This window comes from Populus alba, chromosome 17 (assembly GCF_005239225.2).
Source record: "Populus alba chromosome 17, ASM523922v2, whole genome shotgun sequence".
Taxonomy (NCBI): Eukaryota; Viridiplantae; Streptophyta; class Magnoliopsida; order Malpighiales; family Salicaceae; genus Populus; species Populus alba.
Window position 1 is genome coordinate 20,020,615 of NC_133300.1, and position 72,089 is coordinate 20,092,703.

The window sequence follows — 72,089 nt, forward strand, 5'->3', positions numbered from 1 at the left end:
CTTGATGTTATCAAGCAAATTCCCAAGTATGCCAAATTTTTGAAGGAGTTGTGTACTACCAAGAGAGCTTTCAAACTGAAAGGTCATGAAATGGTAAGTATGGGTGAAGTTGTATCTGCTGTTATTCAAAAGAATATGCCTTTGAAGCAAAAAGACCCAGGTGCGTTTACTATCCCATGTGTTATTGGTAATGCTAATTTCAAAAGGGCCTTGTGCGATTTAGGTGCATCCATTAGTGTTATGCCCAAACATGTTTATGATTCTCTTGGTCTTGAGCCTTTGAATAAAACTAGCATTGTAATACAACTTGCGGATCGGAGTTTTGTTTACCCACTTGGTGTGATAGAAGATGTCCTAGTCAAGATTGATAGTTTGATCATTCCATGTGATTTTTATATTCTTGATATGGAACATGACTCTTGTGATTCATCAAACAACACTCCTATATTGTTTGGGAGACCATTCTTGAAAACTGCCAATACAAAGATTGATTGTGGTAAGGATACTTTGTCTATGGAAGTAGGAGATGAAAAGATTGAATTTAATTTTCATGATGCAATGAAATATCCTTATAGCAATGTTTATTCTATCACATGCTATGACCAAGTTGATAAGTATGTGCAGCAAGTTTTTGATTTTGAGTGTGAGGATGGATTAAGTGTAGCCTTGAGCTATGGCTATGATTTTACCGAGATAGAAAAGATGGAGAGGCACATATGTGTTCCCCAAAATGTGCACGAATCAGCATTGGCTTTGCAATCTTTGCAAATTGTTCCCCATGGTAATGTCTTTGTTGATTTAATACTTTCACATAAAAAGCTTTTGCCATCTATTTTACAGGCCCCCGAGTTAGAATTGAAACCTTTGCCCGATAATTTGAAGTATGTATTCATTGGTGAAAACAATACACTTCCCGTTATTATAGCAACAGGTTTGACAAATACGCAAGAGTAAAAACTTGTGAAGTTGTGTGATCACAAGACGGCCATTGGATGGACTTTAGCTGACATCAAGGGCATTAGTCCCTCAATGTGTATGCATCACATACTATTGGAGGACAATGCGAAACCAAGAAGGGAAATGCAAAGGAGGTTGAACCCACCTATGATGGAGGTAGTGAAAGCTGAAATTTTGAAACTGTTAGATGCAGGAGTCATTTATCCCATCACGGATAGTAAATGGGTAGTGCCAATCCATATGGTGCCCAAAAAGACCGGAATCACGTTGGTGAAAAACAAAAAGGATGAGCTCATTCCTGCTCGCATCTCGAGTGGATGGAGAATGTGTGTTGATTATAGAAAGCTAAATCTTGCTACACGCAAAGATCATTTCCCATTACCATTCATGGATCAAATGCTTGAACGTCTAGCAGGTAAGTCTTTTTATTGCTTTCTTGATGGATATAGTGGATACAATCAGATTGTTATTAATCTTGAGGATCAAGAAAAGACTACATTTACATGTCCATTTGGTACATATGCATATAGGAGAATGCCCTTTGGTCTCTGTAATGCACCTGCAACTTTTCAAAGATGCATGATGAGTATTTTTTCTGATTATGTTGAAAGAATAATTGAGGTTTTCATGGATGATTTCACAGTGTATGGTGATTCTTTTGATAAATGTCTAGAAAATTTATCTTTGATCTTGAAAAGGTGCATTGAAACAAACCTTGTCTTAAACTATGAAAAGGGTTATTTTATGGTAGAACAAGGAATAGTTCTTGGGCATGTTGTGTCTTCACGTGGATTAGAGGTTGATAAAGCTAAAATAGACATTATTTCATCATTGCCTTACCCCTCCTGCGTGAGGGAAATTCGTTCTTTTCTTGGCCATGCAGGTTTCTATCGACGTTTTATCAAAGATTTCTCGAAGATTACATCACCCTTGTGCAAACTATTAGCTAAAGAAGTGGATTTTGTGTTTGATCAAGCATGTAAAGATGCCCATGATGAGCTTAAAAAGCGTGTCACATCTGCACCTATCATCCAACCACCAAATTGGGATGAGCCTTTTGAGATAATGTGTGATGCGAGTGACTATGCGATAGGGGTTGTCCTTGGGCAAAGAATAGGGAAGAATTTGCATGTTATCGCTTATGCTTCCCGCATGTTGGACGGAGCACAATGCAATTACCATACAACTGAAAAGGAACTTTTTGCAGTAGTGTTTGCTCTTGAAAAATTCAGGTCATATCTACTTGGTACAAAAGTCATTGTTTTTACTGACCATGCAGCTTTAAGGTATCTTTTGAAGAAAAAGGAGTCCAAACCAAGATTGATTAGGTGGATCTTGCTTTTACAAGAATTTGATCTTGAGATTAAAGACAAAAAAGGTGCCGAAAACCATGTGGCTGATCACTTGAGCTGACTAAGGACTAAGGATATACAAACCGAAACAATACGAGAGACATTCCCTGATGAGCAGTTGTATGTGTTACATTCCTCTACAAGACCATGGTATGCTGATTTGGTGAACTATTTAGTCACCAAAGAATTCCCTCCAGGTTTGTCTACATCCCAAAAAGACAAGTTACGAGCTGATGCTAAATATTATTTTTGGGATACTCCTTATCTGTGGAAATTTTGTGTGGATCAAGTAGTTAGGAGATGTGTACTACAAGATGAATTTCATTCCATTCTTACCTTTTGTCATTCTCATTCTTGTGGTGGGCATTTTGGAGCAAAAAGAACGGCCCACAAGGTACTTGAAAGTGGTTTTTATTGGCCTTCTATTTTTAAGGATGCATATCATTTTTGCAAATCATGTGAAAAATGCCAAAAAACAGGTAATATCACTCATAAGAATCAAATGCCTTTAATGAATATTATTGTAAGTGAAATTTTTGATGTTTGGGGTATTGATTTTATTGGTCCATTTCCTTCTTCTTTTGGCAATCTTTATATCCTTCTTGCTGTTGATTATGTGTCCAAATGGATTGAGGCAAAAGCCACACGAACTAACGATGCTAAGGTTGTTTTAGATTTTATCAAGACTCATATATTTGACAGGTTTGGAATCCCTAAAGCTATCATTAGTGATTGTGGTACTCATTTTTGCAATCGTTCAATGGAAACATTGTTACGCAAATATCATGTGACTCATCGGACTTCCACAGCATACCATCCTCAAACAAATGGCCAAGCTGAAATTTCAAATCGAGAGATCAAGTCCATTTTGGAGAAGACAATGAAACCCAACCGGCGAGATTGGAGTCTACGACTTGGTGATGCACTTTGGGCTTATCAGACTGCTTACAAATCACCTATAGGAATGTCACCTTATAGGATGATTTATGGAAAAGCATGTCATCTACCGGTGGAGCTTGAACACAAAGCTTTCTGGGCCGTTAAAAAATGTAACATGGATTATAATGCTGCCGGGATTGCAAGAAAGTTGCAATTGCAAGAGTTGAAAGAGATTCGAAATGATGCTTATGAGAATGCAAGGATTTACAAAGAAAAGACTAAGAGTCTCCATGACCGAATGATTATAAGAAAAGAATTTAATGTTGGGGACAAAGTCCTTCTTTATCATTCGCGTTTGAAACTTTTTCCTGGAAAGTTGCGCTCCCGTTGGATTGGACCCTTTGTTGTTTCTAATGTTTTTCCTTATGGTGCAGTTGAAATTACAAGTTTAGAAACCAACAAAGTACTCAAGGTAAATGGGCATCGTTTGAAACCTTTCTATGAAGGTTGGAAGACAGAACTCACCGCTTCTGTAGAGTTAGCTGAACCAATCTATGAAGAATGAGCATGCCACATGTCAAGCCAATGACATAAAACAAAAGCGCTTACTAGGAGGCAACCCAGCACAAAAAGAAAAGAAAAATCAGATTTGCTTTCTTTTTAGTTATCTTTTATTTTTTTCGCATTTTAATTTATTTTCTATCATTCTCTTATGTTCCTTTGCTTTTATTTCAACATTGAGGACAATGTTGTGTTTTAAGTGTGGGGGTATTGAGAGAATTTTGGTTTTCTTATTTTAGTTTTCTTTGTTGTTCTTAAAAAAAATAAAATTATGTTTGATCTTTTTAACTCCCATTGGTTTTTGAGAATATGAGTATTATGTATGAGAGTTAATTGAGATAGATGAAGATATAAATCAAATGAAGGAATATGCATGTAAATTTTAAGGTTTAATTGGTTCAGGGATTGACTTTGAGAATAAGCCATGTTGACTTTATAGTGTTATACCAATGTAAGCTTTTGAGCCTTCAACATTATATTCTTTGAGTGTGCATTCTTTCAATGATATGTATCTCTAGAACTTGCTTCATATCTTGTTGAGATTACATTCGCATTACATATATACATGAAGATGATAAAGGCATTAGGAATTTTAACCATTTGAGCCAAAAAGCCAACCTAAAGCATATTATCCTTAGTAAGCCCCTTTTGAGCTTGTTTATCTTTTCTTTGCTTTATCCATGTATAAGCCTTAACTTTATATATGTTTTCCTTTCCCCTGGCCAAGGATTAATAGAGCATATACTTGTGATATCTTATGGAATTATGGTTGGAAATTATGTGAAAGGAAAGAAGAAGTGATGCTTGATGAAAATATGGGCAAGTTTCCAAAGGTGAAAAACAAAAAAAAAAAAAAAAAAAGAGAAAGAAAGAAAGAAAGAAATAAGTGTTCCTTTATGTTCTTAAGATTTTATGTTGAAAGATCTTGAAAAAAAAAAAAAAAAAAAGTTAAGCATTGGTGATTAAAGATGGAAAATTTATGTGCTTTGATGGAATATCTTGTTTGAAATATCATTTTTAGAATGCTCTACTTTCTTTGGTTTGAACCTTCTCTTTTACTCTCTTTTACCTCACCTTAACCTTAGCCCCATTACAACCGGAAATAAGACCTTTTGATTCATGCATTGCTTGTAATATGTTAGTAATGGAGATGAGATTGAAAGAGCAAGCTTATGGTAGAACATATTCATTGATTGAATTTTGAGAGATTTAAAACACATAAGCCCTAAACACGTGAGTGTTGGAGTGGATATCAATGAGAGGACCTATCACTTTGGCATGGCATAGATTTCATTTAAATCCCGACAATTAATTGAGTTTTGAAGTTTGCATGTAAATAAATTCATGAAAATTTATACTATTTATCCTTCTTAATTGTGTTCTTGTTTATAATGCATATATTCTTGGATATTGATGGGAGATTAGGAGATTGGTCATAATGATTTGATTTAATTTAACTTTGATTTGATTTTACCTATCCTTTCTCGAGGACGAGCAAGAGCTAAGTGTGGGGGTATTTGATGCAACCATATTATTTGATAGTTTCACCCACATTTAACTAGTGTTTTGCCTATGTTTTATATATAAAATGCCTTGATATTCTTTGTTTTATGTTTTGAAGGCACTTTTGGATGAAAGATGCAAAAAGGAGTAAATTGAAGGTAATTGGCAGATTTGACGTTCAGTCGATGTTTTGTGCAGAACATGAGCTCTAAAGGTCGAAATGAAGTGATTCCAATGGCATTAAAAAGCTAACATCCATACCTTTCTGGACATCTAAGGCAAGACAATAAAATAAGGAAGAGCATGGAAATCGCAGCTTTCAAAGTCAAATCTCACAATCTGCCAATTCTGACCTTCGGTCATTCCGACTTGAATATCTAGAGCTACAAAAGTCCAATTGATGCAAACTCAATTGTTTTGGATTCCTGACTCAAAGGCCTATAAACTCTCCAAATTTCAAAAAAAAAAGATGTCATATGAGGGAGATATGAGTTTTCAAAGATGACAACTAAATTCTGCCAGCAAACAGGTTTCGTGAAGAAACGAGTCCAGATTACGTTCCGAAGCATCTAAACCGACATCCAAGTTTTTATTTCAGCAATGTAGCTCCTCTAAGTCAAAGCTTGAAGATTTCATGCAAAGCTATTTATCTTTTTTTAGGAAAATAGTTATTGAACTACTTAAATGTAAATTGTCTACTTAAAGGAGGACTATTTTGTAAAATAGAGATTAGGGTTTCCTAGCATATAAAAAGAATAAGAGAAGAGAAGGGGGGCAGCCACCCAAGAGGAGAAAAACGCCCCCTACTCTAAGAAACCCTAAATCATGCATTCTTCCATCTTTTTAATTAGTTGTTCAATAAACATGCAAGGCTAAACTTATTTTCTTGGTTGCAAGGACACGGAAACCTTCGGATTTCAAGAACTGTGAGATCTATTTTACCTTTTCTTTTCAGTTTATATGATGAATATGTTTGTTCTCCTATGCTTATTTTTCCTATGATTGTTTATTTTAATTGCTAGAGCGGACTCTAAGTTTTTATTATAGACAATTTATTGCTAAGTTTGATATCAAAACCGGAGTTGTGGTATATGAACTTGTGAAGCAACTGAGTTTAATAATTGTAGAGGATCTACGTTATTAATCTTAGGGAGAACATTCAATCAAAGCAACATAAGCAGACAACTTAGTTGTTAAGATAATGAATTTATCTAGATCTTAAGGCTGCCATTGGATTAAATCATTAGTGCAGACACTGTGATTATTTGTTGGTTAGGGTTAGTTATACGGCGGATCCGTTAATTAACCAACGTTAAGAAAAGATAAAATTCAGAATATAAACTGGAATTTCGTTTCAAGGATCGGTTCTGATTTCTATAGGTGGATGTGTGATTGCGACCAAGGTTTGTTCTCTTGATAATTTTCTGATTTTATTAAATTTTGTTTGATAGTTTTCTGTTTTATTTTTCTTTAGCCTATATAACATCCAACCCCCCCAAATTGCATAACGTATAGCATAAAAATCTGAACTAAATCTTCCTTGTGGGATCGACCCCTTGCTTGCTCTATACTATCTTGTGTGTTGTGTTTGAAGCTAGGGTAATTAATTTGTGCGACCGCGACATCGCAACACATGCATTTTGGCTTTAATAACCAGTTTATTAAAGTCATGAGAACTTGGCCAATATTTCAAAAAAATATTTTGTTTTGTTTTAATGTCTAGGATTACAAATTTATACGTAAAACGTATTCTCGATATTAAAAAGGTAGTCCTTTATAGATATTAGACCGATTAGATTTTTACCCCAAAAGATAAGAACCTCCTTATTGAGGAGGGCTTTTCTTGAACCCTAGACGGACCAACATGATAAAACCTTATAATTTTTTAGACAATAAAATAATGCAGCTTACCTTAGACAGGGCGTATTTGGGGAGCTAATACCTTCCCTTTACGCAACCAGTCTCCGTACCCAATCTCTGAGACCAGTTAGGGTTCCTAGTGACCACAATACTAGGTGGCGACTCCCACTCCATTTTTCACCGCTAAGAGACAAAGAATTCCTTGTCTCACTATATTTTCCACAATAGATAGACTTACCACACTCGATGATGGGGGGTGGGCGATCGCCGCAACGCTGCACGCATGCGACAACAAAAACGACTATCATCAAAATTAAAATAGTTAAGTCATACAAAATTAACATATTACTTAAATAAACAAACATATAAGAGTATTTCTATCAACGACCAAATTGATATGAAGAATCAACGCTACAAACATTCGACGGATCTCTTAAACTTGTTGGATTAGCCATGTTGATCCTATCATCATTTGATGTCTGTTGTGGAACGAGAAAAGGCTTAGGAGGCATTTGTAGAGACTCAATATTTGCTTCAAGCATCTGTACAACTCTATGCATCGATGGACGATCAATAGGCTTCAATTGTATGCACCATAATGCCACTATAGTCATCTTTTTTATTGTGTTCTTTTCCTGCTCTATCACTTGATCTTTAAGTATATCCTTTCCTTCATTAACCTGGTCATAAATCCATGAAGGGAAGTACATCTGACTTGAATGATCTGCCAATGCATTTAGATTTTTTCTTCTACCAACCATTTCCATCAACAACATCCCAAAACTATAGACATCAGCTTTGTAAGAGACGCCTCCGATACTTTTGTAAAATAACTCAGGAGCCATGTATCCTATCGTTCCTCTAGCCATAGTAAGGGACACAATGCTATTATTAGTTGGATATAATTTTGCAAGTCCGAAATCTGAGACTTTTGGAGTGAAATTTTCATCGAGAAGAATGTTGTGAGGCTTGATGTCAAAATGCAAAATCTGCATGTCACAACCTTGATGTAGATATTCAATGCCACGAGCCACCCCGAGAGAAATTTCATATATTTTCTGATTGCTCAGCGGTATGGTACCTTGCCTAGAAAAAATATATTTTTCAAGAGATCCATTAGGCATGAACTCATATATAAGGGCACGCTTTGAGCCCTCAACAGTGAAGCCTATGAGCTGCACCACATTGCAATGGTGAATTCTTCCAATGGTTGCAACTTCATTAATAAATTCTTGCCCATTACCTTTTTCTTTGCGCAAAATTTTTACAGCTGCAAAACGGCCACTACGAAGCTTTCCTTTGTACACCGAGCCATAACCTCCTTCACCTAACTTGTCATTGAATCCGTGAGTTATCTTCTTAATCTCCGAGTAAGAGTACCTTATAAGCGTGAGATTATGATCTTGACTTTGCAAGAATTCTTCAATCTTACAATACATTGATAAATGCCTTCTTCGCCATTTATAGACCAATAAGGTTATGAGACATGGAAGCCCACAAATGAATAATAATATATGATATATCCCTGCATATAGACATTATAAGAACATTAATCAATTATGGAAACATATTATTTGTTATTAGATTGCCATGTAATTTTTTTTCTAAATGAAATTATGATTCTTAATTCAAACATGTATCCACAAAAGCATCGATTTTTTTTTAATTTGAAATTCTTATCACCAAATAAAATTTAATTGAGATTTCATTGATTTAAGGGAAAAATCAAAACATAAAAACATTAATATATATATATACCAAGTTTTTCTTGCCAATATATGTTGTTTTTCAAATTTTGTAATTTTATTCATTAACTTATAAAATATCTCTCTTTATTTCTTAGAACAACAATTAAAATGAGTCCTCAAAATTTAATTCATTTTTTTTAATTCCATCCTAATCCTCTAATTTTAAATTCAGAGCTCTAATAAACAATGAAATAATTGTATATTTCACACCTCCATTCCTGATATTTTTAATATTATTTTTTTATTCGTTCAGTCTCTTTACTCTAGATATTTTTTAATATGATCCCTCTATTGTGATTTGATCAATGCTTCTATTAAATGTCAACGCATGCCAAGAATATAGAATTTTACACCTATAATTGTTTTTTAAAAAAAGGAATAATTAAATTTTTTTTTATAAAATCAACAATTGAGAAATATTAGAAACAAATTTCAAATTTTGAAAATTGAGTTAAATTTGAATAAAAAAATTAGATTGAAAAATGAAATTGACAAACCATTAGAAAAAAAAAAAAACACCATAGAGTATTGTAAATATTATTTTTTCATAACAGAGAAAAAGAAAAAAGTTAAATATGTTAAGTCATTCTTTTTTTTTTTTTACTAGATGCTTTACAATTTATTTTTTCTATTTTTAATTGTTAATTTTTTAGATATACAAAAGATAATGGATGAAAACCATTGAAGTACCAATACTTGAAGATAATATCGCACTTAATGGTTTTGAATCTTAATATACATTCATTGTCCATTTTAAAATTTCAATGAAGGGTTACAATTTATTTTTTTCCATTTTAATCTAGTATTTAATTTGTCTCTAAGAGTTTTAGAGATTTTAAGTTTGATTTTTTCCCCTAATGTTTCCCATTTGTTATTTTTTATAATTTGTATTATCTTTCTTTTATTTTTGGTAACTTTGCATTTCTAAATTGTTGACACTTATCCATATTTAATGGAAAAATTGACATCGGTTGCAAGAAAATAAGTAATTAGAATTGAATTGAGGAATTTAAATTTGAAAGACTTATTTTTAACAATTTAAATGATGAAAATGAGCAAAAGGTAATGCATGGATGAAACCATTAAATATGTATTTCTAAAATTGATATTATCTTTTAAAGATTTTGCATCTTAATATATACATACATTTAATGGTTCACAGTTATTCCAAGAAAGCCAAAGAGAACACTTACCGATGAACACAAGTAGCACAAGTAGTGTAATGAGCAAAATTATGAGAATGCTTAGTGCATCCGAAGAGATGGTCTTTGTGTTATCCTTTCCTGCCAAATAAATAAATGAAGGGAATGAAAACAAATAGAAACTAAGAAACACAAACAATATTACATAAAGGCTATGCTCTTGACAGCCGCTTAATTTGGATAGTTGCCTTTGACACTCCCCTCCTCTATGAGCCAAGAAAGTTTCAACAAAATCCTAACTTGAAGAGAGAAACTAAAATTGTAATAATTATAACCAAGAATAGATAAGGACTAAAATAAGATTATATGGATAAACTTGCTAAGAATCTCTGTTAAATTCAAAAAAACTTCTATCCCGATGCTCTCATGCGCTAAACAATGCATGTATAATCATATGAAAATGTACGTAGTTTATACGTTATATTTTAGCAATAGTAAGATTCTTAATTAAATTATAATAACCTCTTATAAGGAAAATAAAATATTTTAAAAAAAAATTTTATTTATATATATGCATTAAACTTTTTTTAAAACCATCCCTTCAAGAAAAATTATTAAGGAATTTTGAATTGTAATAATTTTAAACTTTTGTATGGTTTTTGTAATAATTTTATGATACTTCTAATTAAACTAACATATAATTAAGTATAATTATCTAAACTAACACCAAATATTTAGATTAACTCTTTGAACCGAATAAAAGAAAACTTTCACATCCATTTTTGTAAGAGAAAGATTGTAATTTAGCCTAAATAAGACATGCATGAGCTAATTAATCCTCACCGTTTATATAAAAGGATAATTTCAATCGTGGTTGCCCTACAATAACAGAAAAAGAGCAAAGTAAATACGTGAAATATATATATAAAAAAATATAAGTGAAAAGGCTACGAAAAGGGCATTATTTAAATCCTTTAGGATACATACATAAATAAATACATACATACATATAAATACATACATACATATAAATAAATACATATATATATATATATATGTTTCGTTTTGATATATCACAATTCACAAATAAATTTATTAGTACTACTCTTCTTAGAAAGTGTTATAATAAGATAAAATAAATCAACTCACCCAAGCTTCGATAAAATATCCAGTCACCAACTATATTCACTAAAAAAGAAGAAGAATAAAAGGTATTGTCACCTGTCAATGTCTAAGATTTTGGTATACAAAAAAATAAAGAAAATGCCTTTGAGATAAATGTATCAAATCTAATCCGTATATTCTTTTTGCAAAATTGAACCATAATAAATAAAGACTCATCACCGTCTAAATACTTGTTTATCGGCCATACATCGACAGCTACATTTCAAAGAAAAGATAACATTGCGTCAATATTCAGAATCTTATAATTCATAAATTTAACTGAAGGAAAGAGCATGCAAGTGTGTTTTAGTATTCAAATAACCTAATAGCTAGAAATAGACTTGGAGAGTTTAAAGCAAAATTAAAAAGAAATATACTAAAAAATTATCGAATTGAATTCATTATTAATAGAGTGGATTATCATTCTGAGAGCTAGTCATTTTAACAAATTCATATATTTTAACGGAAAAACTTCTTAAATTTACTTTAAACTTAGCTATAAATAGGCATCTATAGTGGATATCCTGACTTCATACTCAACCTTTCACCATCTTTCATGCAATTTTTCAAGATTTTAGGTAGAAAAGTTAGAGAGTTTACGTAATAGCAAAGTTTCTGAAGATCTCTCTCTCCAATCCATTTTTTTATTGTCTTGAACCTTATTTAGGTTTTATGTTCAAGAATTTAGATAAATAGAAAAGTTCTTACCAAGGTTATTCAGTATACGATTAGCCAGAAAACCTGCAAGGAAAACAAACAAATAATAAAGAGACTAAGTAACATCGATATTACTTTTTATTGGGGAATATAAAATAATTATGCATTTTGATTTAAAAAGGTTGAGGAATTGTATATAATATTTTAAATTATCATTACAAGGTGAAAGTCAGTTTTATATAATATATAGGGTGTAAAATTAAAATTATGATAGAGAAAATATTTGTTTTTAAAAAAATTAATAAGGCTGTAAGAAAGAGGTATATGATTTTAAAATCTGAGAGAGAGAGAGAGAGATAAATTCCATATATAACTGTGGAGGGGGTGTTTAAAAATCAAGCCAAGTACTCTGGTCATTACCCATTGGATAATATATGTTAATGTTCCGGGTATTGGTAATAATAATAACAATTAATTTATTATTATTATTATTATTTCAAACAAAACAAACCGATTATAAAATAAAATAAATATGACAATCATGTTTATATTCGCATATTGATATAAAAAATATAACTGTGATGTGAAAGAGAGGTACTTACCTATTGCATTTTGGATTGGAGAACCGCTTAATCTTACATCTATATATATATAAAAAAAAGAAAGAGTTAAATTAATGAAATTAATTAAAATCCTTTTAAGAGAATAATTATGCAACTGATATGAATGAAAGAGCTAATAAGAGCTTAAGACAAACGGTAACGCATTATTTTCCTCTTTTTATCAGCGACCTGCAACTGATATGAATGAGAGAGAGAGAGTAACGTACCGCAATAGTACTTGCTTATGTTGGCTTCATCAAGGTTGCAGGGGTTCTCTTTCAGAAAATCACAACAGGCCCCAGACCATGGAAGATAAAACCCATATAGAATACTATCGCGGACTTCTATATAGGAAATATTGGTCCAATTTTTCGGCTCAAAAGTGAAAGGCGCTTGATACATCAAATTTACATGGCACGAGTCCGGTATGTCCCCCAAGGTGGAAGAACCCGTAAAGACATAGCTGGAAGAACCAATTAAGACATAGCTGGAATAACCCTCCATATTGTGGGAATTAAAAAGAGTACTACCATTTTTGCATGAAGAAGCATCCACAATATAGTCTGAAGGACTCGTTATTGGCTTTGGGCAACTTATAAAAATAAAACTTGATGAATCGAGGGAAATATCATTGTAATATTCGAACAATCGATTAAATGGAAGATAATCCGTGTTGTCATAGGGATCTATGATTAAAGAATGACCCTTCTGAACATCAGCATCCACAAGTCGAATCGTCAAGTTGCTGTAATGGATTGCCTGAACGTAATATTTTACCGTCTTATTCTTCAAGTATAAAGCTGGGCGGTTGTTTTCACAAGTAAGTTCATATTTTTGGTTGCCGCAGCTTTTGGGATCGGTACTTAGTCGAAAAGGGAAGCTAATATTATGGATGTTGCCACAAGAAGATGGAGCACAGTCAACAGTACTGTTCTTGCTAGCACTGCAACTCTGGTGACCGGCTAGGATGACTAGAAGAAGAAGGGCTGGGTATGCACCGAAAAGGTGCTTTGATATTCCACTCAACATCGAGAGAAAACTTGCAGGGAAATAAAAATAATGGTTTTGTTTTGTTACTCTGCCTGCACACACACATATATATATATATATATATATATATAGGTTTTTCACTGTAGTATTTTTTTTTTCTCGTTTTTTATTTTTATTTTTTATAACATGTATTTTTTACCTAAAATTGACTTCTTCTTCTTCTTCTTTTTTTTTTTTTAATTTCTTTTAATTATCTTTTCTAATTTTTTTAAATATTGAGCTAGTTAAAAATTTAACTATGTAGTTTTTTTTAAAATATTGTGGATTGCTATAATATTCTCATACATTTATTTTTTTTCTTTTTATGATTTATTTATTCCTTTTTTTTAAAAATGGTCTTTGTAGATTTTATTTTTTTATATTAAGTTGGTTGAGAATTTAACTTTGTAGTTTTTGTTTTTTTAAAAAAAACAATATAGATTGCTACAGTGTTTCCCCTACATAGTTTTTGTTTTGCTGCATATTTCCTCACATATTTTTTTAAAATATTATCTTTATCGAATTTATTTTTTCAATATTGAGCTGGCTGATAATTTATTTGTTTTTTCTTTTTTTCCAAAATTTTCATATTTTACATTTTTTTTGTTTTGTTTTTTTTCAAAATTATTTTTGTTGATTTTATTTTTTTCACTATTGAGCTTGTTGAAAATTTAGTTTTTTAGTTTTTTTCTTTAAAACACTGTAGCTTTCCCCACATATTTTTTTTTTTCGCTTTTGTTTCCTTTTTTTTTACATGTTTTTTTTACCCAAAATTGACTTCTTTTTTTTTTTTTTTAATAGTCTTTATCAGTGTTTTTTATATATTGAGCTGGTTGAAAACTTAACTTTGTAGCTTTTTTTTTTTAAAAAAAAAAAAAAGCACTATGGATTGTTACAGTGTTTCTCTTACATAGTTTTTTGTTTGGCTGTAATGTTTTCCCCACATGTTTTTTTTTAAATTATCTTTATCGAATTTATTTTTTCAATATTGAGTTGGTTGAGAATTTAGCTTTAGCTTTCCCTATGTTTTTTTTTTTTTTTTAAATTTTTCCTAAAATTGTCTTTCTTCTTTATATTTTTTTCATAATTATTTTTGTTGATTTTTTTTTTTACTATTGAGTTGATTGAGAATTTAGTTTTTTTAATTTTTTTCTTTGAAACACTAGATTGCTACAGTGTTTCTCTACATGATTTTTTATTAAATAATTTTTTTTTTAGAATTATCTTTGTCGAATTTATTTTTTTCATATTAAGATGATTGAGAATTTAACTTTGTAGTTATTTAAAACACTATAAATTGCTACAGTATTTTCCCACATGATTTTTTCCTTGCTACAATGTTTCCCCACATGTTTTTTTATCGATGTTTTTTTTCCAAATTTATTTTTGTCAAATTTATTTTTTTTATACTGAGCCGGTTGGCAATTTAGCTTTTTTTTACTTAAAACATCGTTGATTGCTACAGTGTTTTCCCATATGATTTTTTTTTGTTATGTTTTTTTTTTTTTAAATTGTCTTTGTCGTTTTTATTATTTTTATATTGAGCTGGTTAAAAAATTACAACTGTAGATTTTCTCATAAAACACTATAGATTGTTATAGTGTTTCCCTGCATGTTTTTTTCCCTTTCGTTTTTTTTATATTTGTCAAAATTATCTTTGTTGATTTTTTTTAATATTGAGCTGGTTGAGAATTATAATTGTATATTTCCTCACAAAACACTATAGATTGCTACAATATTTTCTTAGATGATTTTAAAATTGAGCTGGTTGAAAATTTAACTTTGACTTTCACCACATGTTTTTTTTTTCATTTTTTATTATTTGTTTTTTGCTTTTTTTCTTCCAAAATTATCATCTTTTTTTTTTCATTTTTTTTGTGTTTTTTGTTTTTATAATTGTTTTTATCGATTTTATTTTTTTAATATTAAGCTGGTTGAGAATATAACTTTGTAGTTTTTTTCTTTAAAATATTATTGATGGTAACAGTTTTTTTTATATGATTTTTTTCACAAATCCACGATAATGCACAATCATACCACAAGCCCGCGGTATCACGCGGGCATATCATGTAGTGTGTGTGTATATATATATATATTATGTTCTTGAGAACAATACTTTTTTATAAGCTGGGTCCATCCTTATTCAATACAAAAGGGGATCGATCATGGTCAAGTCGACGAATTAATAATTGCATGGTTACTACTGAAGCATTAGGAAATTACATGAGGAGTTCGCACCAACGAAAGTTAAAGCAATTACAAAATATCAACGATCACTTTTTAATTTTTTAATTTGATAATCATTTCATTTATAATATTTAATTTAAAATTTTAATTTAATTAAAATTTTTAAAAAAATCATTAAATAACACTAACAACTTTTTAATCTCAATAATTTTATTTATAAAAAACAGTAATTAACCATATAAATTAATTAAACTGGATATTTATATAAACAGGGTCCATCCTCATTCAATACGAAAGTGACCGATCATGGGTCAAGTCTACAAATTAATTATGGCATGGTTCCTACTGAAGCATTAGGAAATTACAAGAGGAGTTCCCACCAAAGAAAAAGGGAAGCCAACTTTGAATTTTATAAAAATGCACAGAAGGGGTACCCACCAATGAAAGTGAAGGCAACTTTTACAACTTTGCAGCAATTACAAAATCATGGTAGTGGTCGTATTGGACCGTTCAGTCAATTAATATATGAACAGACTTTGAACTATATAAAATTATAAATTAAACACAGTGAAGAGCATAGTACTTTAATATTAGCAAAGACATGGGTCAGTTTAATTTTGCTTGTTGTTTTATTTTAACCTTTTTTTCCTTTTAATTTCAAACCAAATTAAATTGAATTAGCTTCAAATTATCATAAAAAAACAAAACTTAAAGAAAGAGGACTGAAAAGTAAAACTAGAAAAATAATTACTTTCCTGACACAAAATTTATGATAATTTTTATTTTAATCCAAAAATAAGGTATTGTAGTGATGACAAATATATATATTTTTGGGTTTTTTAGACATATTTTTGTTAGATTTTTACCTCTTTATACTTGGCATATTTAACACTTTAAATTTGGCCTATTTAATTTATAAACATTTCTTTGTGTTTTTATCTTCATTATTTTGTAATTTTTTTTATATTTTTTCCCTTACACTTTTTTTTTTAAAAAAATATTATACAAATAATAAAAGGAAATGATGTTTCACTATAGTAATTGTAATGTTGTCCCATTTTTATACTATGTTATAAAATAAGATTTAAAACTCTTTTCAAATTTCATTCTACCTTTCACAATTAATATTATTTGTGAATATATGAAATATTTTCTCTAATTCACCTATAGTGATGAATCTTCTTTTGATTACTAAAATATCTTCATATAATTGATGTTATACCCAATATTTACCCATTTGTTACCCTTAATTAGGACAACATGTAGTAGGATAAAAACACAACACTCTATTTATAAAATATTTTAATTATCTTAAGTCTAAAAATAACTTACTAACTAAACAAACAAGCATCCATTACTTCTTTTGAGGAATCTTTGTCACTACCACAATCTTTACATTTACTGACGGATTTTTCCATCGGTGTTTACACTATCATTCCGTTGGTAATTAATTTACCAACAAAATCACCGACAGAAATTCTCCGCCAGCGAATCTTTTATCAATAATTTTTTATCTGTTGATAATAAAAATTATTATTATTATTATTTTATTTCCTAAAAAATGATAATAAAAAAAAATGATGATGAAAAAAGAAAAAAACAAGTAAAAAAATGATAAAATAAATAAAGAATTAATTAAATTTTGGGTAAGGACAACATGGTTAGAAGTTTGGGGATTTAATTAAACTTTGAATTAGTTTTATTAACCAAATTAAAAGCTTAATTGAAGAATTGACAAGTTTTGGAATTAATTGAACTTGGAATTAGTTTAATTTATGAAATCAGGGGTTTAATTGAAGAAATACTAAAGCTTGGGGCTGATTCAGGTTAAAACTGCAAGAAATTGAAGTCTAAGGACAATTCTGTAAATGGTGATAAAAGACAGGGGTCCAATTAAAGTTTATCCAGGGAGCTTGGTTGCAGAACTTTCAAAACGTCAAGGACCAAAACGCAAATGGCCATCAAACACTGTTCATCTTCTTTGCCTGACCGAAAAAAACGGATGCCCAACGATGCATCGCCATTAATCCTGCAATAACAGTCACTTTATTACCTGGGTAACGGGGGCATTATCTGGCTATAAAGCCAGAGAAAGAAAGCAGAACAGAGAGGAGAAAAAAAGCAGAACCGAGGGAAGGAGAAAACAGAGAGGCGGAGCGAGCAGTACAAGAAAGCTTAAACAGGGGGAAAAAACGGGGAGAGAGCTTAGAACACGAAGGGAGCACAGATTGGTGAAACTTAAATCACTTCATGGAATTAGTTTAATTTTTCATGAAACACTATAGATTATTATAGTGTTTCCGACATATTTTTTTTTTTTTTTTTTTTTTATATTTGTCAAAATTATATTTGTTGATTTTTTTTAATATTGAGCTGATTGAGAATTATAATTATATATTTCCTCGCAAAACACTATAGATTGCTACAGTGTTTTCTTAAATGATTTTAACATTGAGCTAGTTGAAAATTTAACTTTAACTTTCCCCACATGTTTTTTTTTTCATTTTTTTATTTTTATTTTTTGCTTTTTTTTCTTTCAAAATTATCATCTTTTTTTTTTCATCTTTTTTTGTGTTTTTTGTTTTCATAATTGTTTTTTGTCGATTTTGTTTTTTTAATATTAAATTGGTTAAGAATATAACTTCGTAGATTTTTTCTTTAAAATATTGTTGATGATAACAGTTTTTTTTATATAATTTTTTTCACAAATCCACAATAATACAAAAGCATATCATAAGCCCGTGGCGTCGATCATGGGTCAAGTCGACGAATTAATAATTGCATGTTTACTACTGAAGCATTAGGAAATTACATGAGGAGTTCGTACCAACGAAAGTGAAAGCAATTACAAAATATCCACGATCACTTTTTAATTTTTTAATGCGGTAATCATTCCGTATATAATATTTAATTTAAATTTTTTAAAAAATCATTAAATAACACTAACAACTTTTTAATCTCAGTAATTTTTATTATAAAAAACAGTAATTAACTATATGAATTTATTAAACTGGATATTTATATAAACAGGGTCCATCCTCATTCAATACGAAAGTGACCGATCATGGGTCAAGTCTACGAATTAATTATGACATGGTTCCACTGAAGCATTAGGAAATTACAAGAGGAGTTCCCACCAAAGAAAAGGGGAAGCCAACTTTGAATTTTATAAAAATGCACAGAAGGGGTCCCCACCAATGAAAGTGAAGGCAGCTTTTACGACTTTGCAGCAATTACAAAATTAAAGGAACCCAGCCCAGGAATATCCAAGAAGCAGAGAAAACTAAAAAGTAGCAGCGTCGGCTTCCCCTTTCTTCAGCACCAGCCTCAAACCAGAGAACCTACCCAGAAAGATTAGCTAAAAAAGAGAACAACATGTTCACAGACTCTGATGACATTGCAGGACTTTGGTTTCTAAGATCACTTTTCTTCAGAGTTCACAGCTATGACAATAAGCCATCAAAGACAAACATGTTCTTGAAAAATTTGGCAAACAAACTTAAATCATTTGTAACAATATTTACAGACTCTGATGACAGATTGGTGAAACTTCATTCTTTTAATCTGTTTGTTGTGCTAGTCCTAGCAAGCACTAGGATAACTTACTGGTGAAAAATAAAAAAATAGTAACTTACTGGTTCTTGGCATACTCTGTCTGTACACGCCATTTCTGCCCTAAATTTCATCATTCAAACACATCCATGTTTTATCTAAATTTCTAATTTCATATTGATCCAAATTTTAGGGTATTTTTTTTAACCTATTCCCTAAAAAATGATCAAAACTGGAATATATCTTAATGTTATTAGGGCCTAATAAAAAACAAATGATAAGAGATTATAATTCTTGAGTTGATGACGATCATAAGTAGTAAATGGTTTTCTCTTTCATATATTATTATCTAGGATTTAAATAAATCTAAAAATAAATGTTGCAATGATGTATTATTGCGATAGTAAATATGATAAGAAAAAAAAAAAAAAGCAAAATAGCTTACAGGTCTACGAAGAAGAAAAACAAGTGCTAGTGGATGATGAGATTAAGAGACTTGTCGGAATGACTTTCCAAGTCTATGAAAAAAAAAAGAAGCAAAATAGCTTAAACAACAAGTTCGTGGACACCTCGTTCCACAAGCTTGAAGAAAAACAACAACAAACAAATAATATACTAATGAAAATAATTGTAGGGCCCATGAAAAGATGATAGACAACAAATTGTTTGAAATGTCAAAGATAAATTATGATTGTTTGCTTCTAGAAATTATACTTCTTTATAATTCATAGAGAATTAATGGGTTTTTATTTTTTTATTTTTTTCAAATATTATGGAGTTGAAGGGTTTGGTTGAGAAAAAAAGTATATAAGTACACTGGTAATTACATATCCAACATATTAACAATAATTAAGAAAGTAAATTGTTTCCATCAATTCAGATTAAGAAGTTAGAACCACTCTAAAATTCAGATTAAGAATCCAACAATAATTAATATGGAAGTAAATCAGCTTAACAAATATTTCTTTCTTCAACCAAATTAGCAACAATTAATTGATGATATTGATCTTTGGGAATCTTGACTTCACAAGTCTACGAAGAAAAAGAAGTGCAAGTGGATGATGAAATTGTCGGCAAATCACTTCAATCCATTAAAAAAGTCAAGGAAGAAACTTTTTTATTTCACAATATCAAATGAACACAACAAGTTAATGCATGTCTATGAAGAAAAAGCAAAGTAGTTTACACAACAAGTTGGAGCATTGTTAGTGCAGATTAATTAGGGTAGGGGTCGGTTAGAGTTAGTTTACAATATAATAAATCGTGTAAGTATATAATGGTACGTAGGAGGATTATGTAAGAGTCACGCAAGAAATAACAAAATCATTTTTCTGGCATTATCAGTTGGAAAAATATCAACTTACATTTTTTTAAAAATTACAAATAAAATAGAAATTAATATACTAGAATTGAGAAATATAGACTTGAATGAAAATAAATAAAGATACTTAATTGAAAGAAATATGGAAACATATAGAATATCATCTCATCTCATCTCATAAACGTAGGGCATTTTCCAACTCCACATAGAAAGTTGACTTAATAAGAATCAATAAAAAAAACCTGAATTAACATGCGACCGGATGAAAATCAGGTTAAAAAAGTCATTAAATTTTTTTAAAGAAAAAATTAGATTAATTTAGCTGTCGTCCTTTATCGATTTGTAATTGAATTTAATGACTATGACAGAAGTTGGTGAGCACGTGGAGCCGTGTTTTCTCAAGATGTAGTTTTTATTAATATCATCATTATTTGCCAAGCAAGTCCACCGGCGATGGGCCACGGGTCAGAGAGGGTATTTACCAGCTAATAAAAACAAATTCAAAGAACCCCCCAACCACCTCCGTAAATACCCAACCACCTCCGTAAATACTCAACCACCCCATTGTCGAAGCGTTTCCGCCCGCCGTGTATGCTACATTAGATCCAATGCCATTCTCCTTCAGAATGGCCTCACATGACGAAAATTACTATGGATGAACACTATTTTGAAAAACCCAGTTCACTCAGAATTATTTGAACCAATTCAAGTAATAAATTATTAAAAATTCCAAACTTATTATTACAAGTGATGTTAAGATGTTTTCGTGTAAATATGAAGATACCATGCCAGCAGCCTTGTAGTGATTCTATTTCTAGTCAAATATGAGTACATAATTGAGAGCTGGACAAAGAAGACCAGACACGAGGAGGAATGGGCCTCTATGCTTACTTATTGAGCAAACCTCACATAAAGTGGCTCAGCAGTTACCTTGAGTTTCAACAAAAGTCCACAAAGTTTTCCAGTATTATGACAAATAATACTTGAAAATAAGTGCGATCAAACAAGCAAGCAGTCAACAAATGATTGACAAGCAAAGCAACATAAACGAGAGCAGCAATGCTTCAAATTCCTACTTACAATCTCTTTTCTTTGCTCACAAGACGATACCATATTTCAAAGTATGCTCCTTTTACTTCAGTGGCACTCAAAATTTTGTTGATTTCCATCAGGCGGTAAACTGGTTGGCAAGCCAAAGGTCAATAAAGCCAATAGGACCAATGATCCCATCATTTTACTTGGACAAGCAGCTGGAGGACGATAAAGAGTACGGTCTCAGTCTCTTCAATCCCAATCAGGACGGGTGCAATGAGTGGCTAGATTCAAGGGAAACTGGCTTAGTGGTTTATGTGTCATTTGGAAGCATGGCTGCACTTGGAGAGGAGCAAATGGCAGAAATTGCTTGGGGCCTAAAGAGGAGTTCCTGCTGCTTCCTGTAGGTAGTCAGAGAATCGGAAAGGAAAAAACTTCCAAGCAACTTTGTGGAGGAGTCATCAAAGAAATCTCTGCTTGTGACCTGGAGCCCGCAGCTAGAGGTTCTGGCTCACAAGTCCGTCGTTGGTTGCTTCATGACTCATTGTGGGTGGAACTCAACACTCGAGGCGTTGAGCTTAGGAGTGCCAATGGTGGCAATGCCAGAGTGGACTGATCAACCAACAAATGCAAAGTGCATTGCCGATGTTTGGCATCTAGGGGTTATATAGAGTGAATGAAAATGAAAAGGGGATTGTCACTAAAGAAGAGGTAGAAGGGTGTATAAGGGAAGTCATGGAAGGTGAAATTAAGAGGGAATGAGATGAGAAGGAACTCTGAGAAATGGATGAAACTGGCCAAAACAGCAGTGGATGAAGGCGGAAGCTCTGATAAGAATATTACGGAATTTGCAGCAGAACTTGCAATGAAGTTCCATGAAACCAAAGATTCAAAGGTGTGAAAGCCTACATATGCATGGCCTTAAAACTTGAAAATGCATCTTATTTAGCTGATGTGGTTTGCCTCAATCATAAACTTGATTACACATCCACCTAATTCAACTAGATCAACACCATATGCAAAAGCATGATTTCTCAATCTGAAGAATAAACTTGACAGAGCATTTTATTTCCAAAGGCACGAGATATATCGATTTCTTGTTCTGTACTGTGTACCTATATCATTTATATATTCATCAGAATTCACTTTTACAGCACTAGCAAGCATGTCCAGCTTTATCAATGAGCTGGGAAAACCAAGGTTACTTGTATATATATGACCCTAACAGATATGGGTCCTAATCACATTAGATGGCATGCCATTTTATCGTTAAATAAACTATTCGTTAGGTAGGGTACTATCCAGACAACAGCAGGAAAGAATTTGAAGGAAAATTGTTTTACATCTCCCTCTCTTCAGTTGCTTTGGCATCTTCCGTCCAACTGCCTAATTTGACATTGTCTTCTACAAGAATCTTTCCATCTGTTCGATTCAAAATGATCTAGGCATCAGTTATACAAGGTAAAAAAGAAGAAAATACTAAATTTAGCAAATGCTCAACAAAATGACAAGAAGCAGAGAAAAACTACAAGGTAGAAGAAAAGCATCATGTTAATTTTCTGACCCTTGATAGATTTTCATAAGCAACTCAAAACACCCAATTGGATTGAGAAAATTATCTGTTGACTAGGTTCTTGGTAAATAAGAGGTATGACTTGTTTGCTTTAGCGGCGAAGAAATATTTTTTCATGTGGCATGGTAAAAAGAGGAAAGATGATAAGATGTCTTCTATAATTCAGCAAAATAAGATGTGGCTTCTTAGAACCAAAACCAGTTTGCATGTAGGAGCTGAGCTCAAGAGAACAAATGCATTAATCCTCTAATAAGAAGTGATGAATGTTGAAACATGCAGACACATTCAAAATGATACATCCTTCAAGTACATCGCAGCAGCTGATGAGTTTTTGGATGCCTTCCTTGCCTGATGTATCCTTCAAGTACATCGCAGCAGCTGCCACCTCCTCAGGAGTAACTTTCCCATCATAATCCCTGCATGCAAGTAGGATTACTGGATGTGAGTGTCATCACAGGATGGAGTTCATAAACCATCTTATTCCCTGTATTTGCATCCCTCTGCGTAGATGTTAAGGAAATTGAAGAGGCCAGGATTTTGAGGGAGATCTTGGAAGTGTTTTTTGCATATATTTCCATGATAAATGTGGGGCATCTGATTCCAATGTTGCAGTGGGTTGATATTACAGGCTACTTGAAGAAGTTGGATAGACTAAATAAGAAGATGGATGTGTTCTTACAGGGACTGGTTGATGAGCATCGAGATGACAGGGACAGAAACACTATGATAAACCGGTTTCTCGCTTTGCAAGAAGAACAGCCTGAATACTACACTGATGACATAGTCAAATGATGTTTTTGTTTTGATTCACTCAATTTTTCTTACGGTTTGATCTTTTGGTATCATCTCCCCTTTCAATTTCTTAGAGTTTCATTCACTAAAAAGGGAAACAAAACCACAAATTATGCCTAAAGCCACCTGTTTTTCTCTCCACCGCTTCATCAAATTTTGTGTCAACGTATTAAACAATTCATCATGTATTTTTCTCAACCCGACCTAATCCAACGTATTAAACTAATAAATTTTTTTTGACAAGATAAAATCAACAAAATAAAGATCATCATCGATGGTAGCATGACATGACATGCATCGCCATTAGATGACACGTGTGCAAACACGTGATAGATAGTTTTCCTTGTGTTTTTTCATTTCAGTTTTTAAATTAGCCAAATTAAGGAAAGAGAAAGATAAGGACAAATAATGGGAGAAAAAGAGAAAAAAAATTATTGGCATGCGCCAAATAATGGGAGAAAAAAATTATTGGCATGCGCCAAATAATGGGAGATAATGGAGAGAAAAAAGGAGAACAGAGACTGTAAACCCTTCTCATCTTAGCTTTCGGGTCGGAGCTGGCTTGAGTTTAATTCACTAAATATTTTGTGTAGGTGTTGTTGCTTGGGGGAACAGAGACTGTTGCTAAGGAACATCTATGGAATGGGCATTAGCCAATCTACTCAACCATCCAGACGTGCTAAGGAAAGCTAAAGCAGAACTGGACGCTCAAGTTGGAGACCGCTTGATAGAAGACTCAGATTTTGCAAAACTACATTACCTTCAGAGCATCATATCGGAGAATCTGCGTTTATGTCCGGTGACACCGCTTATACCACCGCACATGCCATCCTCCGACTGTACCATTGGAGGATACCATGTCCCAGCTGGGACCATATTATTTGTAAACGCATGGTCTCTCCATAGAGACCCTACACTGTGGGATGAGCCCACAAGTTTTAAGCCTGAGAGATTTGAATCTGCAGGCAGAGTTGATGCATGCAACTTCGTCCCCTTCGGGATGGGAAGGAGAGCTTGTCCTGGAGATGGCCTAGCAAAAAGAGCAATGATCTTAACTTTGGGATCGTTGATACAGTGTTTTGAGTGGGAAAGGGTTGGTGAAAACAAGATTGACATGGCAGAGAAGATAGCAATAACTATGTCAAAAGTTGAGCCCTTAGAGCTATGTGTAGAGCTCGCCCGATTCTAGACATGCTTCTCTCTTAAGTGATCAAAAAATATAAAATTGTCAAGAGTTTATTTGATTGCCACTATTATATGTATGTGTTTATTTTCAAAATATAATAATAATAAATTACCCCTTAGGGTTTGATTTTCTTATTATTTTTGGACATGATGATACCAATTGTTAAAATGATATTAAACTATAAACTGCAGCAAAAGTTTTTTTTTTCCCCTCAAGAAGGGGTAAAAATGAAGGTTAATGATAATAAACGTGGATTATCAAATTATATATATATATATATCAGCTTTTTTATCTACTATTATAATTTTTTTAATGTAAAAAATATGTTTAAAAAATCTGTTATATTTATTTTTTATGTCCATGACAAAGTATAAGTAGATAATTAATATTTATTTTTTATGAAATAAATCCGTTAGTAATTATGGTATGGGTGGTAATTTTTTTGTAATTCTCGGTAAAATATCAACAGCCTGGGTAATTTTCTTATAACTCTCGGTAAAATACCTCTTGATGCCACTATTACATGTATGTGTTTATTTTCAAAAATATAATAATAATAAATTACCCCCTCGGGTTTGATTTTCTTATTATTTTGTGAAATTACGATACCAAACGTTATAATTGTATTCAACAATAACCTCCAACAAAGGTCTTTTTTGGCTCAAGGTGTAAAAAGGAAGGTTTAAGATAATAATTTAGCACCGAAAATATATTAGAGATAAGAATTTCCAAATTGAAGAAGACAAGGATGACAAGTGAATCCAGAATCAAACCAACAGTTGAAGACTATTGAACAGTAATAGAAATCTAGCAAAGCTGATTCTCTCCATTGCAAATCAAGTCTTGAGCCGCCCGTAAAACTTGGCCTTTTCCTCAGTGGTCTGGAATCGTCCGTGGCCAAATTTGGAGGATGTATCAACGAACTTGAGTTTAATTTCCTCCATAGCAACTCTAGATGTCTGCCTCAACAGAGACTGCCTCAGTGTTACCACACGTTTCTTGGGGCCCACGCAGCATCCTTTTATCAACAAATAATCCTCCTTCACAACGCCATAATGAGGGAATCCTCCAATTGGTGTAATGCCCTTTTCAGTCCTGTTGTTCATGACCAAATATCATAATATTGTGAGAAGAGGCAGATGCTCAACATCAATCAATCTTGGTGAATGCTAAGGACTAAAATCACAGTAGGGACAAACTACAAAAAAGATACATTTACCTGTCATATTCAGTAACTGCAGAATGAGACTCTTGACCACACTTCCCAAGCTTGTAAATTTTCTTGTTTAGCTCTGTGCGGTGATGGTAACCATTCTGCCCAGCCCTTGCAACAGTAAATGAGACCCTAGCTGGATGCCATGCACCAATACAAGCTACCTTGCGAAGACCACGATGAGTCTTGCGAGGGAGTCGAGTCACACCCCAACGAGTGACCACACCTTCATAGCCCTTTCCCTTGGTTACACCAATAATGTCAATCATTTCATCTTTCTGGAAAATAGCATCAATAGGAATCTGCTTCTCAAAGAAACTGTAAGCAAAGTCAACCTTCTTGGCAACATCCCCGCCGTTGACCTGGATCTCCATCAAATGGGCCTTCTTCTGTTTCAGTCCCTTCATTTTCCGAATCTACATAAACCATGCCAACAACACCACCTTTAGATATCCTTGAAATCACATTCATCTAGAGTCTAAACCATACCACAGTAATAACAAACAAGGGGGAATCTGAACATCAAGAAACTGCCTCGATAAACAAAAATATTCAAGAGCATGGACATAAAAATTAAGACGTCAGCAATTAAAAGTTTGCTATTGATGTCTGGTATTTGGATTCCAGGTATTATAGCTCAGTAATTTCAGAGTAAGATTATTATTAATCAAACAGACTCATTAAAATAAGGATGCAAGTGTAGAATACCTGAGTATGCGCTAACACACGAATCACAGTGCAATATTTTTTCAGTTTCTCCAATTGAGCCTCAATGTCCTTTTTCCCATCCTCAGACTCGTACTTCTTACAGTACTTTGTGAAAGCCTTCTTCTTTGACTTGCACCAGTTTTTGTAGAATCTCCTTCTAACCTCCTCACTCAAATGCTGGGCCCATACAGTGCTCAGAGACCGGAGACCACCAGGAGTATTGATATAGCCAACAACCCCAACAACAACCATTGGTGGTGTTTCTATGATTGTAACAGCTTCACATGTTTCTTTCTTGTGGAGCTCTGGAAGACAAATGAAGAACGAATTAATGAGCACATAAGCTAGAGGTGAGTCATAGTGTTACAATGAATATTTTAATCTTCCTTCCGGCTGCTTTAAAAATGTGCAGAAACAGAACATCAAAAAGGGGTACACAAAAAAGACATACAAACAACAAATTGCACAACAGAAGGCAGCAATGCAGGGCTGCAAATTACAATTGTGCACACTTTCAAATAAATACTCCCAATCAATCGCCAATTCCAAGCAACCCAGACATGTTTTATTGGCAAACGAGGTGTAAAATCATCAAAATCAATATAAACATGCTATCAGAGACAATTCCAAGTGGTCTGGGGAGGCCCTGGCAACAACAAGGCTAAAAGTTTTGGCCTCTCATTGTTAATATTATAGTGTTTGGTCCAAAACACATGCTACAAGGACAACACATCCCTGCATGCTAACCCAATCAAACATGATGATCTTGATAAATTTATAGGCAACAGCGTATCAAACAAGTTCCTTCACCAAAGCTAGAGATAAAAAAGAGCTAGCATCAAGCAGGATAATCAAGAAAAAGTAAAGAAACTCACTTGAGCCTGGCTTTTCAACTTCTCGGACAATATGAGTCATCCCAGCTTTGTAACCTAGGAAAGCAGTCAATCTGCAAGGTTTTTTTGGATCATCCTTGGGAAAGGCCTTTGCTGTAACATCATCAAAGAGAACAAAATTCAATACACAGAGAATGCAAGTTGATACAAATAAGTTATATGAAGCCAGCCTTGATAAATGCAAATACCACCATGTCTAACAATAATAAATTAGAAATCATATCAAGCTTATCTGTGTCAGGGATTATGACAATATAATACTGCAAGGCAGTTCATCTAACTCCCGATATATAAGATAGGACAATAAAATTTAATGGTTATTAAGGAGATGATAGTAGGAAGTCCAGATGACCAATCATTGTTGCCTCACTTGACCCATTCTATATCATTCTATATTAAAATGACTCATATAAATCCTTTACCAGAGTTGTTCTTTGTTGCAAAAACCAAACATGGGACTGCACATTAGGCAATAAAGCAATGATACTTGAAGGTACATATTGGAGAAAAAACAACCTTCTCACAAAACCCAACTAAAAATTAAATCATAGCCTGAAGGTACACATTAATCATGTAGAAATAGAATGCTTCCAATGTGTTATCTTCAACTGTAATGTTTATAACTTCAGGTTAAAGAGCATAAGAAACCTTTTCCTCGATGGCGGGAGGCTCTTTTTCTTGGGAGAAATCCCAAAGAGCCATGTCTAGGGTGTTCAAACTTGCGGTGAGACATGCTTCAACCTTTGATATAACCTCTGCAAGACTCGTGAGCTTCAATATTGTTTTACCTCAAGAACTAAAATATCAACAAAAAATAATATATCCAAAGAAAACAACAATAGTACTAATTCAGATTCTCCTTCAATAAATGTTTAAATATAAAATCCAACCAATAAGGACCATAACAATCAAAATATAATAATTTTATCTAGTATTTCAAAGACCCACAAAAAATTAAATCGCTGTTAATATCATTAAATAGATCTAGTTGAAATCATCATAATAACAACTAAAATACTAATCAGAAATAAGCTTAAACTGAATAAAAATGATTTCAAAGTTTTTTTTACAATTAAGATATACTAATTTGAAATAAAGAAAAAGAAAGGACCACTATTGGTACCATAAAACAACCCTTTGAATTGTAAACTTACAAGGGTATTAACCACAAAACACCAGCAAATGAAAAGAAAAGATTTTTCCCCGAAAAAACCAGAGGCCTATGGCAGACATATTATCATGCCAATTCTCAAGCTCATCGGTATTTCTTTCCAAAAACCCATCTAGGGTTTCGGCAAAAAAAGAGCCATTTCTGAGACTCCAGCCCTGATTACTCACCACTTTTCATAAAGGGAAAAATTCTTTTCAAATCATCACCATGTAAAGTAGTAAATACCATCGCATGTACACAATCACAGTCACGAACCAATCAAATAAAAGTATAGAAAATAACATATAGCTTGACAAAACTAGTTCTTCTTCAGTTTTACAGCAAAAACAATCAAAAAAGAAGGATAAAAAAAAGCCTACTAGATCGGCAACAAAAGGCTAAAGAGACAAAACTGAATATTTTCAGATAAACGAGAAAGAAATAGAACGATAGTACCTCGGCAAAATGATAAGAGAGAAGGAGCAGAGAAGTTTTGAGAGAGGCAGTGGCTGGCTGCGAGGTGATGGACAAAAAACTGAAGTGTTTGCCTAGGTTTTTATAGTGTTTTTTTATTAAGATTTAACGGTTGGATTAGTGCCTTTGGGTTGATATTGTCCGTTAGATGGATGGTTGCACCTAGTGTTAGGGTTTTCTGCTTGTCAAAAGTTTATTGTGGCCACCAAATGCTCATCCTAGGTTAGATCCGATCACGTGGCCTATTTCTATTAGATAATCCGAGCTCGGTTCATGATGGATAATGGATTACAGCTCGTTTGGAAAACTAGGCTAACTTATATTTTAAAAAAACATTAATTTTTAAATTTGTATTTTAAAAAATTTAATTTTTTTATTAAAATTAATTTTTTTATATTTTAAATTTTTTTTGTGCTGGTTTCAAAAATAATTTAAAAAAATAAAAAAAAAATCATTTCAACATGAAAGTTTTTGAAAAGCAATTACAACCACAATTTCAAATATGTCCTTAACGGGTAACTGATAAAAACTATTATATATTAAAATATTATGTGAATTTTAAAAGAAATAACCACGATTAAAAAAACAATATGCAACATTATTGAATCCTAAAAAAATTAAATAAAACAAAATTATTATTTTTTTTAGAAACACATCAAAAAGAATGAAAAAATGAAAATGAGACTGACTTACCAATGAATTTGAAAAAAAAAACTTTTGTGTACTTTTAAATTTTTTTAAAATGAAAAAAAGAAAAAAAATTATATGTTTTTGTAAAAAAATATTTTTAATCAATGAATATATTTTCTTCAATTTTCTATTTCCTGAATTTTTTTGTTAAAAAACTAAAAATTTTCAACATCCAAATATCACCTTAGTTTTTTGCCCTGGTCAGAGGTTTTTGGTGATCTTTTGGACTTGTTTTATTTTTCCATTTTATTTTGTCTTTATTTAGTTTTTTGTCAAATAATGATAGTTATATGTAAGTTTTTTATTTCTAATTAGAAAATAAGTTTATTTTAGTTTTTTATTTCCTATTTGTTTTTAGAAAATTGAGATTTTTTCACATGCAAACATGATCTAGAGTTTTTTTTTTAATCTCCTTTTTTAATTTATTTTATTTTCTTAATTTATCTAAATGGTTAGTCTTTATCGTAAATAAAAAAAAAAAAAACACAAGTTATGAAAGGCTTACATGCAAGCAAGTGAGCTAGTAGCTCAATCAATAATAGTCAAGAGGTAACGAGTCAACTAGGATGGAGGACATCTTTAGTTTGAATTCTACCACCTGTATTTTTAAACTCACATATAAGTGTGAGATCGATTAGGGATCTCGAGTTGATAGGCTCTCCCTTATGGTTTGGATCCTAGAAGTGGTCATCCACTCGAGGTCGTGTCTAAAAGTGTGTCCATGATATATAAAAGACTTGCATGCAAAAATATGTCAACAAATAGATTAAAAAAAAAAAAAAAAAGGAATGAGCAATATGCATTTAAGGCTAATAGAAGACACAAATTGGTAAGGCTTGAATCAAGAGATTCAGTTTGGGTACATATAAGAAAAGAAATATTTCCTGAATAAAAAAGATCAAAATTGATGCCTCGATGAGACAGTTCTTTTCAAACCATATAGAGGATTAATAACAATGCCTACAAAATAGATATACTAGGCGAGTATGATGTTATTGCTACATTTAATGTTTCTAATCTCTTTTTATTTAATGGAGGTGAGGATTTAAGAATGAATATTTTTAAGAAAAGAGGGAATGATGTGATCCAAACAACACTAAAAGATCCATTACAGGCTCTAGTTGGTCTAGTGATAAGACTTAGAGATAGGAAGGTTTGCAGAGGCGTTTAATGGATTTCTTTAATATATATGGGCTAAAATAGACTTAAAGACAATAGTAAATAATAAAGAACAATCCTTGATTAATTTAATTCATATTCAATAAGGGCTTTTATGAATGTATTAAGATATTACAAAAAGATTATAATAAAAGATTCAAATATGTTAGTTTTGACCTTTCATTTATTTTGGTCATAACTAGAGTTATAGAAGGAATTTTAATGCAATTTTAGTTGCTTTGGAAAGTAGACATCCATAGATTTTCAGTGATATATGGTACTCCTTCTAAATCATTAAGACAAGAGAGAATTATGCATTTGAAGTCGAGTTTTGATTCTGCCAATAGATTATGAAAATGACTTTAGTCTTATTTAAATTAGTTGGGCTATTATTTTATTTATATTTTATTTATTATTAGGTATTATTTTAAATTAGGTTCATTGAATAATTATTATTTATTAGGTTTATGTTTATCCATATTCATTAAAATATATTCTATTTTCAAAGCACTCTTTTGAAGGAGAAATTTTCTGAAGTGAGACTATGAGACTATTTTCTTTTTAAAAAAATTGAAATTCTTGTTATCTTTTGTGGTTGAGTGATTTTCATACTAAATTATTGATTGAACTTGCAAACTATTTAAAGGATTAATCAACTTTATTGTGATTTTATATTACTTATTCATATCTATTTATAGGCGTAGGGTAGAGGTGATCAATGCATATAACTTTGATTCTAAAAGACAGGTTTTTGTTGGATCAAGTTGCAAACCATTCAAATTTCATTTTAATGAATCTTGGGAGGTGTCTATATCATATTCAACATGATCGAAGAAGTATATTAAGGTTGATAGGCACTTTATTAATGAGAAGTTAAATGAGAAGACTATTTGAATCCTATTTGTAAAAACTGAAGAATAGTTAGTTAGGTAGCTAGCTTATGTGTTTACTAAATGCCTTCGTAGTAGGGTGTTTCACATTATTACTTTCAAGATAAGCATGCATCTTCTTGAGGGGGAATATTGTTAGGAATAATTATTATTTATAGTGTGGAGTCAAGGGTAGAAAAGTAGTTTTATACTCTTTTCTTATATATATACTTGTGATGTAAGCCACTTAAATGATAGAATGAACTAATATTTGTTGTTACTTCATCTCATAACCTTTATTTCTTCTTTCTTCTTCCTCTATTTTTTTTATTTTCCTTCATCCATCTCTAAATAATCTTAGAAAAACAAATTGGTTTTAGAGCACAACAGTTATTAATGTTGTTTTGAAGGGGATCAATTGTGTTCCTTCCTTCATTAATTCATCTCTAAATAATCTTAGAAATCAACTCGTAATCATTGTGCTCAATACATTAACTTGGTGATCATTTCGTCCATGGTTCCAATCATTAGTAATTTTATGGCTTTGTAATCCTAAGAGCATGACTAGCAAAGGTTTACTTAATAAAAATGCATTTTTGCCAACTGTTATGATTGGCATTATGCATTTGTCTAACTTAAGTTCATCAACATTAATGTTTGTTAGGTGCATCAATTAATGCCAATTTTGCTTAACATACATATAGCATAAATCTCAGATTTTATTGCCATTGAACTTATCGATAATGTTTTTAGCCAATAATTGGCTTCATTTTCTCCTTTTGAATATCATTTTCTCATTCTTTCGAGATTTTGAATCTTTTCTAATAATTTTATATTTTGAAGATTGTTAAGTTTGTTGAGCAATCAAAGGGTTGGTCATCTGTTGAACCATCAAAAGAAGACCATGCTTAAAATATGATAATGAATGTTTATGAAGAGGAATTATATAATTTACCAACCATTGGCTTTGTTCATAGACGTCATCAAGGATTTTTTAAAAGACAGTTAATGTTTACCATATGGCTTTTCATTCTCTTGTTGAGCTTAAAAATGTACAAGTAAATCTTCTCACATCTCTAGTGATATCCTGGCTAGCTAACCTCGTCTTCTCTATTGCTTTTATTTATCAATTATCTTGTTTTTTCTTAGTCACAATAGTCTATTCAAACGTGTTTGGCAGTGTAATTGCGGTTGTTTTTCAAATAACTTTTCATGCTAAAATGCATGCCAATGATTTTTTTTTTATTTTTAAAAAAATATTTTTGACATCAGCACATAAAAATGATTTGAAAACACTAAAAACCATATTAATTTAAAGTTAATAAAAAAAATTATTTTTTTCAAAAACACTTTTTAAAACGCAAAAAACAAACTGATAACTCTTGCTGCCTTTATTCTCTTGCAAGATAATGAGTTATATTTTGTGATCTTTAATTAACATTTGAAATCAATATTATCGATCTATATGCACGAGTAATGTAGCATATTCATTCATTTTACTTTTGTACCATGTTATTATTTACCTAAATTTTCACAAAGTTGTATGGTTTCTGATAATAAGTGTATATATGCTATTACTTTGTAATTTATCTTCTAGTAACTTGGAAGAGTTGCAGCTTTAATTAGTTGGTAGTTGTTTATAGATAATGCATTCGGTGGTGTATTCAGCACAAAACCTTCTTAGAACATGGTGCTTGTCTTCCTTGTATACACAGTTCTGATATCCATTTTAGGTGAAATTAAAATAAAAGGTCAAGCTAGATAGGGCATACGTCTTGTATCTACCGTGCGTGTTCTTTGCATGTTACTCCAGCACTAAAGACTGCTACAATTTTCTATGGTTCAGGTTTTGTTTCACTTTCTTTGTAGTTATATTGAAAAAAAATATTATATCCTCCTTGCATGTTATTTACATATTACTCTATTAAAACAGGCTGCTATAATTTTCTAGGATGTAGATTTTTTCCACTTCCTTTGTAGTTATGTTTGAAAAAAGATATTATATCCTCCTTCCCTGTTATTTACATGGTATTTGACTCTGCTTGGCTCCATCACACCCTTAACCATAACATTGCAATGTTTTAGCCCTAAGCAAACCGAGTAAGTGTTTCTAAGTGCACCACGATCCACATTAACATTTCAGCTAAATGTAACCCCTTTATTTAAATTCATTTAATCTGAACCTTTTTCCATAATCTTTTTTCCTTGTGATTTTTTCATGTATGCTTTTTACAGATAACTCCAATCTTATGACCTGGTCCACCAGTTTCGTTGATGAACCTAATTTATATTTAGTCTTTTTGAAATCCTTTCTAAAAATTGGTATTTTTTTATCTCACTCTTTTATCTCTCATTCTCAAGAAATTTATGCCTAGCCTTAAAAAAATCATGACCTTTAGTTTTTGTGATTTGATCAATTTTGGCCTTCCTTTTTTATCACTGTTTATTTGGATTTTGATGTTTTTTGAGTTTTTTTTTTCAATTTTATCCTTGGTTATTTTATTCAATTTGATTTTAAATTTATTGTGATTTGTTTTTCAATTTTTCCCATGATTATTTTCTTTCATTTTGTTTTTATACAATGTTTGATCTGCATTGTTTGGATTTTTCATTGTTTTACGGTTGAATATTTTACCTTGTTATTTTTTTGTGGTTGCCCTCTAACATGACAATCCTTTATTGAAAATTGATTTTTTTTTTTAAATTCATAATTTGACATTTTATTATTAAGCCCTTAGCTTCATTATGTGTTCCACTTTTCTTTTTGTTGCGTCATCTCGATCTCATATCCTATGTAATATGTTAGTCAAGTTAATAATGGTTGACTCAGATTTTTTTATTTTTTTATGCTGAGTTATCCCAATAGTAAGTTAGTCAAGTTAACCTGAGTTAACTTGCATTTTCTTTTGGGAATTTATTTTTTTATCCCAGTCTTAGGTCATGAGTGGCGAGTTAGTTGAGTTAACCTGAGTAAACTTAGTTTTTTTCTCTCAATTTTTTTAATGATTTTTTTTCAATTTCATCATTTTGCATTGAATTATTTGACATTGAGCTTTGTCATTTTTTTAAATCTCTTATTGTCTTGTTATTTCAAGAGTGTGTTAGTCTAATTAACCTAAGTCAATTTGCATTTTCTTTCTCAATGTTTTTTTTATTTAACTTTAGTCTTTTTTGTTAGGTCTTCCTCTTGTAAGTCTAATTTTATTTTTTAATCTCGATCTCATGTCGCGGGTGGCAAGTTAGTTGAGTTAACCCAGGTTGGCTTGGATTTGTTTCTTTAATTCTTTATGATTTTTTTTAATTTTATCATTTTGCATTAAATTAATTGCCATCGAGCTTTGTCATTTTTTTCACTTTTCTTTTTATTTGGTTATTTTGAAAGCGAGTTGGTAAAGTTCACTCAAGTTAACTTAGGGTTTTTTTACGTTTGTTTTGTTGAACTTTGATTGTTTTGCTTGGTCCTTCTTTTGAAATTCTTTTTTTTAATCCTGATATCATATCGCGAGTTGTGGTTTCGTCAAGTTAGTTGAGTTAACTCGGGTTTTCTTCTTTGGCATTATATTTTTTTTATTTTTTTTTTGTTTTAATCTTTGACATTAGGTTATTAGGTCTTAAACTTTACGATTTCTTTTCGCTTTTCTTATTTTAGGTTGTTTCAGTCTCATATCCCAGATCATGTCTTAGTAAATTTAACTCAATTTGTCTCGGATTATCATCGCCTGAATATTATTTTTTTTCATTGAAATAATTTGGCGGGCCACATATCTAGTTAACAAAAAACTAAAAGGGCTCAGTGTTTTAATGTAGCATATAGAGAGATTCGTTGTGGATTCTAATAGTGTAATTATTATTTATCCCTTCATTTCTCTTAACAATTGCCTTGGTACTGAGGGTAAAATCATAGTTTTTATAGGATCCAAATGTCATTTGAGAATTAATCGGGGGCAAGATTGTCGTTCTATGTATTTTATGTACAGTAAAAATATTATATTGCCCCTAGGGGCTCAAAAAAATTGGTATTCGGTCTAAAAGCTTTTGTGTCTTGACATGTTTATTTGTACAGTGAAATAACATTTGTGCTCTTTAGGTCTGAGAAATATTGACCTTTGAGTAAAGTGTTGTTATGCCTTTGCATATTTTATGTACAATAAAATTTTGCTTTTGCCCTTTGACTTTGATAAATTAAAGGCTGCTTGGGAGGGCATTTTCATATTTGCATCATTTTTTTTTTGTAATATTTGTATGCCTTTGGGGACGTTTTAATAATTTGCATTATTATAATATTAATAAATCAATATAGTTCGCCTACGCATGCCACGCTAGCGTAGGCCCGTCATCACCCCTGCTATATTCGGGTGGTGTGTGGGGGCATGTACAGTGATAGAAAAAAGGTTGATCGCCTACTCACTCGATATGGTGGTGGCGCATCTTTTAGGGTGGCGCGTGTTGTCATCTGAGCGTCTATTCGATGACGATTGGTCTTTTTCCTCCTTTCTTTTTTCTCTCTCTCCCAAGCCTCGGTATATGTGCAGCGCTTTGAAAAATTCAATTGTGTCCTTTAGTTTGTATTTTTTTTGGGTTTGGTCCTTATTATTTTGATTTTTATTTTTGTTAGATTTGATGCTTCTTTAAGTTTTTTTTGTTTTTTAATTTCATCCCTAATCATTTAATCTAATTAGATTTTTTTTTATCCAATCTAGTTCTCATTCTTTTGATTACTATTTTTTATCTTTTTCATTATTATTATTTTTTATTATGTATTTGGGAGTTTGATTTAATTTTGTTTGGTTTCCAATTTTGGACCTTTTTTTTTTTATTGCTCTTTTTTTTAATCATTTTCTTCATTTATTTTGTTTTTCAATTTAGTCCCTAATTAGTTTCGCTCAATTATTTTTATGCATTATTTAGTCCTCATTGTTTTAATTTTAGTTATTTTAAATTTTTATTTTTTATGGTTTGAAATTTTTCTTTGTGGTTTTTTCATGTATGCCTTTTACAGTGTAATCTCAGTTTCATAACTCAGTCTACTAGTTTTGACAATGAACCCGGTTTAAGTTCAATCTTTTTAGGGTCTTTTTTTTTTTTTCATCATTTGACATTGAATTATTGGGCATTGAGCTTCTTGATTTGTTCTGCTTTTCTTTTTGTTGGGTTATTTCTGCCTCATATCTCAAATCGAAAATTAGTTAAGTTAACCTAGATTGATTTATTTTTTAAAAAATTATTAATTTTTGAATTTATCCTTTGCCATTGAATTATTAACCCTTGAACGTGTTTTATTAAATATTATTTAAAAATAAATGCACGCATGGTGGGTTATCCCGAGTGCGTGGTGGTAAAGTTAACCTGAGTTAACTTGCATTTTCTTACTAAGTTTTTTAATTTAACTTTAGTATTTTTTTGCCAAGTGCTTCTTTTGGAGGTCTCTTTTTTTTTCCTCGATTTTTTAATGGTTTTTTTTTCATTTCATCATTTTACATGAAATAATTTTTCCTTAAGTAATTCATCTTTGTCATTTTTTTTTGTTTTTTTTCTGTTTGGTTATTATGATGGCGGGTTGGTAAAGTTAACTCAGGTTAGCTCGGAGTTTTTTTGAAGTTTTTTTTGTTGAACTTTTTTTTGTTTGCTAAGTGCTTCTTTTGAAGTTTTTTTTTTTTTTTTTATCTTCCTCTCATATTGTGGGTTGTGGATTTATCAAGTTAAGCAGAGTTGACTCGAGTTTTCTTCTTCAGCATTATATTTTTAGATGTTTTTTTCATCTTTAACATTATGTTATCAGGTCTTGAACTTTATGATTTCTTTTCACTCTTTTTTTTATGCAGGTTGTTTCAGTCTTCTATCATGAGTCACGCTTTGGTAGATTTTACCCGATTTTTCTCAGGTTATCGTCATTTGAATATTATTTTTTTTTCTTGAGAAAATTTGGATAGCCAAGTCCCATCAAATAGGGCAAACTGGTAAAGTCACACAGTCCCATCAAACATGGCAAATTGGCTAACACACAGACAAAATAATTATACAACTGGATAGTAAGTGAAATTTATCTAACATGTATCTAAACAACTTTTAATAGAATTTAAATAGTGAGGTGTCAAGCACCTTCTTAAAGTCTGGGCATGGTATGCAGAATCCTGTCTCGGTGCTCTCTCAACAACCTCTCTTGTTTCAATAACCCACAATCAATTTCTCATACGATATCTTATTTTTCAAGCACAATTATTTCATTAAATTAACCACTTTAATTAATTTTTTTAATTTATAAAAAATACATGTTTCCTTTAAATTTTAGTTAACTATCTCATGTCCACAAGTCAATATTCAATCTAGCATAATTCCTATACACAACATTCTACAATTAAAATCCATCAAGCAAGATCCACAAATTTCTCCTTATATGGCTTAAACATCCAATGTATATGGGTGGGAATTTCTTTGAAAATTCAAACTAAAATATGTACCATCATTTAAACTACTCAACAACAATACCATATTAATAATCAACATCATTTTTTGTCAATTAATCCTTCCTTGGAAATTATTATTTTGGTTAAATGTGTCCATATAGATGGGGGGTATATTTTCTTTCAATTTTTATTTTTTATTTTTCACAATGAACCCATAACTTAATCATCAAATGGTCACACTAATACATTACAACCAAGATTCCACAACAACAATTCCTTCCTTTATATTTCCCTACATTGTTGAAATTCTAAAGAAATAAAAGGATAATTTGTTCCTTTTCAATTTACTCAGTTCACTCATTACTCAATCCATTCACATAACCTTAAACATCATTAAACCACACAATTTCAAAATCAAGCATTAACTCTCAAAAACCTCAACTTCCATAATGTTAAATAAAACCTTGATATGGCACAATTCATCAAATTGAGACTTAACTTATTGTTTATTTATATCTCATAAAAACATTCAATCTCTAAACCTAAAAGTCTTAAAACACCCTATCATGAAAAATCATACTTTTATTTTTACTAAAAGTATTAAAACATCACAATACAAAGCACAACAAATTAAATGGTTACCCACTACTTTTTCATAGATTTAAACATTTCTAAACCTTAAGAACAATATTCTAATCCATTTAAAGTATAAAACCCTAAGTTCCATAACTTTTACACCTTAATGGTCAATTCATGATAAAATCACATTTTATCTTGATAAATATAACTTTTACACCTTAATCACAAGAAAATTAAAGGATTAAAAAAGGAAAAATTTGAATCTCCTTACCTCTTCTTCTTAACCTTTAAGAACCCTCTTTTTCCATGTTATAAACCTCACTAATTCACACAAACTTGTGTTTTAATCCTCCAAAGAACCACTCCCAACACCTAAATCTATCCTCCCTCAAGTGTTTTAGTAAGTTTTTTCAAGCAAAAGATGGAAGAAAACCCTCCCCTCCTTCTCCTTGTCTTTTTGTTCCTTGTATTTCATCTATGGCTACTGGAAACAACTTTTAATATGTTGAAATTTTATTATTTACAATTTTACTCTTTATTTAATGCTTATAGTATATATTTTTTTTCACATAGCTACCCTGTTTTCTGATTAAATTGTGAGTCCTTCTCAAACTCCAAAAATTCTTAAATTTTAAGCCAAAGTAAGAAAACATATTAGGATATCCCATGCGGAAGTTTAGCTAGATCTATCATGTCACAACCTAAAAAAAAAAGCATAATTATTTATAAGTGTAAAATTTTATGCAATGTAATTTTTTTTTTTACTAAAAATTCGGCAGAGTTTCCCTTATAACGGGACATACCAAGTTATCAATATCTTCATTCCAGACACAATTCATATCATAATCATGGTCCAATCATCTTGGACCTCTTTCCCAAACAACGCATCACAAAAAAAAAAAACATATATTGTCCGATAATCAAAATGCAAACAATAAAAAAAAACAACATAAATAAACAATTCTAAGGTTTACTTAACTTGCATAATCAAATAATTTCAATAAAAACTTAGATTATGAATGGACCACCCCTATTATTTTATCATTCCAACATTTCTAATCATATAAGCAACCATGATAGAATACAAATACTTAATTTAACATAAAGATATTCTTAAGTATGGCATACATATTAATTACATATAAAAGTTTTGTTCTACAATTAAAAGGGTTCATTCGACCTCTTTTACATCATACATCAATCTCAAAATACATGTTGATAATTATAAATATGCAAAAAGTGTCTTATATTCAAGCATGATCTACTCTAATGCTGTGAGGATCCTGAAAATAAGATTAACATTTAATCAACATAATCATAAATAAATACAATGTGTCATTTCATTATACCCATGTAAAAATAATTCTCCTATTTATTTTATAATGAATCATTAATATCTTACACCTTCATAATCATCTAATTAATTCCAATCTTAGCCATTTCACCAGGGTACTACTCCCTCGTTAGGGACACTAACCCATTCACCCAAATATCAAGCACTAGTTCATCTATCCAATTGTGTCTATCCGCTCGATTACCGGGCACTAGTTTATCCGTCCAATTACAGGGCACTAGTTCATCCACTCATTTACTGCGCACTACTTTATTCGCCTAATTACCGGGCACTAGTTCATCCGCCCATTTACCGAGCACTAATTTATTTGTCCAATTACCATGCACTAATTAATCTGCACCTTTACCTAGCACTAATTTATCCATTGACATCAAAATATAAATGACAGAATTTCTAAATAAAATTAACACATGCTTTCAATTAATCTTTCTACAAAGATTCAAGATGTCGAGCACCTATCTGCTGGTGATGCTCGACTAGTAGCTCTCTGCTGCTGTCTGGAGCCTACAATCTCTCATGTTCATTTGAAAAATCTTATGATGCCAATATTTCATCACTAAATAAATTTCTTAGAACTTCATCACATAGTAAGATTTTCGATCGACATAATTTTAAAATCCAAAACTCTTATGATTATCTAACATAGTTTCATGCTCTTTAATAATTCCACAAATAATTCATACTATGCTACAACCACCTAAACTTTTAATTCACCACAATTATAAGGCAATCTTGTATCACTATTAAACTTTTTCCCAACAATTAAAGGAAATTTAATTCCTTGACATCTAATTCAACACATCATTTCATTTTATTTTATTTTTCTTCCACTATTTAAATACTATTCATTAACTTCTTCAAGCTTGAAATTTTATTTCTTATAATTTCTATGGCCAAATTCACCTTTCTAAGAGTTCTATAATCACACATAACAACAACTAAGCATCATGTATGGAATTTCACTAATCAATACAATAAGATCCTATTTAATTATAACATAACAAGGGATCAATAGCAAACCCAAGGTGGAAACCACTTTTTAACCCCCTCCTCCTCCTTCTTTTTTTTTTACACATTCTTCAATCATCAAATAATCAATTATCATAACTAAACATAATTTACTTGTCATTAATTCAACAACCTAATCACCCCAAAAATCCACCATTGGCTGAAATTCTCATTACTAAGAGGAAGGAATACTTTTTTTTTTTCAAATTAACCTAATTAATTACAAGCCCAAACATTTATTCCCTCAATAAACATATAATTAACATAAATTCATGCATTCAAACCATCATAACATCAAGAACCCAACTTCACATAATACCAATTCTACTCAATCCAAGAACAAACATGAAAAGCAACACAGTGGATCATCATGGAGAGTTTTCTTACCCTTAAGGAATGAAGAATCAAAAGCCAAAACAAGTTGAATCAAGTTCTCCTCCACACTTCCCTCTAAGCTTAATTTTTCCTTCTCTAAAAGCACACTTTAATTCTTAAACTCCTTGTAGACTCTTTAATCCATCAAACCCTCTCTTTAATGAAGAATCAAAAGCCGAAACAAGTTAAATCAAGTTCTCCTCCACACTTCTCTCTAAGCTTAATTTTTCCATCTCTAAAAGCACACTTTAATTCTTAAACTCCTTGTAGACTCTTTAATTCTTAAACAATTTTTTTCAAGCAATTTCCAAGAAAAATAACAAAAGCCCTCTTCTCTCTCTCTCTTTTTTTTTTTTTTGTTTTGTTGGCAACTTATATGGGGGGCTGTTTTGGGCAATTTTTCAATTTGGTCCTTGGAGAAGTTTCTAGACACTCATTTGTGCTATTTATTCTTTTATTTGTAAAAAAAAACATGTTATTGTACTCCAAAAATTCTGAAACATTAACCTAAATAAAAAAAAATATTTTAGAAGAATTACGAAAATTTCAACTTAATCTGATGACCAGATTGAAAGTTACATGCTACGACGTAAAATTAGCCGGTTTGTGATTTTTTGTCAAAAAATCAAATTTCCTTATTTCATTATTGTACAAATCATCTCAATCAGTTTACTCAATTCTCGAGACCATTTTTATTTATTTATTTATTTATTTATTATTATTATTATTTTATTATAATTATTATTATTATTATTATTATTATTATTATTATTATTATTATTATTATTACTGGAGTTTTCATGGTAGTTAGGCTAAAAGTTACATATTTAGCGTAAAACTAGTTAGTTTGTGATTTTTCATAAAAAATCTAAAATTTCTTATTTCATTCTTGCATAAATCATATCAATTATTTTACTCAGTTCTTGAAACGATTTTCTTATCTCAAATCTATTTATTTTTTATTCTTACCATTTATTTTCTTTACGACTTATTATCGTTCCCTGGTAACACTACTAAATTTTAATTGGTGCTTACACCAAAACTTTTTGCACAATTCTTTCTTAAGTTTTATTCTTCATTTTAACTATAATTCCCAAGAATTATATTCTTATTCTTAAGACATATTTGTTTTACTACCCATTACCAATTTCACAGTCATTATGAATTTTAAACTAAAATTCATAATCCTCATTTTAAATTCAACAATACATTTTAATATTCATTCGTGAAAGGTGTCCCTTCCATTACACGCCTCATAGTTAAATGCATATTTTTTATAATAACAAGTTTCTAATAGTATAAACAATGTTTATGGGTTTTAAAAGTAGGTCAATTGAGTCTTTTAAGAAATTAAAAAATAAAAAGTTGGTGACACGTGTAGGTGACGCTCACGCCTTTTGGACGACACGTATGATTTTAAGCTACCAAGAATGACCCAAAGTTTTCATCATGGTGTCAGTAAACCCAAAGTTTGACCCTTTTTTTCTTACTTTTTTGACAAATAAAAAAATGGCAAAAAAGAATAATATTATATATATTATATATATATATTTGATTTAATTGTTTTTTTAGCATTTTCAGTGTCTTTTCAAAAGAATTAAAATTTCCTAAAAAAAATTACTTTCATCGTGTTCAGTTTTTCAGTGCGCTCATTTCAAAATCATTTTCAATTTTTTTAGTCGACATTAAGGACTTTTTTTTCAAAGATATCAAAAGTTACTAAAAATAAGAAAAAATAAAAAACAAAACAAATATTTGAACAAGAGGACCAAATAAAAGGAGGTATGCCAAGTGATTTTGGGTTGCTTCAGATACCCAAGTTTGTTTGGAGGAAAACAATATATCTTTTTTTGCCTATAAATAACTTTGTGCTTTCATAAGAAAGTAATAACATATTTCATTTCAAATACTACCTTTCACACGCCAAATAACCCTAACAATTTTATCTCTCTATTTTTTTAAAAATATCAATAGCCACACACACCAAAAAAGATAAAAACTAAATAAAAACCCAAAACCATTTTGTTGAGGCACCAACCACTAGAAAGTCCTATCACAACCATTAGATCTAGCTCTCCAATCTCTCAAATCCATCCAAGTTAGCTCACCAAACTCATTACACACTCATCCTCGTCTAATTGCAACTGCAACTCTTTCTCTCCCCTGGTAATATTTCTATGGTCCTTTCTTCATCGATTTTTCAGTCCAAAACGAAGACCGACCATCACAAACCACCACCTAATCAGCCGCCATCTCTTTTCCTGCATCTCTACCAATCGTCTCTCCCTTTCCAAAACACAAGTGAATCACCCCTCACTCGGTCATCTCCTTTAGTTCTAAACTACACACACAATCACTTAAGTCCTTCTCCTCTACACCTCAGCTAACACCCTTTTATTTTAGCTTCAAGTGTGACCCTCTCTTTTCCATACTCACGACAACCACAACCTTTTTCTATTACTATTACAATTGTTGTAAACCCCGGGAAATATTATTATATTTGCGTAAATTGTAAACTAATAAATGGAAAAATAAAGCGAAGAAATTCATGTACTAAATACAAATACTGAGAATTCAGAATTTTTATATTAAATTAGAGGTTGTTGTTATCTTGTTATTTATAATTTATACAATTAACCTGTGGTTAATCTTGCCGGGTTTGATTAAAGTGCACTTGGGAGAAAATCAACGTGTAAATCGCTGCCGATTCAGAAAGTTGAGGCCCGAAATGGATTCAGATAAGAAAACAAAAAAAGATATAGCTTAATTATAAGAAGAAAAGATGCGGAGGGGGAAATAATACACTTAGAGGAAATGGGGCCTAAGTTGCAAATAAAAGAAATAATGGGGTATAAATACCCCTTTTCCTTGCTCATCAAAACCGGCAGCAGCTATTAAGAGAGAGGGAGTGAGTTTTTTATTTTGTTCTTGCCAAATCAAGAGAGAAAAACTAAAAATCCTAAAAACCCATCCAAGATTAAGGATTTATAGGTAGAATAAACACTTGTGGGAAAGGGATTAACAAGAAATTTTAAAGGTAGAAAAAGAAGAGAGGGTCGACTATCATTAGAAAAAGAGGAGTCGAAATTTTTTGACTGGTTGAGGATTGAGACCTTGATTCTTACCTGGTAAGGAATTCTAAACATGGTTCTTTAAGTCATTTCAAATTCGATTATGAATTGATGTCTTGGTGTTGAATTTTAATTAGGGTTCTTAAACTTGAATTGGGAGAAATATATTAATTGTTAAAATTAAGTTAATTCATGTATTGTATGTGATTATGAGCATGAAATCATGATGATTCATCAAAGAAAATGTATGGGTAATTGATTTAGGGGTGGCCGACCATATGAAGAGCAAAGAGGAAAAGGGGGAAATTGTGGTTTTCCTTTTTAAATTTATTATAATATGTTGTTTTTTTTATGTGAATGTGTGTGTAAATTGAATGAAATTAGCATGAAAAGAATGAGAGAGCTCTTGGTTCCTTAAGGCCATGTTTTCAGCCAATTATGCATCAACGGGGGAGGATGTTTAATTTGACATATTTAGCTTGATGACGTGTTTTTAATTGTGTCAAAATGAGAAAAAATACATGTTGAAATAGCAAGGATTATGTTTAGAAGAATATTGTTCAAAAAGTTAGTAAAATTGATAAAAATATTCTTTTGACGTTAAGAGGGAAGATTGAAATAAATAGAGTAAATTGACTCTTAAAATATATTTTTTGACACTCTTATATGGTATGTGATATGGCTAAGGGTTGAGATAAAAAGGAAAAGTTGAATTGTGAATGTTGTGTGTAAATGGAAAAGTTGATGAATTTGGACAAATTCATCTCTGAGTTTTGAAGAGAATTCAAGTGGGAGGATGAGGGGTTTAGGATCAGGTTCCTTCATAGAAATTGTATTTTTTGGATGTTTACTAACTAAGAAAATTATTCTTACTCAATTTGAAGCTATATAGAACTCTACTTATGGGTCACCAACCGAGATTGGTCATGACAGACCCTATAGGGCAATAGGTTTGATTCATTGATGAGTAATTTTGAGTGTCTTAGGGGCAGAAATGGGTTCTCCTCCCTTCAAGAGACTTGTATCCCCATTGTATTAGATTTCCAACGAGACTAACTTTTCTTTAATTAGAGTCCTATAACTCCCAATATAATTAAAATCTGAGGAGAGGTTGGACTGCGACCTCTGCTGGCAGTTTCGGAAAGTTGCTAAAGCGATTATCTAGACGCATTAAGGGTGAAAATTGGGTCCTTTCACTTCAGGGAACATGTGATATTACATTTTTAATTTCCAAAAGAAATTAGCCATATTCAAAGTGGAAATTTGTAATGATAACTATAGTTGGGCAAAGAATGACGATATTAATGGATGAAATGAGAAACATAAAATATAAAGAAAGGAAATATTTGAAAGAAAGACCTGTATTGACTGTTAATATGGTTATTATAAAATGTATCCGTGAATGAGGGTTATTTTTAAGATACACTTATGATTACCAGGAGGGACCACATGCGTGGTGCAACAGCAACAAGGGAGCACGAGTAGAGCTTCTACTGCAGGTAGGTGATTCACACCTATTCTTTCAAGTTAAATTCTATGATTTAATATGTATTTGATGTGAAATATAAATTAGCAAATGTTGGATTTTATGTGAAAGGATGAAAGTTTGCGTAATGATGTTGATATTTTGGATAGTATTTTGAATATATGTGTGTTCAAGGTGAATGGTTCTTGTGTGATTTACCGAGTAATGAAATTATTGATGACAAAGGGAATATAAGAAGTGGGATATATGGCGTGAACTAACATACATTTAGTGTATATTAGGATCCTAGGTAAGGGGATCACCATGCATCGACTAACATATATTTAGTGTACGTTATGGTCCCAGGTAAAGGGATCGTTATGCATCGACACCTACGGGGTGATGATTATACCGGTGAAATTGGTATGTAATGTGTAAATCCCAAGAAAAAATAAATAAAAGTGAAGAAATTCATGCATATGGTTAAATAAAAAACAGGAATTAAGAAATTTTTGAATATGAATTTCCGAGTGAAATAATTCGAGATATTATAATGAACTCGGTACTATTAAGGGTTGGATTTAATTGAAGAGAAAAAAAATACACTTAAAGGAAAAGGGGGGGATAAATGCAAATAAGGGAAAATATAGAGTATAAATACTCTATCCTCACCAAAACAAAATCTATAGGAACCATAAGGAGAGAAGATAGGGAGTTTTATACCCATTCTTGAGAAATCAAGAGAGAAACACTAACATTTCAAGAACCCATCCAAGATTTAGAGCTTATAGATGGGATAAACACTTGAGAGCAAAGGATTACCAAGAAATTGAACAAGAAGAAAAGAAAAGAGGGAGTTGAAAATCTTCAATTGGTTAAAGATCAAGATCTTAATTTGTATCGAGTAAGGTATTCTAAACATGATCTTAAAAAAAATCATTTTTAAATTCGATAAAGAATTGATGCCTTAATATTGAATCACAGGTTAGGGTTCTTAGACATAAATTGGGGGAAAAGTACTTATTGTTGAGATTAAGTTAATTTATGTGTGTGGTATGTAGTTTATGGAAGTATTGTGTGAAGGGGAGGGGGAGACAACTCTAGACAGACTTGTCTCCTGACTTTCAGTGAGATTTTGGATAGGAGGATGAAGGAATTAGGAGTGGATTCCTCATAGAAATTATAGATTTGAATATTAGCTAACCAAGGAATTGGTCTTACTTAATTTGGAGATGTAGAACTCCAGTTATGGGTTACCAACCGAAACTGAGTCATGACTGATCATGTAAGGCAGTAGGACTGATTAGTTGTTTAGCAATTTTGATTATCTTAGAGGCAGAACTAGGTTCTTCTTCCTTCAAAGAACTGGTAGCCTCATGTCTTAGATTTCTAACGAGATCAATCTCACTTAAAATGAAGTTTTAGAACTTTAGATATAGTTAAAAATCTTATGAGTGTTCAGACGGTAATAGTTCAAAGTCAGACAGTAACAGTTGGAAATTGGACAGTAACAGTTCAAAGTCAGACAGTAACGTTTGGAAATTGGACAGTAACAGTTCAAAATGAGACAGTAATAGTTGGAAATTAAACAGTAACAGTAGACTTTCACGTGAATACTATAAATAAGAATATAAAAGAATTGAGTCATACAAACGCTTACACATTGAGATACTAACTCTGAAAATATACATGATATATGTTTGTATGTTATTATGAGGAAATGAACATGCATAGAAAGTAACATATGAGTAATTGATGAATATGAATTCTCTATAATATCGGCTTGAAGGAATCATAACCAAAAAACTTCCTTGTGATTCAGGAGGAGCGACCAGGATTGGATCTTTTGTTAGGGGAGGTTGCGAGACAGGTAAAGAAGGTGCGTGATTTTCCTCCTATTTGCACTTATATAATTTAAAATTCTTCTGGTGAATGCAATTACAATATATGTTGTGTTCAATGTAAATAAAATCTAGCATAAATACAAGATTAGTTTCGGCTAATGGCATCCACGATAGGATTGTCGGGATATGAATTACAAGATTAACTTCGACTAATGGCATCCGTGATAGGATTGTCGGGAGATGATTTACAAGATTAGCTTCGGCTAATGGCATCCATGATAGGATTGTCGGGATATGAATTACAAGATTAGCTTCGGCTAATGGCATCCGTGATAGGATTGTCGGGACATGAACTACAAGATTTGTTTCGACTAATGGCATCCGTAATAGGATCGCTGGGAAACGGATTACAAGATTAGACCTTGCAAGGTCACCTAGTTCATGCAAGTAAATAAGATTATTCAATTAAGAATATACAAATGAGTGTTAATTGGGTTTAAAAGATTTACAAGCAAAATATAAGCTCTCTATTAGAATTCTTATGGTTCGATAGAAAGTTAATACTTTATTTGTATTTATTACATAAGCATACATATATTCTTTATCAACATAATGGTATATTTATTTATATAACAGGTCCATCAAACATCCAGGAAGATCATTAGTTTAGGACTCTACTTTGTGAAGCTTATGTAAATATTTAACTTAAACAAAAAGGGAATTAACGCGTTTATGTAGTATACTTTTGTGTAAACCTTGATGTATTTATAAAAGTTCAGCTTAGCATTTAGTATTTTAGTTATCTTGTAACTAACCCTTTTGAAATATTTAGAAACACTTATTATGTTGTAAATACTTTCTTTCATGTTAGTATTCCTTTTCTCTTAAATTTTATGATATGATGTTTGGACTATGTTCATATTGATCTTACTCGTAGGATATATATATTGTGTGGAATTATAAGGTTTGATATAAGGTTCGGAATTATGGGACCTTGTGATGATGGGTTGATTGAGTAAATTGATAGTAGTCGATAACTTGGAATGTCCTAAATGCAAAAGAAACTCTGCTGAATTTTTGGGAAAAAAAAAATACACCCTCAAATAAAGAGGATATGTTGTGATCTTTTAACATTGATTGAGTCGTACAGTTGGATTGTTACATAATGTGTTAGGCATAAATAATCATGGTTGATCTTATGAAAACTTGAATAGAAGTTGATAATAGAAGATGAAACGGTTTTAGTAGTTGAATGAGAAAGAGTTCCAATGGAAACCAAAAGGGATAAATGAATAACGTATAAATACATGTTTGTCTTTTTTAATTGTTGGATATTTGTGTTGCTATACTTATTGTGATATTCATGTTTTAATAATATGTATTTTATTTCGGGACCATCGCATGCACTACAAGAGTAGATCCTAGCATATGTTCACTTTTTATAATCTAGTTATAGGGAGTTTATCCTTATATTTTGTAACATTACAACTTTTATAAAACATAATTTTGTAAAATTGATGTTTAAACTTGAATAGATAATCTTAACTCTGAAATTCATATAAGTATGTTCATGTATGCATGTTTATCTTATTTATTCCTCTAAAAAAATATTTGTTGTTCAATGTATGTTATAAATATTATGGTTGTGATGACGATGATGTTTGTGAGATTGAGACCCAAGACAATTAAGTAGTGATTGAGTTATGAGATGCAAAACATTAGAAGTGTAAACAGATTACATGTCGATGACTTAGGACCTCTCGGTATAGGAGGAGGCACAAAAAAAAATAGAGAAAAGAAAACAAAGAACAAAGGGGAAGAACTGACACAGACTAAAGCCCAGAAAGATCAGCCAGCACGTCTTCGCCATCGCCTTCGTCCCTTAGTTTCCGCTTCCAGGTATGATCTTTTCGTCCCTGCATGTAACTTCCTTTGCATTTTTACTTTTCAAGTGAATTAACAGTAGCAAGCGTGCACTCACGCGTGTATCCTAAAGCCGATAGGTCATTGGTCCAAGCCAGTGATTAGGCCCGGCCAATTGGATCCAGTCTAGCCACATGAGCTAAACCCGGCAAAATATATTATAATTCACGTTGTCAATATTATTATTTTTTAAAAAATAAGAAATATTCATCTTAAAAATATTATTATTATTATTGTTAAATATTATTATTTCTAAAGGTGATTCAGTTGCTTTTATAGTGGAGGAATTTTTTTTTTTACTATGATTAACATTTACATAAATGTATTGATTTTTTTTTCAATGCACCAATTCAATTGAAAAATATGCAGAAAAAAAATTTAAAATACCCTTCACCGTAGAATAAAAAATAAAAATATTTTTTAAAATTTTTTAAAATAAAAATTACTTTAAAAATCAATCGTTACCACACTCCTAATTAAACACTCTCTAAATAGGCTCTCATGTAATGTTAAGGACACATAAAGGGATAATTAAGCAAATTAGGGGTGATCATTTTTTGTTCGGTTTTTATAAAAAAAAAATAACCAAACCGGTTTTTTTTAAAAAAAACCAAAACCGGTTCAAACCAACCAGTTTTGGTTTTGTTAATTTAGAACAAAAACTGGTTTTTTTGGTTTGACTCAGTTTTTTCGGTTTGAATCGTTTTTCTGTTTGACTCGGTTTTTTTTCGGATTTGACTTGATTTTTCCAGTTTTGCTCAATTTTTTCTGGTTTTTTTCGGTTTGGGTTCTGTTTTTTCAGTTTCAGGCTTATAAAACCAAAACTAAACCAGTAAGTTTTAAAAAAATTATAATCGATTCAATTTTTTTTCACGGTTTAGTTTTTTTGGTTATTTGTTTTTCTGGTTTTCTTGATTTAATAGATTTTTTTGTTTTTTTTGTTCACCTCTAAAGCAAATCATTGACATACAAGGACATAATTAACTTTGTGAAAAAGAGATTCAATTAAACATTATAGAAACTTGGTTTTTAATTTGTTGATTTTTTAAAAAAATAAATTGATCAAAACTCGAAAAAAACAAATCGAACCTTATATGGGACCCACTAGAAAAAACAAGAAAAAAAAACTAATTTTTATAATTAAATTTTATGCATAATTGATTTATACCCGACCTCAATCACAATCATAACCAAACCACTAAAACAAACACAATAAATAAGGTTACATAATAAAGAGGATGTCCAATAGACTGAGCCCAGCCCATATGATAAAACACCACATTGTCTCAAGAAAGAAGGTGTCCATCTTGCAATTATCCATGCCTCCCAGTACTGTTTGAGGCCTTAGGGAATCCAAACTCGAAAATATAAAAAAAATGGTTTAGTAGTTCAAAATGTTTACCCTTGCTACATGTCTTGCTGAGTTAGGCCATTTGGGATGCGAAGTGGGTCAGAGGTGACGAACTAGCTGGTGGCCTGAGCAGTGGCTGGTGTCTCCATGGGGTTGTTTTGGGAGCAATATTGTTCATAGAACAGTTAGAATATTGATAGTATGACAGATTAATAAGAAGAAAAGGAGAATGATTGGATTTTATTAAAAAAATATTGAAAATTTATCTTAATTGACAGATTAATAAGAAGAAAAGGAGAATGATTGGATTTTATTAAAAAAATATTGAAAATTTATCTTAATTTTAAAACTTCAACTACTGTATAAGGCTTAAAAACTAATTTTATATTAAGTCATAACCAAGTTTGAAACCTACACAGCACCATAGGAAAAAAGAAAACTCTAATAACCATCTCTATGCAGAAATTTAAACCTGTTGATGAGACCCAACTCTTTTGAACTTACTACTGCACCCCCCCAAGTGATTTTATATAATAGAATGTACTTAAATAAAGAAATGAGAGCTTTTAGTGCTGCATTACCATCTCAGTCAGGGCTTGAACACAAGACCTAACATATGTGAAGGAATATAAATGAAATGGGAAATGATTCATTCCATGAAAACACTCGAAGTCGCGAATCTTAAGAGAGAGAAAAAAAACATATAAAGCACACTAGAAATTTAATCATTTTTTTTTATCAGAAATTAAAAGTAGAAGAAAAAACCTACTAGATTCTCTTCTATACGCCATCCTTTATTGTGATTGACAAACCATAATTTATGATTAAAAAAACTTTAATCCAACTATAGAAATATGATAGTAGAATTGAAACTGCTGATGTTTGGATTAAAATGGTGTTTTGGAATGAATTTTAACCTTGTTTTTTTTTGTTAAAATTTTAATTTTTTTCTTCAAAGTAATTTTTTAATGTTTTAAAATCGTTTTGATGTGGTGATGTCAAAAATAATTTTTTAAAAAATAAAAAAAATATTTTGATATATTTTCAAACAAAATACACTTTGAAAAATAACTATTACTATACCCCTAAATACTCCCTGAATAAACTCTCATTTAATGTTAAGGACAAATAAAGGGATAATTAAGCATATCAATAACTAGGACATAATTAACTTTTTGAAAACGAGATTCAATTAAAAGTTCTGTAAAAAATATAAGGACTAACAGAGTTATAAGCATAAGAAAGAATAGTCATATAAGAACAAATTCAATAAAAAACATAAGAAAGAATAGTCATATAAGAACAAATTCAATAAAAACGCGATGATCTCTCCTAAGTTGTTGAAAAGCTTATTTCTTTACATTTACCAAACTAATATAAAAGCAATATTAAAACTCCTCTTTAAAACCATATAAATTATAGTTGTAAAATCGAAATTATAGTTGTATGGAACTCAAAAAAAAACTAGAAAAAACAAGAAAATTTAGTTTTTATAGTTAAGTTTGATGTATAATTAAATTGTACCCAACTTCAATCACAACCATAACCACAACCATTTAAACAAACACCATAAAATAAGATTACATAATAAAGAGAATATCCAATAGGCTGAGCGCAGCCCATACAATAAAATACCACATTGTCTCACAAAGAAGGTCTCAATCACAATCATAACCAAACCACTAAAACAAACACAATAAATAAGGTTACATAATAAAGAGGATGTCCAATAGACTGAGCCCAGCCCATATGATAAAACACCACATTGTCTCAAGAAAGAAGGTGTCCATCTTGCAATTATTCATGCCTCTCAGTACAGGAGGCCTTAGGGAATCCAAACTCGAAAATATAAAATAAGGGTTTAGAAGTTCAAAATGTTTACCCCTGTTACACATGTCTTGCCGAGTTAGGCCATTTGGGATGCGATCTAGTGGTCAGAGGTGACGAACTAGCTGGTGGCCTGAGCAGTGGCAGGTGTCTCCATGGGGTTGTTCTGTGAACATTATTGTTCATAGAACAGTTAGAATATTGATAGTATGACAGATTAATAAGAAGAAAAGGAGAATACTAGGATTTTATTAAAAAAATATTGAAAATTTATCTTAATTTTAAAACTTTAACTACTGTGTAAGGCTTAAAAACTAATTTTATATTGAGTCATAACCAAGTTTGAAACCTACACAACACCATAGTAAAAAAGAAAACTATAATAAGCATCTCTATGCAGAAATTTAAACCTGTTGATGAGACCCAGCTCTTTTGAACTTTCTACTGCATCCCCTCAAATGATTTTATATGATAGAATGTACTTAAATAAAGAAATGAGAGCTTTTAGTGCTGCATTACCATATCTCCGGCGTTCCCAAGCACATTTCCACTTCTGCGCCCCACGGGGCGCACACCTCATGTTCCTCTTTTAAGGCATTAAACTTTCTGTCGCGCTCCAGCAATTCCTGTGCATGTTTCGCTTTCAAGGCATTAAACTTTCTGTCGCGCTCCAGCAATTCCTGTGCATGTTTCGCTTTCAAGGCATGAATCTCCTGTGCATGTTCCTCTTTTAAGGCACTCATCTTTTCCCCACCTGAGGCAACCAACTGCAGCCAAAAGTGTGTTGACGAAGTTAATGGATATTATATGAGACAAGATGTAATTAGCCTTCTTTTGAGGAGTGTGTACTAATCATCTACATCTGCTTTCAAAGAGATCATGTACGCAAGTTTTCGAGTTAAAGTTTATATTTGTAAGCATGAGAGTCATAAAGTTTTCTCATCAATAAGGTATACTGATATAATTTACTATGAAAAGGTTCCCAGATTTAAACCAAATTAATGGAATCGTAACAGCATTTCACGGTGCGGCACAAGAGACATATATATATATATATATACTCGTCCTAAGTTTTGTGAAAGATCAGTTTATAGTGTATGAAGAGAGAATCCCACCTTCTGTAGTTCAAGTATAGAATCAGTGTGACTCTTTTGCCCGATCAGCACTTCGATATATTTTTCTCTAGTTTCCTTCAGGTCCATTGTCACCTGAGATGCTTGTCCTTCAAGTTGGAAATAGCCTTTCTCAAGATTTTTCATCCTTGCCTTGGATTTTTTCTTCTTTTCCTGCAAATTAGATAGGAAAAGAAATGAATATGAGTTATGTATGAGGGAAATAGAAATAAAGAAAATCACCACAATGGAGTGCTAGAGAGGGGTAATATTTGGCTGGCTACTTACTATCATTTTCGCAAGGCGATCTTTGTTGATATCCTGTGTGCTTTTCCTACGCTGAGGACCTGCAGAGCCTGCGTGTATGAACATGTACGCATGAGCTGCTTTGGGGGCAGGCACGCATGAATACTAGTATACTACTACAGTTGACTTTTTTCCTTCCTTTTCAATTGTATTCCTGATTAAATCACCAACTAAGGTTATCTGTATAAATTGTTTTCCTATAAAAATGGTCCACTAACCTTGTTTTTAGTTTTAGTATCTGTTTTATTAAAAAAAATCAAACGGGCTTCCTGATCCCTTTTTCATCCGGACTTCGATCGATGTGTTATCTAATTGAATCAAGTGGATTAGGCAATTAATCAAGGACTTTGTTAGCTAGGGTTTGAAGATCCAGTCAAAAGGCAACAAATGGGTTTCGCATGAAACGCAGGCATAATAAAAGAACTTAGCTCGAGCTGAAACAGTGAGAGAAATCAAAGATTATTCAACAGATCGGATGCTTAAGACATTTCCTTATCATATATCCATCCATCTAACTAGATCTAACCATCCATCTATGTATTTAGCCAAAAAAAACATGAGAACATATATCATTCAATTCCAAGAGATTTTAAATAGGTGGTCTCAAAATCATGAAAGATTAAATGGTTTTTAAAATGAAAACTACTAAATATAACCACAATTATTTGACTTACCGGCGACAATTGGATCTTGAACATCCTGAACCGAACTGGAATTCCCCCTCACCAAATTCCTTGTCATCTTCGAACCTCCTGAAGACATACAATTTCAGTGTTTTTTTTTCTTTTTTTGGAGAGGGAGGGAGAGGCTACAGCTGATAAATAATCCCTTTTGGGCAAGGCCATGAAACAGCTAATCAAGGGATCAATCGACATCTAAAGTAAATCGTTCAATATCGAAAGATTCAACAAATTAGCGCTTTATGAAGTAGCTGTACTCTTACCAAGGTTGTAAAAAGGTTTTTTTGACACGACATGTAACATTTAATTTAAACTCGAATTATAAAATTATAAAATTAAAATTAAAAATTATAAAATCAAAAGTAAAATATTTTAACTAAAATCATAAGTAAAATATTTTAAACAATACAAATATCCAAACATATTAAAATACATAATTCAAATAAAAGTAAAATAAACAATACAAATATCCAAACATCTTAAAATACATAATTCAAATAAAATTATAATAGTTTATACATAATCCAATGGAGGCCATGTTTTGCCCACTTGCAAAGCTAAATTGTATTCCAAATAACATTACCTATACAACAATGATCGATGGATACTGCAAGTTGGGAGACATGGATGGTGCAGAATCTCTGTTGCGAGAAATGGAGAGGAAATAGGTTGTTCCAAATGTCATCACATATTCTTCTATAATAAATGGCTATACAAAGAAAGGAATGCTTGATGTAGCTGTTCGTATTATGAAAAAGATGATGGACCAAAATATCATGCCAAATGCTTATATATATGCAACATTAATAGATGGCCATTTTAAGGTTGGTAAACAAGATGTTGCTGTTGATCTCCATTTTAAGGCATTCCAAACAGGTGCATCAATTGCCCTAAAGTTTGCAGTTTTTGGATTTACATAATACCTGCAATCCTGAAAATTGGAATGCTTCGTTGCTTCCTTGCTTCGCTGGATCGTTGTCTATGCAGATTGCAGAATTACAGAATCTGCAACACCAAAGCAAGCAAGATCAAACAGAGCATAGGTGAACATTAAAAGAAATATGGCTTTGCTTGTAATTAAAATCGCCAGTCAAAGTGCCAAGCTCCATTTCCTTCCCTTTGAATGGGATTTTCTTATCAAATCTTTTTTTCTTTTTAATGGATTCCAACGTCATTAGCTGCTTCTTTGAAGTGAAAAAATGACTAGGGGAAAAATGCAGAAATCTACCATTTACTTCAGCTCATTTGAACTTATGGTGATTGTGATTTCCTCCGTTAGCTTTTGTCCCTTTTCCATCAGTAAAGTTGCCTATACAAGTCCTCAAACAGTTTAATTTGCTGTAATTGATTACCAATCCTTTAATGTCTGAAAATTGGTTTAATTATGTTATTTTAGCCTAGAAAATAGAATTGGCTGGTGGTAAATAGCCTGGCAGTGCAGGTACAAGTTAGCATAAATGCTTATCCAAAGCTCAGTAAACCACTGTTAGAATACCCAGAAGTTAAACAGTGAATTTCACAGCATACCCATATCATTTTTTTTTTTTATCTCTAATCACCACTATTAGAAAGAAAAAAAACAAAGCTTGGGATTGGGAATCAATTCTTACCTTCGTCTCGCCAAGAACGCTCCGGATCGGGGGGGATGATTTCTTGATTTGCTGGGGAAAGGGGAAAGGGAAAAGGGGAAGGGAGTCAGGGAGACTGGGAGCAGGGAGAGTGTGAGACAGAGAGGGGATGATTTCTTGATTTCTTGAAGTCACTGGTAAGGTGAGGGTGGTCGCCTGGTCGGGTGGGAATTGGGAAAGAAAAGAGATTGTGAATTTGTGAGAAGGGATAAAGTCAAAATTTTTGCATTTCTAATTTTGCATTCGGTCGGTGACATTTTGGTCAAGAGCTCATTTGGCTACGAGGTAAAGGTTGCGTTTCACAAACGTATTGTCTCAGTGTTTGGTTAAATAAAAAAAGTTATTTACTATATATGGGTCTCTCAATTTATTGTGTTCTACCCGCAAGAAAATAAAAAGCAGCAAATTGCTGCTTTTTGCATGGTAGCTACTGTTCAGTGAACAGTGGAGCATGCCTCCACTGTTCGCTGAACATGGTTTTTTTTTTTTTAAACCAATCTGGTTAATTGATTTCACTCGTACAATTCATGTGAACAACAATTTTTAAGTGTAAAATTTTATGCAATGTAATTTTTTTTTTTACTAAAAATTCGGCAGAGTTTCCCTTATAACGGAACATACCAAGTTATCTTGATGTATTTATAAAAGTTCAGCTTAGCATTTAGTATTTTAGTTATCTTGTAACTAACCCTTTTGAAATATTTAGAAACACTTATTATGTTGTAAATACTTTCTTTCATGTTAGTATTCCTTTTCTCTTAAATTTTATGATATAATGTTTGGACTATGTTCATATTGATCTTACTCGTAGGATATATATATATTGTGTGGAATTATAAGGTTTGATATAAGGTTCGGAATTATGGGACCTTGTGATGATGGGTTGATTGAGTAAATTGATAGTAGTCGATAACTTGGAATGTCCTAAATGCAAAAGAAACTCTGCTGAATTTTTGGGAAAAAAAAAATACACCCTCAAATAAAGAGGATATGTTGTGATCTTTTAACATTGATTGAGTCGTACAGTTGGATTGTTACATAATGTGTTAGGCATAAATAATCATGGTTGATCTTATGAAAACTTGAATAGAAGTTGATAATAGAAGATGAAACGGTTTTAGTAGTTGAATGAGAAAGAGTTCCAATGGAAACCAAAAGGGATAAATGAATAACGTATAAATACATGTTTGTCTTTTTTAATTGTTGGATATTTGTGTTGCTATACTTATTGTGATATTCATGTTTTAATAATATGTATTTTATTTCGGGACCATCGCATGCACTACAAGAGTAGATCCTAGCATATGTTCACTTTTTATAATCTAGTTATAGGGAGTTTATCCTTATATTTTGTAACATTACAACTTTTATAAAACATAATTTGTAAAATTGATGTTTAAACTTGAATAGATAATCTTAACTCTGAAATTCATATAAGTATGTTCATGTATGCATGTTTATCTTATTTATTCCTCTAAAAAAATATTTGTTGTTCAATGTATGTTATAAATATTATGGTTGTGATGACGATGATGTTTGTGAGATTGAGACCCAAGACAATTAAGTAGTGATTGAGTTATGAGATGCAAAACATTAGAAGTGTAAACAGATTACATGTCGATGACTTAGGACCTCTCGGTATAGGAGGAGGCACAAAAAAAAAATAGAGAAAAGAAAACAAAGAACAAAGGGGAAGAACTGACACAGACTAAAGCCCAGAAAGATCAGCCAGCACGTCTTCGCCATCGCCTTCGTCCCTTAGTTTCCGCTTCCAGGTATGATCTTTTCGTCCCTGCATGTAACTTCCTTTGCATTTTTACTTTTCAAGTGAATTAACAGTAGCAAGCGTGCACTCACGCGTGTATCCTAAAGCCGATAGGTCATTGGTCCAAGCCAGTGATTAGGCCCGGCCAATTGGATCCAGTCTAGCCACATGAGCTAAATATATATTATAATTCACGTTGTCAATATTATTATTTTTTAAAAAATAAGAAATATTCATCTTAAAAATATTATTATTATTATTGTTAAATATTATTATTTCTAAAGGTGATTCAGTTGCTTTTATAGTGGAGGAATTTTTTTTTTTTACTATGATTAACATTTACATAAATGTATTGATTTTTTTTTTCAATGCACCAATTCAATTGAAAAATATGCAGAAAAAAAATTTAAAAATTACTTTAAAAATCAATCGTTACCACACTCCTAATTAAACACTCTCTAAATAGGCTCTCATGTAATGTTAAGGACACATAAAGGGATAATTAAGCAAATTAGGGGTGATCATTTTTTGTTCGGTTTTTATAAAAAAAAAATAACCAAACCGGTTTTTTTTTAAAAAAACCAAAACCGGTTCAAACCAACCAGTTTTGGTTTTGTTAATTTAGAACAAAAACTGGTTTTTTTGGTTTGACTCAGTTTTTTCGGTTTGAATCGTTTTTCTGTTTGACTCGGTTTTTTTTCGGATTTGACTTGATTTTTCCAGTTTTGCTCAATTTTTTCTGGTTTTTTTCGGTTTGGGTTCTGTTTTTTCAGTTTCAGGCTTATAAAACCAAAACTAAACCAGTAAGTTTTTTAAAAATTAAAATCGATTTAATCAATTTTTTTTCACGATTCAGTTTTTTTGGTTATTTTTTTTCCGGTTTTCTTGATTTAATAGATTTTTTTGTTTTTTTGTTCACCTCTAAAGCAAATCATTGACATACAAGGACATAATTAACTTTGTGAAAAAGAGATTCAATTAAACATTATAGAAACTTGGTTTTTAATTTGTTGATTTTTAAAAAAAATAAATTGATCAAAACTCGAAAAAAACAAATCGAACCTTATATGGGACCCACTAGAAAAAACAAGAAAAAAAAACTAATTTTTATAATTAAATTTTATGCATAATTGATTTATACCCGACCTCAATCACAATCATAACAAAACCACTAAAACAAACACAATAAATAAGGTTACATAATAAAGAGGATGTCCAATAGACTGAGCCCAGCCCATATGATAAAATTATTTATAAGTGTAAAATTTTATGCAATGTAATTTTTTTTTTTACTAAAAATTCGGCAGAGTTTCCCTTATAACGGAACATACCAAGTTATCAATATCTTCATTCCCGACACAATTCATATCATAATCATGGTCCAATCATCTTGGACCTCTTTCCCAAACAACGCATCACAAAAAAAAACATATATTGTCCGATAATCAAAATGCAAACAATAATAATAATAATAAAAAAAAAACAACATAAATAACAATTCTAAGGTTTACTTAACTTGCATAATCAAATAATTTCAATAAAAACTTAGATTATGAATGGACCACCCCTATTATTTTATCATTCCAACATTTATAATCATATGAGCAACCATGATAGAATACAAATACTTAATTTAACATAAAGATATTCTTAAGTATGGCATACATATTAATTACATATAAAAGTTTTGTTCTACAATTAAAAGGGTTCATTCGACCTCTTTTACATCATACATCAATCTCAAAATACATGTTGATAATTATAAATATGCAAAAAGTGTCTTATATCAAGCATGATCTACTTTAATGCTATGAGGATCCTGAAAATAAGATTAACATTTAATCAACATAATCATAAATAAATACAATGTGTCATTTCATTATACCCATGTAAAAATAATTCTCCTATTTATTTTATAATGAATCATTAATATCTTACACCTTCATAATCATCTAATTAATTCCAATCTTAGCCATTTCACCAGGGTACTACTCCCTCATTAGGGGCACTAACCCATTCACCCAAATATCAAGCACTAGTTCATCTGTCCAATTATGTCTATCTGCTCGATTACCGGGCACTAGTTTATCCGTCCAATTACTGGGCACTAGTTCATCCACCCACTTACTGGGCACTACTTTATCCGTCCAATTACCCGGCACTAGTTCATCCGGCCATTTACCGAGCACTAATTTATTTGTCCAATTACCAGGCACTAATTAATCTGCCCCTTTACCTAGCACTAATTTATCCGTTGACATCAAAATATAAATGACAGAATTTCTAAATAAAATTAACACATGCTTTCAATTAATCTTTCTACAAAGATTCAAGATGTCGAGCACCTATCTACCGGTGATGCTCGACTAGTAGCTCCCTGCTGCTGTCTGGAGCCTACAATCTCTCATGTTCATTTGAAAAATCTTATGATGCCAATATTTCATCACTAAATAAATTTCTTAAAACTTCATCACATAGTAAGATTTTCGATCGATATAATTTTAAAATTCGAAACTCTTATGATTATTCTAACATAGTTTCATGCTCTGTAATAATTCCACAAATAATTCATACTATGCTACAACCACCTAAACTTTTAATTCACCACAATTAGAAGGCAATCTTGTATCACTATAAAACTTTTTCCCAACAATTAAAGGAAATTTAATTCCTTGACATCTAATTCAACACATCATTTCATTTTATTTTATTTTTCTTCCACTATTTAAATACAATTCATTAACTTCTTCAAGCTTGAAATTTTATTTCTTATATTTTCTATGGCCAAATTCACCTTTCTAAGAGTTCTATAATCACACATAACAACAACTAAGCATCATGTATGAAATTTCACTAATCAATACAATAAGATCCTATTTAATTATAACATAACAAGGGATCAATAGCAAACCCAAGGTGGAAACCACTTTTTAACCCCCTCCTCCTCTTTCTTCTTTTTTTTTTACACATTCTTCAATCATCAAATAATCTATTATCATAACTAAACATAATTTACTTGTCATTAATTCAACAACCTAATCACCCCAAAAATCCACCATTGGCTGAAATTCTCATTACTAAGAGGAAGGAATACTTTTTTTTTCAAATTAACCTAATTAATGACAAGCCCAAACATTTATTCCCTCAATAAACATATAATTAACATAAATTCATGCATTCAAACCATTATAACATCAAGAACCCAACTTCACATAATACCAATTCTAATCAATCCAAGAACAAACATGAAAAGCAACACAATGGATCATCATGGAGAGTTTTCTTACCCTTAAGGAATGAAGAATTAAAAGCCAAAACAAGTTGAATCAAGTTCTCCTCCACACTTCCCTCTAAGCTTAATTTTTCCTTCTCTAAAAGCACACTTTAATTCTTAAACTCCTTGTACACTCCTTAATCCATCAAACCCTCTCTTTAATGAAGAATCAAAAGCCGAAACAAGTTAAATCAAGTTCTCCTCCACACTTCCCTCTAAGCTTAATTTTTCCATCTCTAAAAGCACACTTTAATTCTTAAACTCCTTGTAGACACTTTAATTCTTAAACAATTTTTTTCAAGCAATTTCCAAGAAAAATAACAAAAGCCCTCTTTTCTCTCTCTCTCTCTCTTTTTTTTTTTTTTTTTTTTTGTTGGCAGCTTATATGGGGGGCTGTTTTGGGCAAGTTTTCAATTTGGTCCTTGGAGAAGTTTCTAGACACTCATTTGTGCTATTTATTCTTTTATTTGTAAAAAAAAAAAAAACATCTTATTGTACTCCAAAAATTTTGAAACTTTAACCTAAATAAAAAAAATATATTTTAGAAGAATTTACGAAAAATTTCAACTTAATCTGATGACCAGATTGAAAGTTACGTGCTACGACGTAAAATTAGCCGGTTGTGATTTTTTGTCGAAAAATCAAATTTCCTTATTTCATTCTGTACAAATCATCTCAATCAGTTTACTCAATTCTCGAGATCATTTTTATTTATTTATTTATTTATTTATTTATTTATTATAATTATAATTATAATTATTATTATTATTATTATTATTATTATTATTATTATTATTATTATTATTATTATTATTACTGGAGTTTTCATGGTAGTTAGGCTAAAAGTTACATATTTAGCATAAAACTAGTTAGTTTGTGATTTTTCATCAAAAATCTAAAATTTTCTTATTTCATTCTTGCATAAATCATATCAATTATTTTTACTCAGTTCTTGAAATGATTTTCTTATCTCAAATCTATTTATTTTTTATTCTTACCATTTATTTTCTTTACGAACTTATTATCGTTCCCTGGTAACACTACTAAATTTTAATTGGTGCTTACACCAAAACTTTTTGCACAATTCTTTCTTAAGTTTTATTCTTCATTTTAACTATAATTCCCAAGAATTATATTCTTATTCTTAAGACATATTTGTTTTACTGCCCATTACCAATTTCACAATCATTATGAATTTTAAACTAAAATTCATAATCCTCATTTTAAAGTCAACAATACATTTTATATTCATTCGTGAAAGGTGTCCCTTCCATTACACGCCTCATAGTTAAATGCATATTTTATAATAACAAGTCTAATAGTATAAAATGCCCTAATATATGGTAAATGTTCATCTTAAATGTAGGCCTATCACATAAATCAAAGGATTGATTGATGAATTCAACTACTGAAATTTGTGAAGATAAAGAGAGGGTGAAACTTAGAAAAGAGATGTTGGTGCAGTCCAAACTAGAACATTGTTCGGTAATTGGGTCATATCTCGAGTTTTAGATATCCAAATGACCTCAAAGTTTTACACATATTCAGTAAGACATAGGCCTACAACTTTCATGTTTTCATCAAGATCTAAGAAGGCCGTTTTCAAGTCCAAATTATAGCAACAATGGAGAAGTCCGAATCTGTCCTGCAGCCCGAATATTGTTCAGTATTTGGCCTATATCTAGAGTTCTAGAAGTCCAAATGACCTCCATTTTTTTTTCCTGGAAAACTGAGTCAATTTCCTACAACTTTCATGTTTTTCAGTGGACTCAGTTCGGATGGTAGCATTTTGTTTTTTATTCAGACAAGAAGATAAGGATTTTCACCAAGTCAAAAGTTGGCCACCCACTCAACAATTAGTCATCAAATCAATAATTCTGAATTTTGGCCTATAAAAGGAGGTATTTGCCATGCATTTGGGAGCTTGGTTGTTCAGATCAAGTTCATGCTCTTTATTTCTCTCTTTATATTTTTTGTAATTCTTAAGTTTTGCTTTCATTAATATCTTGTTTATGCTTTTCATTTCCTTTCCTTTCCGTAGTTAACTTGTATCTTATTTATGTTCTTGTTTGTTTATTTATGTCTCTCTTCTTCATTATGTTTAGCTAAGTTTATTATGTCAAGGTGAAAAGGTTACACTAATGGTGTAAGAATAAGTATGGTGTAAACTCAACATGGACCTTAATGTTTAATATTAACATGTCTTATCTTGTTATCTTACTAATTCTTAATACCTTGCTTGTTAAATGGTTAATCTAGATTTGTGTTGTATAACACTTGGTACAACAAATGCTTGGCACTCTCATAGCCCAACCGTATGGTATTACCTACACCTGGGCTATGAAAGGAACTTGATTTGTTGTTAACATCAGTTAACATCATGAATTCCTGACAATATTTAAAAGTTTGGTGTTATGTAAATAAGATAATTAATATGATCATGTTAATAATTTATAATGAGCTATTAATGGCAAATCATCCGATTGGAACCTCCTCCGTGTATGGTTTCCAAATTGAGTAATAAGAGTTTATACTATACTTGTTTGAAATACCATTGGTGTATCCTCTAACCTTGACATTTGTTTTTATCATTGTTTAATCCTTACATTAATCTTTCATCTCAAAGTTCTCATTAATTTCTTCATCTTCTTCTTTTATTAATATTATTATTATTATTATTATTATTATTAGTAGTAGTAGTAGTACTACTACTACTACTACTATTATTATTATTACTATTACTATTACTATTACTATTACTATTACTATTACTATTACTATTACTATTATTATTAATATTATTATTATTATTATTTACATTCTATTTATATTATATAATATATCTCTCTTTGATCTTTTCATAAACTTAGTATATAGGCTGGAAACCTGTGACCCGATCTTTTAGATCATTCTCAGGTATAACAACGCCACGTACTGAGTATTATTATTATTATTATTAGTATTACTATTACTATTATTGTTGTTGTTGTTGTTGTTGTTGTTGTTGTTGTTATCTTGTTATTTATAATTTATACAATTAACCTCTCTGTGGTTCGACCCCGATCATGCCGGGTTATTTATTACTTCGACACTCCTGCACTTGGGAGAAGACATCAATCTTTTGGTCGTGTCAATCGCTGCCGATTCAGAAATCGGCAGCCCGAAACTGCGTCGCTGTCGATTCAGATATCGGTAGCGATGGTGGAGTCACTTCGGTTCCACTTCTTGTTGTTGTTTGTTTTTTTTTTTTTTTTGGGTTTTACAGATATAGCTTAATTATAAGAAGAAAAGATGCGGAGGGGGAAATAATACACTTAGAGGAAATGGGGCCTAAGTGCAAATAAAAGAAATAATGGGGGTATAAATACCCCTTTTCCTTGCTCATCAAAACCGGCAGCAGCTATTAAGAGAGAGGGAGTGAGTTTTTGATTTTGTTCTTGCCAAATCAAGAGAGAAAAACTAAAAATCCCAAAAACCCATCCAAGATTAAGGATTTATAGGTAGAATAAACACTTGTGGGAAAGGGATTAACAAGAAATTTTAAAGGTAGAGAAAGAAGAGAGGGTCGACTATCATTAGAAAAGGAGGAGTCGAAATTTTTTGACTGGTTGAGGATTGAGACCTTGATTCTTACCTGGTAAGGAATTCTAAACATGGTTGTTTAAGTCATTTCAAATTCGATTATGAATTGATGTCTTGGTGTTGAATTTTAATTAGGGTTCTTAAACTTGAATTGGGAGAAATATATTAATTGTTAAAATTAAGTTAATTCATGTATTGTATGTGATTATGAGCATGAAATCATGATGATTCATCAAAGAAAATGTATGGGTAATTGATTTAGGGGTGGCCGACCATATGAAGAGCAAAGAGGAAAAGGGGGAAATTGTGGTTTTCCTTTTTAAATTTATTATAATATGTTGTTTTTTTATGTGAATGTGTGTGTAAATTGAATGAAATTAGCATGAAAAGAATGAGAGAGCTCTTGGTTCCTTAAGGCCATGTTTTCAGCCAATTATGCATCAACGGGGGAGGATGTTTAATTTGACATATTTAGCTTGATGACGTGTTTTTAATTGTGTCAAAATGAGAAAAAATACATGTTGAAATAGCAAGGATTATGTTTAGAAGAATATTGTTCAAAAAGTTAGTAAAATTGATAAAAATATTCTTTTGACGTTAAGAGGGAAGATTGAAACAAATAGAGTAAATTGACTCTTAAAATATATTTTTGACACTCTTATATGGTATGTGATATGGCTAAGGGTTGAGATAAAAAAGGAAAAGTTGAATTGTGAATGTTGTGTGTAAATGGAAAAGTTGACGAATTTGGACAAATTCATCTCCTGAGTTTTGAAGAGAATTCAAGTGGGAGGATGAGGGGTTTAGGATCAGGTTCCTTCATAGAAATTGTATTTTTGGATGTTTACTAACTAAGAAAATTATTCTTACTCAATTTGAAGCTATAGAACTCTACTTATGGGTCACCAACCGAGATTGGTCATGACAGACCCTATAGGGCAATAGGTTTGATTCATTGATGAGTAATTTTGAGTGTCTTAGGGGCAGAAATGGGTTCTCCTCCCTTCAAGAGACTTGTATCCCCATGTATTAGATTTCCAACGAGACTAACTTTTCTTTAATTAGAGTCCTATAACTCCTAATATAATTAAAAATCTGAGGAGAGGTTGGAATGCGACCTCTGCTGGCAGTTTCGGAAAGTTGCTAAAGCGATTATCTAGACGCATTAAGGGTGAAAATTGGGTCCTTTCACTTCAGGGAACATGTGATATTACATTTTAATTTCCAAAAGAAATTAGCCATATTCAAAGTGGAAATTTGTAATGATAACTATAGTCGGGCAAAGAATGACGATATTAATGGATGAAATGAGAAAACATAAAATATAAAGAAAGGAAATATTTGAAAGAAAGACCTGTATTGACTGTTAATATGGTTATTATAAAATGTATCCGTGAATGAGGGTTATTTTTAAGATACGCTTATGATTACTAGGAGGGACCACATGCGTGGTGCAACAGCAACAAGGGAGCACGAGTAGAGCTTCTACTACAGGTAGGTGATTCACACCTATTCTTTCTAGTTAAATTCTATGATTTAATATGTATTTGATGTGAAATATGAATTAGCAAATGTTGGATTTTATGTGAAAGGATGAAAGTTTGCATAATGATGTTGATATTTTGGATAGTATTTTGAATGTATATGTGTTCAAGGTGAATGGTTCTTGTGTGATTTACCGAGTAATGAAATTATTGATGACAAAGGGAATATAAGAAGTGGGATATATGGCGTGAACTAACATACATTTAGTGTATATTAGGATCCTAGGTAAGGGGATCACCATGCATCGACTAACATATATTTAGTGTACGTTATGGTCCCAGGTAAAGGGATCGTTATGCATCGACACCTACGGGGTGATGATTATACCGGTGAAATTGGTATGTAATGTGTAAATCCCAAGAAAAAATAAATAAAAGTGAAGAAATTCATGCATATGGTTAAATAAAAAACAGGAATTAAGAAATTTTTGAATATGAATTTCCGAGTGAAATAATTCGAGATATTATAATGAACTCGGTACTATTAAGGGTTGGATTTAATTGAAGAGAAAAAAAATACACTTAAAGGAAAAGGGGGGGATAAATGCAAATAAGGGAAAATATAGAGTATAAATACTATATCCTCACCAAAACAAAATCTATAGGAACCATAAGGAGAGAAGATAGGGGAGTTTTATACCCATTCTTGAGAAATCAAGAGAGAAACACTAAACATTTCAAGAACCCATCCCAAGATTTAGAGCTTATAGATGGGATAAACACTTGAGAGCAAAGGATTACCAAGAAATTGAACAAGAAGAAAAGAAAAGAGGGAGTTGAAAATCTTCAATTGGTTAAAGATCAAGATCTTAATTTGTATCGAGTAAGGTATTCTAAACATGATCTTAAAAAAAATCATTTTTAAATTCGATAAAGAATTCATGCCTTAATATTGAATCACAGGTTAGGGTTCTTAGACCTAAATTGGGGGAAAAGTACTTATTGTTGAGATTAAGTTAATTTATGTGTGTGGTATGTAGTTTATGGAAGTATTGTGTGAAGGGGAGGGGGAGACAACTCTAGACAGACTTGTCTCCTGACTTTCAGTGAGATTTTGGATAGGAGGATGAAGGAATTAGGAGTGGATTCCTCATAGAAATTATAGATTTGAATATTAGCTAACCAAGGAATTGGTCTTACTTAATTTGGAGATGTAGAACTCCAGTTATGGGTTACCAACCGAAACTGAGTCATGACTGATCATGTAAGGCAGTAGGACTGATTAGTTGTTTAGCAATTTTGATTATCTTAGAGGCAGAACTAGGTTCTTCTTCCTTCAAAGAACTGGTAGCCTCATGTCTTAGATTTCTAACGAGATCAATCTCACTTAAAATGAAGTTTTTAGAACTTTAGATATAGTTAAAAATCTTATGAGTGTTCAGACGGTAATAGTTCAAAGTCAGACAGTACAGTTGGAAATTGAACAGTAACAGTTCAAAGTCAGACAGTAACGTTTGGAAATTGGACAGTAACAGTTCAAAATGAGACAGTAATAGTTGGAAATTGAACAGTAACAGTAGACTTTCACGTGAATACTATAAATAAGAATATAAAAGAATTGAGTCATACAAACGCTTACACATTGAGATACTAACTCTGAAAATATACATGATATATATGTTTGTATGTTATTATGAGGAAATGAACATGCATAGAAAGTAACATATGAGTAATTGATGAATATGAATTCTCTATAATATCGGCTTGAAGGAATCATAACCAAAAAAACTTCCTTGTGATTCAGGAGGAGCGACCAGGATTGGATCTTTTGTTAGGGGAGGTTGCGAGACAGGTAAAAGAAGGTGCGTGATTTTCCTCCTATTTGCACTTTATATAATTTAAAAATTCTTCTGGTGAATGCAATTACAATATATGTTGTGTTCAATGTAAATAAAATCTAGCATAAATACAAGATTAGTTTCGGCTAATGGCATCCACGATAGGATTGTCGGGATATGAATTTACAAGATTAACTTCGACTAATGGCATCCGTGATAGGATTGCCGGGAGATGATTTACAAGATTAGCTTCGGCTAATGGCATCCATGATAGGATTGTCGGGATATGAATTACAAGATTAGCTTCGGCTAATGGCATCCGTGATAGGATTGTCGTGACATGAACTACAAGATTTGTTTCGACTAATGGCATCCGTAATAGGATCGCTGGGAAACGGATTACAAGATTAGACCTTGCAAGGTCACCTAGTTCATGCAAAGTAAATAAGAATTATTCAATTAAGAATATACAAATGAGTGTTAATTGGGTTTAAAAGATTTACAAGCAAAATATAAGCTCTCTATTAGAATTCTTATGGTTCGATAGAAAAGTTAATACTTTATTTGTATTTATTACATAAGCATACATATATTCTTTATCAACATAATGGTATATTTATTTATATAACAGGTCCATCAAACATCCAGGAAGATCATTAGTTTAGGACCTCTACTTTGTGAAGCTTATGTAAATATTTAACTTAAACAAAAAGGGAATTAACGCGTTTATGTAGTATACTTTTGTGTAAACCTTGATGTATTTATAAAAAGTTCAGCTTAGCATTTAGTATTTTAGTTATCTTGTAACTAACCCTTTTGAAATATTTAGAAACACTTATTATGTTGTAAATACTTTCTTTCATGTTAGTATTCCTTTCTCTAAATTTTATGATATGATGTTTGACTATGTTCATATTGATCTTACTCGTAGGATATATATATATTGTGTGGGAATTATAAGGTTTGATATAAGGTTCGGAATTATGGGACCTTGTGATGATGGGTTGATTGAGTAAATTGATAGTAGTCGATAACTTGGAATGTCCTAAATGCAAAAGAAACTCTGCTGAATTTTTGGGAAAAAAAAAAATACACCCTCAAATAAAGAGGATATGTTGTGATCTTTTAACATTGATTGAGTCGTACAGTTGGATTGTTACATAATGTGTTAGGCATAAATAATCATGGTTGATCTTATGAAAACTTGAATAGAAGTTGATAATAGAAGATGAAACGGTTTTAGTAGTTGAATGAGAAAGAGTTCCAATGGAAACCAAAAGGGATAAATGAATAACGTATAAATACATGTTTGTCTTTTTTAATTGTTGGATATTTGTGTTGCTATACTTATTGTGATATTCATGTTTTAATAATATGTATTTTTATTTTCGGGACCATCGCATGCACTACAAGAGTAGATCCTAGCATATGTTCACTTTTTATAATCTAGTTATAGGAGTTTATCCTTATATTTTGTAACATTACAACTTTTATAAAACATAATTTTGTAAAATTGATGTTTAAACTTGAATAGATAATCTTAACTCTGAAATTCATATAAGTATGTTCATGTATGCATGTTTATCTTATTTATTCCTCTAAAAAAATATTTGTTGTTCAATGTATGTTATAAATATTATGGTTGTGATGACGATGATGTTTGTGAGATTGAGACCCAAGACAATTAAGTAGTGATTGAGTTATGAGATGCCAAAACATTAGAAGTGTAAACAGATTACATGTCGATGACTTAGGACCTCTCGGTATAAGGAGGAGGCACAAAAAAAAAAAATAGAGAAAAGAAAACAAAAGAACAAAAGGGGAAGAACTGACACAGACTAAAGCCCAGAAAGATCAGCCAGCACGTCTTCGCCATCGCCTTCGTCCCTTAGTTTCCGCTTCCAGGTATGATCTTTTCGTCCCTGCATGTAACTTCCTTTGCATTTTTACTTTTTCAAGTGAATTAACAGTAGCAAGCGTGCACTCACGCGTGTATCCTAAAGCCGATAGGTCATTGGTCCAAGCCAGTGATTAGGCCCGGCCAATTGGATCCAGTCTAGCCACATGAGCTAAAATATATATATTATAATTCACGTTGTCAATATTATTATTTTTTTAAAAAATAAGAAATATTCATCTTAAAAATATTATTATTATTATTGTTAAATATTATTATTTCTAAAGGTGATTCAGTTGCTTTTATAGTGGAGGAATTTTTTTTTTACTATGATTAACATTTACATAAATGTATTGATTTTTTTTTTCAATGCACCAATTCAATTGAAAAATATGCAGAAAAAAAATTTAAAATACCCTTCACCGTTTAGAATAAAAAATAAAAATATTTTTTTAAAATTTTTTAAAATAAAAATTACTTTAAAAATCAATCGTTACCACACTCCTAATTAAACACTCTCTAAATAGGCTCTCATGTAATGTTAAGGACACATAAAGGGATAATTAAGCAAATTAGGGTGATCATTTTTTGTTCGGTTTTTATAAAAAAAAAAAAATAACCAAACCGGTTTTTTTTTAAAAAAAACCAAAACCGGTTCAAACCAACCAGTTTTGGTTTTGTTAATTTAGAACAAAAACTGGTTTTTTTGGTTTGACTCAGTTTTTTCGGTTTGAATCGTTTTTTCTGTTTGACTCGGGTTTTTTTTCGGATTTGACTTGATTTTTCCAGTTTTTGCTCAATTTTTTCTGGTTTTTTTCGTTTGGGTTTCTGTTTTTTTCAGTTTCAGGCTTATAAAACCAAAACTAAACCAGTAAGTTTTTTTAAAAATTAAAATCGATTTAATCAATTTTTTTTCACGATTCAGTTTTTTTTGGTTATTTTTTTTCCGTTTTCTTGATTTAATAGATTTTTTTGTTTTTTTGTTCACCTCTAAAAGCAAATCATTGACATACAAGGACATAATTAACTTTGTGAAAAAGAGATTCAATTAAACATTATAGAAACTTGGT

General features: G+C 31.4%; 3 protein-coding genes and 1 pseudogene across 4 annotated transcripts; 1 reads left to right on the plus strand and 3 right to left on the minus strand.

Annotated features, from left to right (window-relative positions):
- Positions 1-7,440: 7,440 nt before the first annotated feature.
- Positions 7,441-10,448, minus strand: LOC118037218 (rust resistance kinase Lr10-like). The gene is made up of 2 exons (XM_073406020.1): positions 10,054-10,448; positions 7,441-8,637 (listed from the first exon to the last, which is right to left on the minus strand). Exon 2 carries the CDS (start codon positions 8,549-8,551, stop codon positions 7,493-7,495), a length of 1,059 nt encoding a protein of 352 aa, XP_073262121.1. The 5' UTR covers positions 8,552-8,637; positions 10,054-10,448; the 3' UTR covers positions 7,441-7,492.
- Positions 10,449-21,536: 11,088 nt separating this feature from the next.
- On the plus strand, positions 21,537-25,248 carry LOC118037217 (cytochrome P450 81Q32-like; annotated as a pseudogene).
- Positions 25,249-25,778: 530 nt separating this feature from the next.
- Positions 25,779-29,656, minus strand: LOC118037229 (large ribosomal subunit protein uL3y). 2 transcript variants are annotated; one of them, XM_035043145.2, is made up of 6 exons: positions 29,518-29,656; positions 28,560-28,666; positions 27,894-28,004; positions 27,019-27,323; positions 26,317-26,726; positions 25,779-26,192 (listed from the first exon to the last, which is right to left on the minus strand). In XM_035043145.2, exons 2-6 carry the CDS (start codon positions 28,642-28,644, stop codon positions 25,934-25,936), a joined length of 1,170 nt encoding a protein of 389 aa, XP_034899036.1. In that variant the 5' UTR covers positions 28,645-28,666; positions 29,518-29,656; the 3' UTR covers positions 25,779-25,933. The 2 variants fall into 2 exon arrangements, with proteins under 2 accessions (XP_034899036.1, XP_034899037.1); XM_035043146.2 differs by having other exon boundaries at positions 28,560-28,707; positions 29,518-29,569.
- A 23,525-nt stretch (positions 29,657-53,181) lies between these two features.
- On the minus strand, positions 53,182-55,735 carry LOC118037224 (uncharacterized). The gene is made up of 5 exons (XM_035043136.2): positions 55,546-55,735; positions 54,854-54,921; positions 54,569-54,739; positions 53,973-54,220; positions 53,182-53,619 (listed from the first exon to the last, which is right to left on the minus strand). Coding segments are annotated over exons 1-5 (576 nt in total). The 5' UTR covers positions 55,634-55,735; the 3' UTR covers positions 53,182-53,618.
- Between the last annotated feature and the right edge of the window lie 16,354 nt (positions 55,736-72,089).

What these genes read in the sequence shown, in the direction of transcription:
- LOC118037218 (XM_073406020.1), bottom strand. Translation starts at nt 8,551, where the DNA reads ATGTATTGTAAGATTGAAGAATTCTTGCAAAGTCAAGATCATAATCTC.
- LOC118037229 (XM_035043145.2), bottom strand. Translation starts at nt 28,644, where the DNA reads ATGTCTCACCGCAAGTTTGAACACCCTAGACATGGCTCTTTGGGATTT. An exon ending in CTCCCGCCATCGAGGAAAAG is followed by an intron (nt 28,005 to 28,559) that starts GTTTCTTATGCT and finishes ATGATGTTACAG; the next exon opens with CAAAGGCCTTTCCCAAGGAT. An exon ending in GCAGTTACTGAATATGACAG is followed by an intron (nt 26,193 to 26,316) that starts GTAAATGTATCT and finishes CATGAACAACAG; the next exon opens with GACTGAAAAGGGCATTACAC.
- LOC118037224 (XM_035043136.2), bottom strand. Translation starts at nt 55,633, where the DNA reads ATGTCTTCAGGAGGTTCGAAGATGACAAGGAATTTGGTGAGGGGGAAT. An exon ending in TCAAGATCCAATTGTCGCCG is followed by an intron (nt 54,922 to 55,545) that starts GTAAGTCAAATA and finishes TCATACACGCAG; the next exon opens with GCTCTGCAGGTCCTCAGCGT. An exon ending in CTATACTTGAACTACAGAAG is followed by an intron (nt 54,221 to 54,568) that starts GTGGGATTCTCT and finishes TTTTGGCTGCAG; the next exon opens with TTGGTTGCCTCAGGTGGGGA.